Below are 65,062 nucleotides of genomic sequence, written 5' to 3' on the forward strand. Positions count from 1 at the left end.
AAATCTGGCAGAGAGAGAAAGGAGCCAGGGTGCTGGAAGAGGTCGAGGAACTGGGAGGCCAGGGCATTGGAAAGGTCACCTACATGGATATTGAAATCATCAAAAATTATTCCAGGAGTAATGTTGGAGAGACAGAGAATTAAGTTAAGCGCTAAATCTCAGAAAGAGGTCCAGCAACGTGGAGATCTTGACCTCCACAAGGAAGAGTTGTGGGTGACAGCATACACTTCATAGGAGCTGGTGGTTTTAGTGAGGCAATAACTGTCCACAGAGGCAAAATGAGAAATAAGTAGGATACCCACCCCATTTCCAGGTCCTGTTGTGTACTGCACATGGAGGAGAAAGCAGTTATCAATTGACAGTGCTGCAGCGGAAAGGTGTAAGCGTAGAGGAGAGCCAGATTTTTTAGAGCAAGGAGATGAAAGGAACATTCAGCACTTAGGGGCATACAAGACTTTACTAATAATAGATCCGAGGCTCAGCAGTCAGGCGACTTGCTCAGGGTTACACATCTAGTGACCACAGCTGAGGAAGAAATCCAACGCTTTTTCTTCTACCGTGAACAACAGTCTACCGTTTTCATCTGACGTAATACGCATACACGAGCATAAAGGAAACACAAAGATCAGAAAAAAGGATCAGAAAGCTCGACGCCGGAGAACCCCGACAAAAAACCCGAAGGCGCGAAAAAGTTCGCCAGCCGCGAAATGCCTTGTGGGTCTTGTATATTCGCCGAGGGTCTTGACCGGAAAAGACCCAGAGAAGGGCGCATTGCATGGCGGGAGACATAGTCCTCCAAGGATGCCGCTCCTTCCCCGGAAGCTGGGCGGCGCCGGCGCAAACCGCTTTTTCCGGAAGCGCGGGACGCTCGGTTTGTCGTGGCTTCGTTTTGGCCGCGGTGCCGTACTACCGTTAAAGGCTCTATTTCCGTGGGACTTTAGAGTCTCAGGCCACTTGAGGCTATTTGAGGCGCGATGGCTCCGGGCGAGAGAGGATCAGCCGGTGGCAATGGAGGGGCCGCCGCCGCCTCAGGCTGCCCCTAGGGAAGGAGCCTGAGGGGGCCCTCTCAGTCTTGGGAGCCTGCGCTTTCTTCCTTTGCGGGCCCTGCCTACCGCGACCATGAGTTCGGCCTGGGTCACTTGTTTCGAGAAGGAGCATCTCTGGATGTATCTGCAGGCGCTCGGCTTCGAGCCGGGCCCGGCGACCGTAGCCTGTGGAAAGATCGTGTCACACACGCACCTCGGAGTGTAAGGAGGCCGGGGCCGGCGGGGCGGGGGAGTCGGAGCCTGGTCCCGCTGGCGTGGCCCGCCTTGTTGCGGCCCTCGTAGGTGGATGAATTAAGTAGTAGGTTACTCTGGCCCGGCACTGGCTACAAAGTCCCTGCTCCCAGTGGCAGCTGGCCTGGTGGCAGAGACTGTCCGTTACGGGACCTTGCCGGGAGCTCTTCGTAGGGGGGTAGGGTCTGCAGTTGGGGCGGAACTGGAGGGGGCGGCTTATTCCTGCTTTGGTGGTGATGCTGGGTGGTCTGTGATGTCGAGGGAGAGGTGGCGATTTGGTAACGGAGGGGCTTGGGAACGCCTTCCGTTGTGTGCAAACTCAGGGGAGACTTTCAAGGTAGCTGCTTTTCAGTTTACAAATTTTACTTCTTGAATTAGCAGACCGAAGCATGCCACAGTTAGCAAACAAACAACCCCCCCCAAAACAAACAAAACCCCCAAACCAGTAGAGAATGGTATTAAGATGAAAAGTAAAAGCCCTTTCCTGCTTTGCTACACATGTTACAGTTCTCAACGTAAAACTAAATACTTTGTTTATATTTCTGTATCTTAACTTTAGACAGTATCTATTATCTTTCCCAGTATAGGCCAAGGAAAATTTGGGATACATAGGGTATCTCCTGTTGGCCATCTTCTTGACTTTTGTAATTACTTTATTTCCGTTCTTCTTGTGGCAGTGTGTAAATAATGTGCTTAGACCTCTATTTCTTGTTGTATCAGTCTGAAAAGTATCTCTTGATTCCCCACTATGTAATTTCACAATGAAGGTAGCTATTCTTTAAACTATGATTAACTCATCTACACTTGCCTACCCTCCTCTGCCTTCTTGACTTTTTCCAGCTGTATCAGAACTGTTTTACTGTCAAGGTTTAGAGATGTAATTAAGTTTTGTTTGGTAACTGTTTGTTTAGAAGTTACTACTATTTGTATAGAGAAATGCTCTGTCTGGAAGTGTAGTCTAAAAATTGACAAACCAGTGGGTAGCATTTATCAGGTTATGATTATGTGTTAGCAGAGACGCTTAAAGCTTCTCCAGGCCTCCACTGAGAATGGCCCCCCGTCCGCCTTGCCACTGCATCCTCTCTCTTGTTTTGGCTATCTTAGTTTTCTCTGCTCTGGCTTATTCAATTGCAGTCTGCTTTCTGCCTTTGAAAATTAAATAAAATCTGTCAGGTTCTGGTTCAGTGATGATAGTTTTGTTTGTTTTCTTTTTAAACATTGTCATAGATTTCTCCCCCCATGTCTTTAGAGTTGGCTCAGTTGGTTAGTGGGAGGGATCTACTGTTTTGAAGCAGATGTCCCCTTTAAAGTACTTAAAGCATGAATGTGGCATCAAATTTACTGTAAAGTTAAAAAAATCTTTTGATTCACTTATATATGTTAGAATTCATTCTTTTTGGTGTGCAGCTCTATGTGTTTCTAGTTTCTGTGAACATGTAATTGTATAGCCACTTTTCTTATAAGGTTAAATGTACACTTAGCGTATGATCCAGCAATTCCGTTCGTAGGTATTTGCCCAACAGATTTGCATTTTGGAAAAATCATCTTGGTTGCATTACAGAGAATGGATTAGAGGGGGAATCAGGGCTTTGCAGTTAGGTAGACCTAAACTAAGAAGGCAGTGGGAATGGAAAGAAAAGGTGATTCATTCCTTTATTCAACAAATATTAATTGAACTATTGGACCTGGTATACAGTGGTGAACAGAGCAAACGTGAACTTTTCCCTTATAAAATTTCAGTTTAATGGGTGAACAAACCTTTAACAAATATCTTTTTAAAAATTAGAAGTGTTGAAGAGAACAGGATACTGTGTGAAAAAAATAGCAGGTTTGAGAGTTGATAAGGAGGTAGGAACTTCATTTGTATTTGTTGAGGAATAGAAACATTCCAAGGATAAAAATGTTGTTTGATAAAAGGATAAGCATGGGAATTTTAATGTTAACTATTTTTCCAACTCAAAAACGCTTATTTCAGGAAAATAGCTTTATGTGTTCACAGGAGTACTCAGATCTATTTGTCCTGTCATCTGTATTATGAGGATAATCAAACTACTTTCTAATGTTGGAATTAGATAAAATACTTCATTTTAAAGCTGCAAGCACAGTTATTAACTTCATATGATTGTGGTGAAGATTAAATGAGCTACTGCTTATGAAAGGCGTAATTAAAATAATATCTGACAAATAATAAACTCATAAATATTTAGCTGTTTTTATTGTCAGAAAATGTTGGTTGGTATCATCATCTTCACCATATCTTAGGCCATGGTTTTCTCTCTACCTAATTAGGTTTTCCTTTTCTTTTTGTAGAATGTTTTCATTGCAATAAAGCCAGGTTCTACCAGTTTCCTTCTATTTGATCTATATTTTCAGAATCAGAAAACAAAAACTTGTGTGTGTTTAATTGGTTATAAATATATACATGAATTAGAAAAATTAATTTGCCTTGACTTCTTGAACAGAATGAAAAATATTAACGTGTCAAGCTCTTAAAACTCTTACACAGCTTTTGATGATGCTTATTTTATTAACCTTTTTCTTTTGTTCTTATTTTTTTTCCTGCTTCTATTTCTTTTTAAACCATTAGGAACATGTTTGACAAGTTGAACCGTGATGCTTTTCAAATAGTTTCTTATTTTTTATTTCAAACACTTGACCAGTCTCTCACCAAAGAAGTTTTCAAGTGAGTAAAAGCTATTTCATTTTCTTTTTGTAAGGGATTTAAAACGGGATTGTGACTTGATATAAGCCAGAATTTCAACTTTGGCCTTCAACTGTTATTTTGAATGGATGTTATAAATATTAGGTTTGAGTCTTTCAACTTTAGTACTTAACTTTTATAAATCTGAGTGATTTTTTTTTTGTAAAATTATTGTAAATTAAAATAAAAATATAAAAATGTGAATATTCACTAGCCTTGGTTCCAGGTTATTTTGCTTGTGATTTGGGTTTCATCTGTCAGAAGACTTGTTCAGGTTTGTTTTAATATTTATGTTGTGCCCTCATCCTCTTATATAGTAAGTCCATTGTTTAGGGCATTGTTTTTATTTGTGATAATTTATTTTTAATATTTTGCCTTCAGCTAAAGTTATTAGTGACCAGAAGAACAAGTGTACTTGAAACATATTTTGGAAATCCCTATCATTAAGGTATAGGGCTTCCTCTGCTCAAATCAAAATAGGTTTTTTGATTTTTTTTTCTGATTATAAACAAAATACATCTTATTATAAGCAATTCAGCAAATACAGAAAAAGTTAAAGAAGGAAGTAAAAATCATTCCTAAACTGAACTAGAGAATATCACTGTTGACATTCCAGCCTTTTAGTCTTTTTTTTCCTAGGCATACTTAATTTTTTTCTATGAATATAGAGTGTATGTTATGCTATAGAAATTTGAAAAAAATGGGGCCCTAAGCAAATAATTATGCCTCAGAATAAAAATTTAGACAAAACTGATTATTAGGGGAAAGCAGTAGGCAGATTTTAAAGTCCATTATTTTTGACTAAAACTGAATTTTTAATAATTTTATATCTTGTTTGTCCATGAAACAGTAGCACCCACTGAATGTGATATGGGTTATTTTTAGGGGTCATGATGTCTTATGCCATTCTTTCTGTGCTTTTCATGTGTAACCTTTTATGTCTCTCTTTTTCCCCAGTCTTAACATACTAATTTATTTATACCATCTTTATGCGTTAGTCCAGTGAATTCATTGAGTGTTGTCTTCTTTAGCTGATTTTCAGTGATTTTAATAATAATTCATTCTTATATTTAACTTATGTATTCATTGATTATTTGCACTAAACTGAATTCAACCCTATAGATATTTATACAGAAAAAGACCTAATTTCTTACAGGTTGGTGTCTCTCTTTAGTTGAAATTTATAAATGTTAGGCTTGATTTAGCATTAATGTCTAGCATAGGAGATAAGTTTGCTGTTTAAAATTTTGCTGAGTTTGTTTTTTTGTTCATAATTCTAATTTTTATTTTTGTTTCAAAGACTTTGTTGGCCTCCATATGACCAAAAAAGTGATACTGAATTCCGAAAACATTGCTGTGAATGGTTAAAAAAGATTTCTGTGAGTATTCTCTTTCTGAAAGATGCAAACTTTTAAGAGGTTAAAAACTGCAGTAATTTTTTTTCGGGCTTTATTGAGGTACGTTAATTTTTTAGAGGTGAAATCTTTTTAATGCTTTTATGCTAACAGTATAAGCAAGAAATATTAATCAGAATAATACTTTCTGGTGGTTTTTGGTTGGGATTCTGTATATTTCTGGGAAACCAGCTTTGTTAGCTAAGTGCATTGGAAACAGGTTTTTGAGTTCCTGGGAATTTATATCACAGTTTTTGTTTAAAGAAAAATATTTTGACCATTTGATACATAGCTTTTATCCCCAAATAGTATCAATAATTATAGCTTTAAATTTTAACTACTTTTTAAACTGAGTCCACCAAGAGTTTAGAAAAATTCAAAAATTCAACTTGTGGTTCAAATGGAATAATTCTGATGAATTCTGTTATGCTTCGAAAACGGTATGGTGTAAGTATAAAGGTTGTTATTAATAAGGCCTTCATATCTTATTTCTTTTTTCCATAGGCTGAACGTGGAAGTAGCTTTCCTCAAGTTGTTGGTTCACTATTTCTTTCTCCTGGTGGTCCGAAGTTTATTCATCTGATGTATCACTTTGCAAGATTTGTTGCAATAAAATATATAAAAACCCATTCTAAAAGTAAGTTAAGCTTACAGTAGGAATTTTTTTTGTGTTGATTCTTAAGTTTTTAATGTTTTTTACAATTTGTAAATTATTAAGAGATTTTAATAGAATAAGGTGAGATAAAAATATTACTTTACCCGAAAGAAAAGGCAAATAGTTAATATTTTATTGAAACTGTAGTTGGAAATCCTCTCATAATGAACATAAGTAGCAGTACAGATTATTTTATTATGTTCTAATACAGGGGTTGGGAACCATTTTCTAAGTAAGACCTAACAGTTAATATTTTACACTTTTGTGGACCACGTAAGAGTCTCTGTCACGTATACCTGTCTGTGAGGTTTTTTATTTTTATTTTTTGTAATACAACCCCTTAGAAATGTAGAAAGCAGACCTACCTTGCTGACCTCACAAAAACAGCCAGTGGCCCAGGTTAGAGCTGCAGTTTATAGTTTGCATTTATAGGCAAACATTGTATTGAATGTTGTGTTGAATTTGTTAGAGATTTATTTTGGCTACTGGCAATGTGTTGGAATATTTTGGTTCAGAATTGCTGTTTTAAAAGGATTTTATTTATTTGCTAAATTATAGAAACAAAATATTGGGTTTTAAAGCTAAGACTTAAAAGAATGCTATTTGTAGCTTATTAAATATGCTTCTGTGTTTATTATTTTATTTTTTAAAAATAATTTTATTTATTTATTTTATTGACTGTGTTGAGTCTTCGTTGGTGCACACAGGCTTTCTCTAGCTGTGGCGAGCGGGGGCTACTCTTCATTGTGGTGTGCGGGCTTCTCATTTTGGTGGCCTCTCTTATGGAGCACAGGCTCTAGGCACGTGGGCTTTAGTAGTTGTGGCACATGGGCTCAACAGTTGTGGCTCATGGGCTCTAGAGCGCAGGCTCAGTGGTTGTGGCACATGGGCTTAGTTGCTTCGAGGCAGTGTTATCTTCCTGGGGCAGAGATCGAACCCGTGTCCTCTGCATTGGCAGGCGGATTCTTTTTTTTTTTTTTAAAGAACTTTTATTGAGATACAGTTAACATACAATAAACTGCATATATTTAGAGCGTACAATTTGGTATCCCAATCTCCCAATTCATTCCCCCCCAACCCTCTGGCAGGTGGGTTCTTAACTACTGCACCACCTAGGAAGTCCACTGCTGTGTTTAATTGAGTTATTCTCATAAAACATGAGAGGGACAAGATGGAAAAGTTGATGCTGTAAAATCCCATCTTCCAATTTCTAAAGACAACCATTGCTAACATTTTGGTGTATTATTTTTTTAGGTATTTTTCGTTGTTGTTTGTTTTTTTAATGCACATGTTGTACGTTTATAATTATTTTGAATAAATAATACATTCTCATGATTCAGAAAACAAAAAGTGAAAAGTCTGTCTTCTACCTCTAACTACCTAGTTTCCCTTCCCAGAAGCAGTTGTTGTAATCAGTAATACTAGCAAATGAGTATATATTCTTTTTTTTAAACTGTAAATGGTTTTGAATTTTGTGTTTTTTGTGCAACAGTGTATATTGGAGATCATCCCATATCAGTTCATAGATCTTCCTTATTCTTTCTCTTTAGAACTGCATATCTGAATGGATGTGTCATAGTGTATTTAATCACACATTTGTTCGGAAATCAGTTTGCTGACAGTTGACTTTTTTTCCTAATCTTTTGCTATAAAAACAATGCTGCAGTGACAAACTGCATATATATGTCATTTTGCGTATGTTCAGGTATACACATTGTGTGTGTATGTGTACATATACATATACATGTATGTATGTATATACACACACAGACACATACCTTTTTTTTAAGCTCTTTATTGGAATATAATTGCTTTACACTCTTTTTTTTTTAATTTTAATTTTTTAAACTCTTTATTGGAATATATTTGCTTTACACTCTTGTACCAGTCTTTGAGGTACACCGAAGTGAATCAACTCTTTTTATACACATATCCCCATATCCCCTCCCTCCCGCGACCCCCCCCCCCACGCTCCCCGTCCCGGCCCTCTAAGGCATCACCCATCATCGAGTTGATCTCCCTTTGTTATACAGCAACTTCCTACTGGCTATTTTACAGTTGGTAGTATATATATGTCTGTGCTACTCTCTCACTTCGTCCCAGCTTCCACTCCCCACCCCCACCCCCCCAACCCGGTGTCCTCCAGTCCATTCTCTGCATCTGCATCCTTATTCTTGTCTTGTCACTGGGTTCATCAGTACCATTTTTTTTTTTTTTTAGATTCCATATCTATGAGTTAGCATACAATATTTGTTTTTCTCTTTCTGGCTTACTTCACTCTGTATGACAGACTCTAGGTCTATCCACCTCATTACATGTAGCTCCATTTCATTCCTTTTTATAGCTGAGTAATATTCCATTGTATATATATGCCACATCTTCTTTATCCATTCATTTGTTGATGGGCATTTAGGTTGCTTCCATGTCCTGGCTATTGTAAATAGTGCTGCAATAAACATGGTACATATTTCTTTTTGTATTATGGTTTTCTCTGGGTATATGCCCAGGAGTGGGATTACTGGATCATATGAGACACATACCTTTTTTCCAGTTTATCTTCTCTGCATGATTTTTAGAAACATGTACTGTATTCTTTAGAAGCATTTGTATATTTTAAATTTAATGTAACATAAGCATTTTACCAGTTTTTCTGTTAGATGATCTGTTCCAGTTACATGTAACCCAAACTATTTTATATGAATTATGTGTTTGGATTTAGCAAGAGTTTATTGCTAGGCTTTTAAGCGTGGGTTGTCCTATTTCTCGTTTAAAGGATTTTCCTTCAACATATTCAGTCTTTAGATAACTTCTACACGCAGTGAACTCATCCTGTTAAATATTTAGAATTCTTGGTTATTTCTTTGTGGGTAACCTAGACCTGGATTTGTAATGCTAAGTATGGTGTGGGGCCACTATTTTCCAGAATATCCATCTTTATTGTATTAAGCCATCTTAAAGTGGGATTTATTACATTTTATTACAGGTGAAAACCTGAACTCTCAAATGTTTGAATGGATTGTTCTCAGGGTCTGCTTTGGTCATTAGTAATGTAGCCAAGAATTACTTAAGAAATGGAGATTGGTTTTATTTGGTTGTCTTGTCCTGTTGGTCTTACTAGAAAGAAAAGTAAGCCGATGGCATCGATGAAGGTGATGTGATCTCACCTCATCTCTTTTAACTGATTTTCTTCCTTTGTTGTTAAAAGATCCATTAAGAAGTTGCTTATGTATAACGATATATTTGTTCATGGATGTGTCGTGCTGTGATAATAAGAATTATTTTGGGCAAATGAACTCTAAAAATTTTTAATTATGTAAAATAAATTAAGATATCCTTTTTTAGTTGCCTCCTTTAAAAACAGGTCATCATTGCTTTTGTTGAAATGAGTCATATTTTTTTGTGTATGTGGCATAGCAGCTTTTAAGGAGTTCTTAAATGAGGTTGTTAAAATTTCTCAAATCTCACATTTTTTATATTTATTTGCTTGTAAGTCTAAGTTTTCTATGTTTTATTTGTGTTCTGTGTAGATTCTTCTGTACATTTTACAGAGACATTTAATGTAAAGCCACAAGATTTGCACATGTGCATTGCCAGGTGCCATGTAGCCCGTAACAGATTTTTACAAATTTTGCAAAGAGAAGATTGTGTTACCCGAAAATATCAGGAAAATGCGCAGTAAGTAATACTTTGATAGTTAGAAAATGAAAATTCCTTCCTTTTTGAACAAATGTCATCAATTTCCCTTCAGTGGCAATAATTCAGGTCTACCTCAAAACCCCTTGGCTGTTATCTTTCCATTTTAAAGCCTGATAACTTCTGAATAAAATGTTTTAAAGCTTTAGGAATACTATAAATGAAAGTATAGAGGAAAGGAAAATATCATTTTAGTTCAAAAATTCAGTTTCTTAGGTGTTTTTCTTTTAAACATGGAAGTAAGTTTTTAAGCTGTAATTGTAGTGCTCATTCTACTTTGTATCCTTTTTTCTCTTAATATTTCATTCTATAAATTTTTCCATATGGCCATAGTGCATTACTTTAAGTTTTTACTTAGTGTCTGTTGAGAAGGTATTCATAGTTTCTTTTTTTTAATTATTATTTTTTATATTTATTTATTTATTTTTGGCTGCATTGGGTCTTTGTTGCTGCGCACAGGCTTCTTCCAGTTGCGGCAAGCGGGGGCTACTGTTCATTGTGGTACGCAGGCTTCTCATTGCCGTGGCTTCTCTTGTTGCGGGGCACGGGCTCCAGGCGCATGGGCCCCAGCAGTTGTGGCGTGTGGGCTCAGTAGTTGTGGCTTGTGGGCTCCAGAACACGGACTCAGTTGCTGTGCGGCATGTGGGATCCTCCTGGACTGGGGCTCGAACCCATGTCCCTGCATTGGCAGGCGGATTCCCAACCACTGTGCCAGCAGGGAAGCCCCATAGTTTCTTTAGCCATTTTATACTATCTTATATTTATGTTCATCTATTCAGCACTTTTTTTTTTTTGAGTTACTACTATGTGCTGGGTATTGGTTATATACTGATCCTATAGCATTAAATAAGACAGGCAAGGTTCTTACTCTCAGGACATAGATTGTGTCCAATTTTTTACAATTATAAACAACTATAGTAAGATAAGTTTTTAAATGCTGTGTTATGTATTTTGAAAGCTACAAAATCCTTTGAAGTCTCCTTAAAACTACAACTAAGGATAAGAAAGCAAAGTAGTCTTAACTAACCTCCAGCATTTTTACTCAAAGTCGGAGAGTATATGAGCCAGGAAGTCCTGGAAAGTAACAAAGTGGGCTATACTAGTTAGTTGTAATAGAATTCTAGTTGTCATTTTGTATGTTTTCTTGCAGATTGTCAGTTAAACAAGTACGAAATTTGAGATCAGAATGTATAGGACAGCAGAACCAAATAAAAAAGTAAGTGACTTTTAGAGCTGAAAGTTGCCTGAGATATTAGTTTAGCCTCCTTCATGTTATAAGTAAAGAAACTGAGATTACTTAAAATAACATATCAATAGCTACTTGATAATAGGACAAAAACATAATTCTGATTCCTAGTCCAGTTCTTTTCATAAATTATGATAGCTCTGAGCTTGAATTTTATTTTTGTTTTTAATAGGAATGGTTGTTAGTGGGTGGGTTTGCAGATTAATTAGCTTTTTGGATGCTAAATTACCATGTGGTTTTTTTTATTGACTAATGAGATTATTTAATTTTCCACTAGAATGGAACCCTGTGATCACCAAAGTAATATACAAGAGAAAATTCAAAAGGTGAGACAACTTTTGAAGGGAGAAATTTAATCTTTCTTTTGTGATATGCAGTATTTACTTACTTAATTGAACTTATATCTCTCTCATTTTGTAGCACTGGTTTTTTTGTTTTGTTTTTTACTCACTGTAAGTGATATATATACATAAAGTGCCTTTAAAACACTTGAATATGATGGAAAAAATTAACTTATAATCTATCAGACTAAATATATACAAAAGGAGTTTTAAATTTGGTTAATTTAAAATCTTTTATGCCAGCAAGGAAAGTTCAGCTTGATTCTAACTTAATCAGTAATATTTATCTAAATAAAATAATAGTTAACTGAAGGGAGATGGTAAGTGGGGAAGAAAAATGAGAGGTCACATTGAGGCTGGCATGGCAGTAGGGAGGAATCTGGCAGATATAAATGATCTGAAGCTTTCAGAGGTGGCTTTAACAAATGTGGGAGTAAGAGTGTTTTCTTAGGCCTTTGCGTTTGGGTGAAATATCCCTCAAGCTCCCTGTTTTGATTCTATGGTCACCAAGCTGCTTTGGGGTATTAATTTGGATTTTTAGGCACTTTGTCACTGCAGAAGGTGAATGCCCTCCTCAGGAAGTAATTATTCATTAATTCAGTGCATATTTATTGATCACCTGCCATTTGCTAGACATTCTTGTAGATATTATGGACTAGAGCAATGAAGAAAACAGGCAGAATCACTTCCTTCATGGAGCTTCCAGTTTAGTGAATATGAATTTTCCTGTTGCTGAATGTAGTATATTTGATTGTAACCTTAATAGGTTAGGTTGGTATGGAACCCATTGAGTTTTCATAGCAGTTTCTCTTTAGTTTGGGTAATGTTCAGTTTCTCTGAGTCCAGTCAGCTTTGAGCCATTGACAAGATAAACTTTCTAGACTTGAAAAATCTGAGAAACAGATCCTGGATCTTTGAACTTTCACCAAAGAAATGCCATCCTGTGAGATCTATAGAGGGGCAGCCAATGAGTCTTCCTTCGGGGAAACTACTTTATACTGTGAGAAGACACAGACACTAACACAAATATAATTATTGTATTTCCCCTCCTCTTTCCCACTTTTGGAAATTCTTTTGAGGCATAACATACACACAGAAACATGCAAAAATCCCAAGTGAGTAGCTTGATAAAGTTTCACAAAGTGAATGCATCCATGTAACCAGCATCCAGTTTAAGGAACAGAATGTTACCATCATCCTAGGAGCATTGAGCCCCCTTTCATTCAAGCCCATTTCCTTCCAAGAATAAAAACTATCCTCACTTCTTATGCTAAAATTAGTTTTGCCTGTTCTTGAACTTTGTATAAATGGGAGTATATAGAATATATTCTTTTGTGTTCGACTTCTTTCACTAATGCTGTTTTATCCATGCTGTTGTATGTGTTTATTCTCATTGCTGTATAATGTTCTATTTTATGATTATAGCAAAATATACTCTTTTTACTCAAGGTAATTCTTTGGGTTGATTGCAGTTTTTGACTATTACAAATAGGAGTGCTGTGAACATTCTTGTACATAAACTTAATACACATAGGTTAATATATAGTTTTTCACATTTTAACTTTTTGAAAATTGAATGACTCTTAAAATTGATGTATAGTGTTTTCTTTTTCTCCTGAAAATCTTTTTTCTCCCTGAAAAATCTGCATTAGATTGGTGGCATGTCAGCATACAGGAAATGCTAACTGCATCTTGGTAGTATGAGATTTCTTAGATATATTTTGCAAATCATAGTGGGCTAGATTCTCCTGAGAAATTTTTTAAAATGCCCTTGAAAATAATATCAGTGCTTTTAGACTGTTAAAATAGTTAATTTTCTTACCAGAAGCCATTCCAGGAATACTTCATTTGTTCCTGGGAATGAGCACGTATTTGTGTTTTACATTTCTTTAATGTATGTATCGATTATATATAGACTAATATTTATCTCTGTTTTCAAAGGTTCGGTCTTTGTGGGCTTCAGTGAATGAAACACTCATGTTTTTGGAAAAAGAGAGAGAAGTTGTTAGTTCAGTCCTTAGTCTTGTTAAGGAATATACTTTAGATGGAACTAACGTTGCTATCAATATTCCAAGGCTCTTACTTGACAAAATTGAGAAACAAATGTGTCAGGTAAGCATTTGATAATTAAAGAAGCTTTTGAGAAAACACTCTTCACATAATTATCTTATATATTGTATATTGTTTCTTAAAATGTTTTTCTACTGTTTTCAGAATTTACTTTTGTGCATGTATCTGGTAAATTTTTCGTAAAGAGGGGTACTGTTAAGGGTGTGTATGTTTATATCTATCAACTTTTATTAATTGTCCATACCTTGCGTGGTGCTACATCACACAGTGTAGAGAGTAGAAGGTATTTAGTAGGAAGGTGATATGGTACCTGGTTCTTAATAAATTCTCAGAGAGCAACAGTGATCTGATTGCTAAATTTCTTCTTCTCTTCTCTCGTTTTTCTTTCGTCTTGATGCTATTAAGAATTTTAAATTCTTTTCATCCTTTAGCTTTTGTGACCTCAGTGTCTTTGCCCTCCTGTGATGTTTCAGAGTGCTGTCTCCATTTTTCCACTGGTTCCTTTTTCTCTAACCTTTTTTTTTAAACTCTGGCACTTTATTTTTTTTAAAATAAAGTGACTAATTTGGTTGTGTTGAGTCTTAGTTTCGGCATGCAGTATCTTCACTGGGGCATGTGGGATCTTTCATTGTGACACATGGGCTCTTTGTTGTGGCTCGCAGGCTTCTCTCTAGTTGTGCTGTGTGGGCTCTAGAGCATGTGGGCTCAGTAGTTGCAGTGCGCAGGCTTAGTTGCCCCGAGGCATGTGGTATCCTAGTTCCCTGACCAGGGATTGAACCAAGTCCCCTGCATTGGAAGGTGGATTTTTTTTTTTTTTTAATAAATTTATTTATTTATTTATTGGCTGTGTTGGGTCTTTTTTGCTGTGCACAGGCTTCCTTCAGTTGCGGTGAGTGGGGGCTACTCTTCGTTGTGGTGCGCGGGCTCCTCATTGCCGTGGCTTCTCTTGTTGCAGAGCACAGGCTCTAGGCACGTGGGCATCAGTAGTTGCGGCACATGGGCTCAACAGTTGTGGCTCACGGGCTCCAAAGCGCAGGCTCAGTAGCTGTGGTGCACGGTCTTAGTTGCTCCGTGGCATGTGGGATCTTCCTGGAGCAGGGATCGAACCCGTGTCCCCTGAATTGGCAGGTGGATTCTTAACCACTGCGCCACCTAGGAAGCTTGGAAGGCAGATTCTTAATCATTGGACTACCAGGGAAGTCCTTCTCTAACTTTTAAATGAATGTGCTCCCTTTTCTTTCCTACCTTATAAATTCATCTGTATTTTCTTAGCAGTTCCATGGCTTCATCAGCCACCTGTATAATAATATTAGCAAATTGGTAGTTCCAGTCTCTCCCCTTCAGCCCAAACTATGTCAAATTATTTCCACTTGCTTGTGGGACATTTCCGTCTGAATAGCCTACATTGTTTTTCTTAGTAAACTTAAAATTTATTAAGCATCTACTATGTGCCAAGTATTATTATAGTGTAGGCGATATAAAGATAAAATATTGTTGTGACCCTGAAGAGCTTTCCCTTTAATAGTGTAACATGTCAGGCACTTCAAATTCAGAGTACATAAAAATCAGAATTTGTAAACTCGGATTCATACAGGAGCTAAACAGGTAGTATATAAATGAAGTACACTAATTGTGTGTAACAATAGGGATAAAGTAGGAAATGATGAGGTCTTTGGAGAACTAATTTTATGTGAAAGCTATGATTTTTTAAAATATTAGCAACTGATTCAAATGATTTTAAAACATTGGAACTGTTCAAGCCAAATAAACATGTCTAAGTTTGAAATCAACCTTTAGGGGCCTGTCAATTTGCAACTTCTGTTAAAACATAAATTCATGATCTTTCTCCAAACCTGATCTTTCTCCTCAGTCTTTATTTTGCTTTCCATTTATTTGCATTTCTTTTATAGTTTCAGCTTTTTTAGTCAGCTTTTTTGCATGATATAAAAATGTAGCCTGGTGTGTTAATTCTTCCATAGTAGTTTTCTTTGGGACAGAATTAATTACATAGCTTTACTTTTGGGTAGACATTTGATTTTTTTTCACTCTTTTTTAAGGTAACCTTTTTTAAAAAAATATTTATTTATTTATTTATTGGATGTGTTGGGTCTTTGTTGCTGCTCGCAGGCTTTCTCTAGTTACGGCAAAGAGGGGCTACTCTTAGCTGTGGTGCACAGACTTCTCACTGTGGTGGCTTCTTTTGTTGTGGAGTGCGGGCTCTAGGCGTGCGGGCTTCAACAGTTGTGGCTTGCAGGCTCTAGCAGTTGTGGCACACGGGGCTTAGTTGCTCCACGGCATGTGGTATCTTCCTGGACCAGGGCTTGAACCCACGTCCCTTGCATTGGCAGGTGGATTCTTAACCACTGTGCCACCAGGAAAGTCCCTAAGGTAGCCTTTCTATATAATAGTGAAAAACATAAATATATTTTAGTAGTATTTTATTATCCTAAGAATCTATAGTTCACCACTTTTTATTTTTCTGAATCCTTAGTTGCACATAGGAAATGTTTATGAGGCTGGAAAATTGAACTTCTTAACAGTTATTCAGCTATTAAATGAAGTCTTGAAAGTAATGAAATATGAACATCGTCAGGCTGACCAAGCAAGACTGACAGTAGACCTTCACTTCCTTGAAAAAGAGACGAAATCTCAGAGAGAAAGATTGTCAGATCTGAAGCATATGAGGTACACTAGAAAGATCTGTTTTTCATTGGGGGAGGAGTAGGGCGGTTTCGATAATTTCTTAGCACAACTCTTGTTTAGTTAACTCTGTAGCTTTGGCTAATAAATGTGAAATTTTTACTAGTACTTAAAAACCTTATGTCATCAACTCCTAGAGAGACACATGAAGTAGAAAGGAAAATTAATGTAGTTTTCTTTTGTCTGGAATATATTATTTGCCCTGAGTGATAATTCTTTATGAAATAATTTAAACTTTTCTCTAACTTTCCTTTTGTGGGGTCTACTAATGAAACTAGGTTTCAGAAAAGTTTTTTATATGGAGCAGAGTGACCGGGAGGTATGGGCTTTCTTTAGAAATGGATAGAGAGTAGGAGTAGAATTTCAACTTGAGTTTAGAACCAGGAAAAAAATTATTTTAAAGATAAATGGAGTATAGATGCATGATTGCAATCTGGTATTTAAAGGAAAGAAGGTATTTTAGGTTCTGACCTCTCTTCTGAATGAGAGAGTTTATGCAATTTAGATGTGCTATATTGGTTGAACTTTTAGTTATACTTTCTCCCCCTTCTCTACAAACTGTTGTATTCTTACTTCAGTATTTTTTGTCAGTACTCCTTTTTATGTATTCATGTTTTGAATGAAGTTATTTTTTTATGCCATCATAGGTATAAAATAAAAGAAGATCTCACAACTGTAAAACATTCTATTGTTGAAAAACAAGAAGAATGGCATAAAAAGTGGAAAGAGCTTCTCGGCCTGTCTCCTTTCAGTCTGATTAAAAGTTGGACTCCAGTAAGTAATGTTGACTTGCTTTTGGAGGGTAGTTTAATCTCTTGTAATCTCTTGATTTATTATGTTACAGATGACCTAGAAATGCTATATGTGTGTATGCTTGTCATCTTTGCATCTAAGCCTAAAGTTCAAATATTTTGGTTTCTCTGATTTTTAGAAATACATATTAGAATGTTCATTAAGCTGCTGTTGTGATATAATTAATATTTTTAGATTCAGTGGGTTGTATTAAAAAGAAAATGAGACATTCCTCTTTATGTTAGGTACTATTCCATTTGAGGCATAGTTGGAGGGCAGAGTAGTCCTCTTGTTCCTAATATTGTACTCCTTAGTTTAAAAATAGTTATAGGATAATTTGTATGTTTGGTAATTCTGTCTTTGTTAGGGAAAAAAATATCATTCATTCGTAGATTTACTTAGTATTGTTATTGTGGTACTGAGTAAAGTGTGTGTATTTCAAAATAACAAATTCTGTGTTTTAAGGCTGTGGATCTTTTACCACCTATGTCTCCCCTTTCATTTGATCCTGCCTCAGAAGAAGCATATGCGAAGAGTATTCTTTTGCAGTACCCTGCTTCACTTCTAGGTTGGTTATTTAATTTTTTCTCTTTTAAACTTCCCTCTCATTAATATTTCTCACTGTGATAACAGTTCTTTTATAATCTTTCCTGTTTTTTTCCCCCAGTTATTTTTTGCAGTGAAATGCACATAGCATTTCAGTCATTGCAGATTGTCCAGCTCAGTGGCATTTAGTAAATTCACAGAGTTGTGCAACCATCACTGCTAGCTAGTTCTGAGTATTTTTATTACCTCAAGAGGAAACCCAGTACCTATTATGCAGTCAGTCCTCATTTCCCCCTCCCGCAGTCCCTGGAAACCACTAACATACTTCCAGTTTCTATGGATTTGCCTGTTGTGGATATTTCATTTTGTGTCTCCTTTCTTTCACTTGCACAGTTTTTTACTTTGTACAGTGTTTTCAAGGTTCATTCAAGTTGTAGCATGTATCCATACTTTATTACTTTGTTTGAATACATTCTGTTGTATGATTGAATTGTATTTCGTTGATCCATTCGTCCTTTGATGGACATTTGGGTTGTTTCCAACATTTGGCTATTGTGAGTAATGGTGCTGTAAATATTTCTTTACAAGTTTTGTGTTTCCACCATTTGGCTATTGTGAGTAATGGTGCTATAAATATTTCTTTACAATTTTTTAACATGAAAGAGTAGTACAGTAATAACCTGAATACCTAACTGTTGCCTGTTTCAGCAGTTGAGATTTTTGCTTTAAATGTGTATGTTTGTTTGCTAAAAACCATGTTAAGTTTTGAGACATTAACACTTCCCTGTGTTTCAGCATGCACTCCCATGAAAATAAGGACTTTTTCCTATTTAATTACCATGCTAATATTACACCTAAAATTTATAATAATTCTGTCTCATTCAGTTTCCTCAAATATCGTACCATTATTGCACCTAAAAATTTAATTAATATCTCTACAGTACCTAATATCCATTTCATATTCAGTTTCCCCAATTGCCTGGTGCTTGTGTACAAGAAATTGTGATAGGGTTCAGTAAGTGTTAGGTAGATAGGTGGAGGAATAAATGAATAAAAAATGTATGAATTATGTAGCCAATCTGCAGCAGGTAGTAAGTGTAGGTCACAGTTGAGTTCAGGCAGGCCATCAGTCATGGCAGCAGTTAGCACAGGACTTAGGAAGAAAAGGATGAACACAGCTAGGATAGGTGATTGGTTTGGGAGTCAGGTGTATGTGGGGAGGGTACTAGTTGGGAAAGGTCATAGACCAGAGGGCAGGGGGTCAAGGATAGTAGCCAGCAGAAGAGTAGACACAAAAGACCCTCCATACAGCACATTTGATGAATGAAAAAGACCCTCCATACAGCACATTGCTTATGATGATAGAATTACTGCGATAGTTCTTGGCATATTTGGTTGGAATTGTATTTTCACTTCAGCTTGGAAAGGGTCTTTATACTCTTGGCATACTTCGTTTAGGCCCTGTGAAACCGTGAAATTGTCCTCACGTCCATTTGGAGATTTCTATGTTGCCTTGAAAGTGAGGGCATATTTGTGTCTGTTTAGGAAGTTTAGTTAGAAGTTCACAGTTTGAAAGTGTTTGCTGGGAACTTTGCAGGTAACCCTCTCCTTCAGACATTGCACAGTTTGTAGTCTTGGGATTCCGTTTTTTTCCTCTAGGGTAGAGCCTTGGTCTGGGCTGGGGAACCTCAACTTTTTTTTCATACTTTTTGTAGTAAACCACTTTACTTTGCTTAAAGTAAAACAGCTTTTTTCCCCTCCTACACCTTACATATTACATCTTACTTGAAGTGATTTTTCTTTTCAATAGTTTTTAAAAATTTTATTTCAGCGTATTAAAAAGTATAGGAATAATATTATAAGTACCTGTTTACTGAATACTCTTGTCAAATCTTTGCGATACTTGCTTTAGATTTTTTTTTAAAGTACTAGTGTACTTAACCCTTGAGTATTCACTTATTCTTTTTTTTTTTCAATTGAAGTATAGTCGATTTACAAAATTATTTTAGTTTCAGGTGTAGAGCATAGTGATTTGGGATTTTTTTTGCAGATTATATTCCATTATAGGTTATTACATGATATTGGGTATAATTCCCCATGCTATACAGTAAATCCTGTTGCTTATCTATTTTATGTATTAAAGTAGTTTGTATCTGTTAATCTCATTCTCCTAATTTGACCCTTCGCCCGCTTCCTTCTTCCCTTTAATAACTAAGTTTACTTTCTGGGTCTATGAGTCTGTTTCTGTTTTGTATATAAATTCATTTGTATTATTTTTTAGATTTCACATGTAAGTGATATCATATAGTATTTGTCTTTGTGTGACATGTCACTAAGCATGATAGTCTCTAAGTCCATCCATATTGCTGCACATGGCAATATTTTACTCTTCTATGGCTGAGAAATGCCCATTTTTTTTGTGTGTGTGTGTATGTATATGTGTGTCCTTAAGCCAGTAATCTGTTGATGGGCACTTGGGTTGCTTCCATATAAAATAGTGCTGCTATGAACACTGGGGTGCATGTGTTTTTTCGAATTAGAGTTTTTGTTTTTTCTGCATATATACCCAGGAGTGGAATTGCTGGATCATGTGGTAGTTCTACTTTTAGACTTTTAAGGAACCTCCATGCTGTTCTCCATAGTGACTGTACCAATTTCCTTTCCCCCCAACAGTGTAGGAGGGTTCCCTTTTCTCTACATCCTCTCCAGCACTTATTATTTGTAGACTTTTTAACGATAGCCATTCTAATCAGTGTGAGGTTGATACCTCATTGTGGTTTTGATTTGCATTTCTCTAATAATTAGCAATATTGAGCATCTTTTCATGTGCCTATTGGCTATCTGTATGTCTTCTTTGGAGAAATGTCTATTTAGATCTTATGCCCATCTTTTGATAGGATTTGTTTTTGTGATATTGATCAATCTCTTGTCCTTGATCATTCTTCCTGCATTTGCAGAGGTAACCACTATGCTAAATCTTGTTTATTTTGATATATGTTTATAAAAATAATTTTGCTTTAGACTCAACCATCTGTATGCTGGCCTGCTGTTCTTAAATTTATAAATAAAGTTTCTTTTATCCCTGAACATGTTCTTTATAAATGTTTACTTTTGAAACAGGATCCAAGGGAGGGTTCACTTATTGTATTTGGTTGTTTTGTCCTCTTACTGACTTTTATTCTAGAATAATTCCCTACCCCTTTAAAAAAATGGCACGTTGATAGAAATTTTTAGACAATCATTTTGTGTAATTTACCAGTACATTTTTTTGTCAGTATTACTTCTTTTTTTTTCTTTTTTTAAATAAATAAATTTATTTGTTTGTTTGTTTGTTTATTTTACTGGCTGTGTTGGGTCTTTTTTGCTGTGCGCAGGCTTTCTTTTTAGTTGCAGTGAGTGGGAGCTACTCTGTTGTGATACACTGGCTCCTCATGGCTGTGGCTTCTCTTGTTGCAGAGCACAGGCTCTAGGTGCGTGGGCTTCAGTAGTTGTGGCACATGGGCTCAATAGTTGTGGCTCATGGGCTCTAAAGCACAGGCTCTATAGTTGTGGCACATGGGCTTAGTTGCTCCATGGCATGTGGGATCTTCTGGAGCAGAGATCGAACCTGTGTCCCCTGCACTGGCAGGCAGATTCTCAACCACTGTGCCGCCTAGGAAGCCTCGTTCATCTTTTTTTTTTTTTAATTTATTTACTTATTTTATTGGCTGTGTTGGGTCTTTTATGCTGTGTGTGGCCTTTCTTTAGTTGCAGTGAGTGGGGGCTACTGTTGGTTGTGGTGCGCGGGCTCCTCATTGTCGTGGCTTCTCTTGTTGCGGAGCATGGGCTCTAGGTGCATGGGCTTCAGTAGTTGCAGCACATGGGCTCAATAGTTGTGGCTCATGGGCTCTAAAGCACAGGCTCCATTGTTGTGGTGCACGGGCTTAGTTGCTCCGTGCATGTGGGATCTTCCTGGAGCAGGGATCGAACCCCTGTCCCCTGCATTGGCAGGTGGATTCTTAACCATTGTGCCACCTAGGAAGCCCCGTTCATCTTTGATGCTTTATTCTATTCTATTCCATTTTCTTTGTCTATCCATTCTACTGCTGGTGGGTACTGGATTGTTTCCAGCCTGTGGCTCTTGTAACAGTCACGATGCTGCGATGACCATTCTTTGCCCCAAGGCACGCACACAAGCTTCTTGTCTAGACTGTGGCCCAGGGGCAGAGCTGCGGGTCAGTAGGGTCGTTCCTGGGGTGGTCAGTATTATGGGTCAGTTTGGCTGGGATGAGGGAGGCCCTGATGGCTAGTGAAACAGGGCTTCTTGATGTGCCTGTGAGGTTGTTTGCAGAAGACGTTAGCACTGGAATCTGTAAAGGTGGTCCTCACCAGGGAGGGCAGGGTCTGAGTGGAATGGAGAGGTGCAGGCAGGGCCTCCACCCTCTGCTCTTGGACGCGAACGATGCTGGTTCCTGGGCCTTCGGGGTCACACCAGGACGAGCGCTGTCGATTCCCTGGGTCCCAGGTCCTGGGCCTCAGGTCTGGAAGGGAACCCTGCGGGCTTCCCTGGGCCTCCAGCCTCTTCTGGGAAAGGTCTGTTGTGTCTTTCGCTCATGTACCCCTTGAGATGTTCATCTTTCCTCATGGACTTGACAGGGTTGTTGTGGACACACGTCATAGGCAGTGCTGACAGGAGTGGACAGCAGGCCTTGCACGTGCTCTGCCTCATTCTTTCGTGTTCTTTACTGACTGCTGGTGTTGGAGGGCTGCCTGCAGAGGTGGGGGGCAGCCACGGCCCACCGGGGAGACAGGGGCACCGGCAGCAGGGGCTCCAGGAAGCGCCCACCAGCGTGAACCCTCCCAGAGTCCACCATCAGCCCCACCAAAGAGCCTCAGTATTACTTCTTTTGTTCTATTCCTTCCTTTTGAGAAGTATATCTCAAAGTATATCCTTCACTGCTTTTAATGACAAACCCTGAATAGTAAGGTTTCTTAGTCTTTCTGTGAAAATGTGTTTATTTTTACGTACTCGTGAATGATAGTTTGAATTCAAGATCAATACTTATTTTTCCTTGGGACTTTGTTAATATGATCTCATTGCTTTCTGCTTTGAAACATTTGCTTTTAGTCTAATTGTCATTCATTTGTAGGTAATTTTTGATCTCTGGTTGCTTTTCAGACATTTATTTATTTTTGTATTGTGCAGGTTCATTGAGCTGTGTCTAAATGTAGGTTTTTTTTAAAGATTTAATTAATTAATGGCTGCATTGGGATGGATTTATTTCTTTTTGGCTGCATTAGGTCTTCGTTGCTGCGCACAGGCTTTCTCTAGTTGTGGCCAGCGGGGGCTCCTCTTCTTTGCGGTGCGCAGGTTTCTCATTGCAGTGGCTTCTCTTGTTGCGGAGCATAGGCTCTTGGTGTGTGGGCTTCAGTAGTTGTGGCTCATGCGCTCAGAGTTGTGGCTCACAGGCTCTAGAGTGCAGGGTCAGTAGTTGTGGCACATGGGCTTAGTTGCTCCATGGCATGTGGGAATCTTCCTGGCCCAGAGATTGAACCCATGTCCCCTGCATTGGCAGATGGATTCTTAACCGCTGCGCCACCAGGGAAGCCCTGTAGATTTGTTTTTATTTAGCCTGTTTGGAACTTGTGTATGCTTATTCAGCGTAAAGGCTGATATCTTTCTTCAGTTCTGGAAACTTATTCACTAATATCTCTTCTAATATTATACCCCTGTTTCATTCTTTTGATCCTTTCCTTTTATATCTTATATTATTGGGACTTCTAATTCTGTCCCCCATATCTCTTAACTTCTCATTCATGTTTATAACCTTTTTGTAACGCTGGACCTGCATTCTGGGTATTTTCTTTGTATCTCTCTGTGGTTCACTAATTATCTCTTTATTTATGTTTAATCTCCTTTTTGACCTCTCCATTTAGTATTTAGTTTTCATGAATGTACTTTTTTTTTTTAAAGAGCCTATTTTTTAAAAAGATTTATTTATTTATTATTTATTATTTTGGCTGTGCTGGGTCTTTGTTGCAGTGCGCAGGCTTAGTTTCAGTATGTGGGATCTTAGTTCCCTGACCAAGTATTGAAGCTGGGCCCCCTGCATTGGGAGCGTGGAGTTTTAACCACTGGACCACTAGGGAAGTCCCTGAATGTACTTTTTTTTTCTTATTAGTCATCTGTTTTATACATATTAATGTATATATGGCAGTCCCAATCTCCCACTGAATGTACTTTTTGTTTCTTTTTTCAAAACTGCCTGTTCTTCTTCATGGTGTCATCTTCTTTCATTATGGCTCCTGTTGTTTCTTTTTTGTTGATCATTTTAAATGTGCTGATTTTTATCTTTTTCAATTTTCCTAATTTCTCTTCATTTCAGGTACTTCTCCTGTATGCTCTGTCTGCTGATATTCTATTGAAATGTTAATATTATTTGAATGTAATCTCAACTTCAGTGGGTCCCCTGCCTCTGTGGGGCCCAGGATTGCAGAAGGGAGACAGTGTGGCCAGGAGTCCCAGGGATTTTTCTTGAACTAGATCAGTTAATGTCTTTGGTTTGGGATTCCTAAAACAAGTAGCCAGTATAATTACAGATTTCACACCTCCTTTTCAGTAGGCTAGATTTTAGGTTTCTTTCCTTCCATCCTTCCTTCTATTCTTTTTTTTTTTCATACAGGACTCCAGGTAGACAGCAAGCTTTCCTGGTCCAGTTGGCAGAATTTTTATAATCTCATTTCAGAGGCTGAGCAGTCTTTGCAGTGTGCTGTCTTATGGCAGTCTCTCAGATCCCAGCCTAAGTGGCCCGAGTTGATGTTTCTTATTACCATGTAGGCATTAAATCTCCAGTGTTCAGCCCCTGGTGCCTGCCTTATTGAGCCCTTGTTTCTCAGTTTTAAGTTTACTGTGCTTGTTGTGCTTTCCATCTTTTGTTCTGTCCTGTGATGATTTTTTTTTCTGGGCTTTCCTTTTTTCCCTTACATTTTATTTAGCAGTTCTGGTGTCTTTAGGGTAGGAGTCAGTGTCTCTTTTAGTTTCATTTGCTTTGTAGTGGTGAGTTGAAGTTTGTTTTTTTTAACCTCCTAAGTGGACTGTTAATGACTGTCACCTCCTTTGATGTCTTTGCATCTTAAGTTTAGTTTTCATCATTTCTTGCATTTGATTGTGTTATAACTAGGTACTCTGCCTCCAGTATTCTATCTGTTCTGTATTCCAAATGGCTGTCAGTGATCTTTCTGTAATGTAAATGGGATCCTTTTCATTTCTTGGTATAATACCCATCAGTGGCTTCCTATCACCTATCATCTTTAGACAAAAGAAAAAGGCTCTAGATGCTTTTTCACTTAGTAGCTTTTACCTTATAGACTTTCTTTCATACCAGAACAAATGTGCATCAACTCTGCCTACCACCACCAGATGGTGTTTACAGTTGTGCATCATCATTTTTATTTTAAAAAAATCTTTAATTTAAAAAATTTTTTAAATGTAGTTGCTTTTCAGGTGTACAGCAAAGGGATTCAGCTATCTATCTCCATTTTTAATTTCTTTTCAAATATATATATAAGAAAGGATATAAATATCTGAAAGGAACACACACACACATTCTTTTTCAGTTCTTTTCCATTGTAGGTTTTAAGAAGATGTTAACTATATCATCATTTTAGTTAATGGTTCTCTACTAAGTTTATGGTATAGTTGTGTTTGTGCTTATTTTTGGAATGTTTTATAAATAACAGTAACTCCATCATAATTAGTAGGTTCAAAAGCATATGGTATTGAAAATGTTGTAAGGTGGCATTATGGTGAATTCACAGGAAAACTTCACGTAGTGTACACATTGGCTTCTTATTTAGTAACACTTTGGACACGTATAAATAGTCTTTCAGAAGCGAACATGCTGAAAGAAGAGGAGCTCCTGGAGTATCAAATCCTCCTTAATGTTCTTCATCAATTTCACTTCCTATCATGCTTCCACCGAATATACCCTATGCTCTGAGGCACCAGACAAGCACCGTATTCTGTTAGTACTTTCCTGGCTTCTTCATGTTCCCCACTCTGGGCCAGGTGCCTTTCTGCCTCCTTGCATTCTGTGCATACTTGTATCATAATACTGTATACACCATGATTCTGTAGTCATCAATAGTCTTTCCTATATTGACTTCTTGAAGGCAGGCCTCCATTTTTAATTTCTTTTCCCATTGTTAGTACAGTAATGACACATAGTTATTAAATGATATGTTGAAGAATAAATATATATGTTGACTGATACCATAGATGCTGGGCTAAAATATGCTAAGTACTATGACTTTTTGGCTAGTTTATGTAGTAATTGCATTGTCTGTATACTTAAACATGAAGCATGGGTATATAATGCTGGAGAATTATGGATTGTCCCTTTTTGGCAAACTGTGTAAGCTGTCTTTCTGGATAAGCTTATTATAGATATTCTCCATCACTGTCATGTGTATTGCTTTCCACTTAATAATTGAATACTTGTCTTTTCCTATTAGCATTTATATTATTTTATTTTTCTGTTTTCTTCTGTTTAGAAGTTGTAGAACTTCAGGAGATCTCTGAATATTAGAATGTACAAACATAAGTAAAGAGTGATTAATTTTTCTATTCCTTTAGATACACCTAAGCAACATATCCAGGAAAATGATTGCAGAAGGACAAATGATACACTAGAAACTAAATGTGATCTAGCCAACAGGTAAAAGCAATTTGATTTTCATATTGTTTTTTTTCTCTTAATTAATTTTAGTCCTGTCTAGAGCCAGCTTTCAAGCTTCTCTACTATGAGATAGCTCATAACTTTCTTCTGTTAACCAGACAGTGTTTTTCCACTGTGGATCCACGTTTTCAGGAAAGGTTCAACATTTCTGATGCATGGGCATTTTTTTCTTTCTATTCTTATATAAATGTTGAGACTCATGGGGATTACCTAATTTTTGAAGAAAAAGGCATATGTGAAAATTATCTAATGTAAGTTTGGGAATTTTTGCCTTTTTTGTGTCTGTGAACGTCTTTGAAATCACTTGTGGCTATTGACTAAATCCAGGAATTTAGGGACTTCTGAGATCATCTAGTTGGTAGTTTTCAGTCTGTTTTCTTCAGTGTGCTCTGGTGCTGTGGATGAATCAGATTTAGCCTGTGACTGTTCCAGCCTTTCCCACTTCAACCTGAGCAGCCTACTCTTTTATCTGCATTATATATTTGGGTTTTATATTCCATTTGATAAAAAGAGTCCTATACTTAAAAAATATTTTTTGGGGGGGGTGAAGACTTCTGATTCAATCTAATCCCAAAATTTAGCATATGAAAAAACTGAACCTTGTTAGCTTGTTGTAACTAACTAGGAGTATTCTTACTTTATAAGCCTTTTTTCCTCTGTTATCCTATTTATCCCTTAAATAAACCAGTGCCAGATTATAAAGGCAAAAATCTGTAAACTAAATGTGAATGTGTTTGTCCTTTATTGAAATTAAACACAGACATGCTAAACAGATTCCAAATTATTTTGGTTTTTCTGATTACCCTTTGATTTAAATAGGTGTCTTTCAGTTCAACTTCCCCATGTTAATGAGGCACAGATACAGAAACAAAATACTTACGATAATTCTAAAGAAAATCTGAATTTTAAGTGACTTCAGGCCCCCTTCGTTCTGTATACTCTTAATAAGTTAACACCATAATTAGAGTCAAAACTTACATGTGAAATTATGCTATTGGCAGTTTTCTCTGCAGTAATTTTCTGGTTCATAGGTCAGGACTACTTGTGGGAGAATTTTATATTTGTTCTTAGATCTGGATGTGATGTTGATTTTCTGAGTACCTAAAGAAATATAATGAAATCTTCAGTGAAGTCCTGATATTGCAGAAATTGTAAAGTTATTGGGCTTGCTAGTCCTACCCCCTTATCGCAATTGTTCTTAAAGCATGCCTCTTAGAGGGAAATAGTTTGTGCTTCCAACTGTTTCCCTCTAAGAGGCATGCTTTTATTTCCCTCTAAGAGGCATGCTTTATCTCAGTTATGTTTTTGGTGTGTCTTTTCTTGAGAGAGCAAATTAAATATTTTGATTAAGGTCTCTTGCTGAACTAAAGGTTGATAGAGTTAGTAGGTTAATTCACAAATCTGATTTTACTTATGAGCTCCATTCAACCTCAAGATTCTTTCTTGAAGTAGAATTTTGTACTAAGATGTACTATCAGAATTCTACAGGAGCCAGACGCTCAGCGCCAAAGAATTTAATTCAAATAGGATTTTCTTAATATAGGAAAAAGTTGTATTAAATAATTTTGACTTCCACATTTATCCTCTTCCAAGCTCCTGGATCTTTTAACCGTCTTTTGATGCTTTATTTTACTTACAGGTTGGGATAGTGAAAGGAGGTAGAGGAACGCTTTTGGTGATGAGGGATAAATGCTTAATGGGAAATGAAAGATTATTACTGCTTAATAGGAGAACAGAAGAGAAGTGAAGAGTTGAGTTACTGGGATGTGGAATTAAACTTGTTGCTCAGAATTCTTTCTTGTAAAAGGTATTTTGTAATAAAATATTTCATGTGTAATGTGGGTAGACTGCACTTAAATACCTTTTTTTTTTCATGTAGTTCAGCTATTATACTAAATATTTTATTTGTAGTGGCATCATCTTACATCAGCATCAGTGTAGTTAATTGGGAAATTCATATGCGGATATGGTTAATACAGCTATGCAGTTAAAAAACACGGGATGAATGTAGTTTTTGGAGTAAGTGTATTGTTTGCCCTTTAACGTGGTTTTTGTTCACAAGTACTAAAATATAAGTAGTCTTCTCCATAAGTCTCCTAGTTTGGTTTTGATCAGAGGGAGCTCTTGAAGGCTTCACCATACTTACAATCAGAATTCAGCAATTGGTGATGCCTTTGCTGTACATTGTAGGTACTACCTTTCTTTGCAGTGGTTTCTGGAAAGAGGGTTCCATGATATTTCTAGTGGTGGTGATGCATTTCTTCTAGACCTTTAACCTCTATAGTTTCTCCTTTACTGCATTTCAAAGATAGGGCAGTAGAATCTTGCATGCATTCCAAGCAAACATCCTTAGTCTCAGAAATTGAATTCTAATCTCATTTTATTATTTCCTTTCCCTTTTTATTATTTCTCTGTTACTTGTAGACATTTTGTAAAAACCACAAATGAAAGCAAAAAATAATTAGCTACAATTTCCAACAAATCAATTGTCAGATTCTTTCCTAAGTTCTTTTTTAGACTTTATTTCTAATTTTAGTTCTAACCAAAGCATGGATATATAGTCTTGTATTTTAAAATACAAAATTTTCTCAACATTAGCATAGCATAAATGCAGTTTTTTTTAGTGTCTCTGTTCGTTTAGTTAACATTATATTACCACTTCAAATAGCTTTATAACATTTTATTTATTTTTAGACTAGGTTTTCCTCAAAATTTTTACTACTGTAAAAAGCATGTCTTTTTCTTTTGGGAGTGCTTTTAGGGTAAATTTCCACGGTGGTATCAATACCCCTTTTATCTGGATTTCATGGGCCTCAGTTTTGGCCTGGCAAGTGGGTAGAGAGTAAGGACTGAGCCAGGGCTGCTTTAAAGTTGACTTGAATTGAGATATTAGCAAGGCTAATAGCATGTTGCCAATTCAGAAATGAGAGAGAGGAGGTATAGAGTGTGGTTCCATTTTTCTCTGTTATGAGACTCTGCAAGAATGATTCAAGTAGAAAAATTTAGTGGCATCTGTAGAACCTCATCTTCAAGTGACATTTATTCATTGATCCGTCAATCAGATACACATATGTGTCGCACTGCCAAGCACCAAGCACTGTGTTAGGACTTGGAAATAGCCTTTGGTAAGACATAGTCTTCATCCTCAAGGAGCTCACCAGTCTTTTGGTGGCATCTTAGTGACATTGGTCCATAGCTTGTTGGCCCTGCTTCAAAGGGCTTTCTGATCGTTTTACTGCTTGGGGAAGAAAGTGGATAAAATCACATTAGATAGTAATCACTAACCTTTTGCCTTAAATATCTAGATTATATCCTGTCGAGGCAGAGTTGAAGCTTGAGCAATTTCAGTGATTTGAGTTTTGTTTGAAAAATTTTGTTTGGAAGGTAGATTTCAGGAAGGACACATTTGAAAAAGTTTGGAAGGCATATTTACTACTATATTAAATATTTGCAAAGCTGTTGATTTTGTACATTTGTCTACAAACAGAAAGAAAAACATCAGCATGCTCAATATTGAAAGTGGTCTCTGTGGTAATCTTGCCTTTCATTTTACCTAGACTAGGAAAACTTTTGGTTGGTGAGCAAACCCAATCCATGATTGAATTTGAAAGCACTTTCAAGATGAAGATAAATAAAGTTATCATTACTTTGAAGGCTTAAAAAATTTAATAACTTATTTTGTAATTATAGTGAAAAGATGCATAAGGTTTTCATGTTTACCAAAAGGGGCAAGAGACTCTAAGAGATTAAGGATCACTATGTGCGGAATGCTGCAAATTGAAATTGAATACCCTTATGGCTTTACTGTAAGTGGAATGTATTTGCTATAGAAAATTCAATGTAAGAGAAATTGATTTTGGACCTGAAAAGAATCTTATAGTCTCTGCTACAGTGCTTCTGTGATCTGAAGCCTGTGGACATTGTAATAATGTGGTTCTAGTTAATTGAATTTGTTTTTACCCTGTACTCCAGTTTCTGAATGTTCATCAATTCATCCAACCCTTGTAAAAAATGCTGTTGACTTAAAATACATACTGGGTAAGGAAAATGTTCTTAATTTGGGAGGCTGATACACAAATTGGGCCTAAGTACTGCTCTAATTGTCACTATACCTCCCTAGAATAATAAACTAACTGCCTTTTGATGACCGGGACGAATTGAGTGAAATCGTAACGGACAGATACGGGGCAGACAGTTTCTTTAGAATATTCAGATACATAAAGTGAATGGAATTCTTTCTTACTCATAACTTGGATTTATTAATTTTTTTTCCTTTTAGCCCTGCTTCTTTGCTGTTGCAGCCCGTTTTACCATCAGATAGAAACAGTGTTACACTACCTGAAAAGGTACATTTTAAAATAATTTAAAAATTAATTCTGACCGTACTCACTTATAAAATATTCTTTACTTTTGTTGATGTCCCAATTAAATTTCTCTTTGCACATTTCCCAGTATGTGCATATTATGTACCATTCCTGTTTACGCATTTGTTATTACTTCTAAATGGGAATATTGGAATTTTTAAACTGTGCCAGTGAACATATAATTTTATAATAATGTTAACAACTTTTTATAGATTCATGATAACTCAGGAACCTCTAATGAAGATCAGATACAATTATTAAGTTTTAACATTTCATGTCTGTCTTCTTCAGGATACAAAGTTGACTCCTAGAGAGAAAAATGAAACAATTTCTAAGAAAACAGCAGAATTTGAAGTAGAAGTCTCTTCATTATCACATACTGCAAAGAATACAGACAGTAGTGCATTTGGAGAGTCTCTACCAGCTAAAAAAAGGGATCCATTCCAAAAAGAGCAAGATTACCTGGCAGAAGAGGTTAGAAAAAGATTGTAATAAGTATACTGAAATATTTTCTCAGTGGTGGTGGGATTATAAATGAAGTACAGTTAATTATTGATTAACGAGGGGTGATTTGGGAAAGGAGGTCACAGATAATAAAAATCATAGTTAAAGCAAAATTGATCCTCCCCAAAAGCAGAAGTAGTTGTGAAATAAACTTATTTAGTTAAGATTACGTCCATGGTTTAGAACCCATGTCACATTCTGTAACTATCCAAGAGTATAAAAATAATACATGGATAATATTTTTGGAATTAACCGTTACATAAATTGTTGGATAAATATACCCAGTGATCATACTTTATTAAAATACTCTGTGAATGTTATCTGTTGCTTAGCTGAGCTTCCTCTTTTTTTGAATTTTAGAAAAAAGACTGTACAGTATATTATCACTAAACGAAGGTTTTGTCCTTCTCCTTTTTAAATATTTCAAAAGTGAATGAATACATGATTGTTCGTGATCTTGGTTATCTTAACCAGCTTTGTTCATTAATACTTTTCTACTTTTCATTGGCAAGTGATCACATAATACTACATTGCAGAGTATTGAAGAACTCAGTTTAGGCAAATTGAATGGTCAGGCCATTCTTTAATGTTATTTTTGTTACATATTTCCCATTGTTTGAATAGGGATAAACAGTCAGAAAATAAATCAGCAGTTTTACATTCCTGAGAGACTGAAAGAAAAATTTGATTTAATGCATATCGATTCAGGTATTGGAATTCCCTCCTTTATCTCAATCCTGAACAAAGTTAATGAATATTGTCCAAATAAGAGACCTGGCTGTCAGTCTTTTTTTTTTTTTTTGCCTGAGTTTGGTCTTCCTTGCTGCACGCAGGCTTTCTCTAGTTGTGGCGAGCGGGGGCTACTCTTTGTTGCAGTATGCAGGCTTCTCTTTGTGGTGGCTTCTCTTTGTGGTGACTTCTCTTGTTGTGGAGCACAGGCTCTAGGCACGTGGGCTTCAGTAGTTGTGGTGTGTGGGCTCAGTAGTTGTGGCACACGGGCTTAGTTGTTCTGCGGCATGTGGTATCTTCCTGGACCAGGGATCAAACCCGTGTCTCCTGCATTGACAGGTGGATTCTTAACCACTGCACCACCAGGGAAGTCCCTGTCAGTCATTTTTCTTGAGGAGATTGGACCAGTTTCATGGCATCTAAATATTTGTAAATCTCTAAAGTTCTGTTGTTTCTCTGTATTAGTTGATTGACTCTATACTAAAGAAAAGATGGTTAATCATTCTTTTTTTTCTCTCCTGATATGAGAGGAAAGGCACATTTTCTGGTTAAAAGAATTTATAGTAGCAGTGGAATGAGATGGCAAGAGGAGAGCCCTAAAATCTCATAAAGCTCTGAAAGTAAAATGAAATTAATTCTCCTTAATAGTGTTTATGACAAGGAGTATTTAATGATAGAATTCTAAAGTGCCCTCTGTTTTCATGGAGGAGGGTTAATTGGAGTCAATTTAATTATGGTTGTAGGCAGTTTCTTTTTTAGGGATCTCAGGGTGCAGAGATTTTAATTTGCTTGGTTTTTGTTTTCTAGTTTTATTAAAATTTAGTTAGTATAGGGTGCTGTTTTCATATTGTACACTTTAATTTATCTATTTAAAAAGTATATTCCTATGTTTTGTTCACTTCTTTATGTCTGATGATGAAGTTTCTGGCTAAGAAGTATGTTGTGAGAACGTACTCTTGTTTATTAATAGATGTATTACCAGGTGGTGGGTTGTAATTAAGAAGAACCTGTATGCTTTGGAACCAGTCATTTTAGCAGCTATGGAATTGTGAATCTCCATAAAGTGTGGCAGATAGTAACTTAGATCACTGCGGTCAGAACTATCTCTATCTAAATCTTTCCAAGCATAAAGATTTCTTATCTTTTCTCTCCTATGTAATGGATATCCATCTAAGTTAAGAAGTGAGGGGAGACTGATTTGGGGTTTCATTTCACCTTATAAAATTGTGCCTGGATAGTCTATATGGAGTGTCTGGGAGCTACATTGTTGGGGTTTTTTTGGTGCTTGTTCTTATCAGGGCTTTTGTTGCATTCTACCAGTGGGCTTGGTAATTTTTGCTTTATTTTTTCTTTTCTGTTTTAGGTTGCAAGGGCAGTTTTATCTGATTCACCACAGCCCTCTAAAGGAAAAGAAGTAAAATTAGAGGAACTAATTGACTCTCTAGTTTCTAACCCGTTCTTAACAAGGAACCAAATTCCCCGAACTCCAGAAAACTTGAGTAAGTTAATAATGTTTTCTGTCGCTATTTTCTTTTTTTTTGCAATATTTTAATTTTTATTTATTTATTTCTTTTTAAAAAACTTTTATTGAGATATAATTGACATACAGTAAACTCCATTTATTTAAAGTGTACAATTTGATATTTTTTTCTTATTAGTAATGTATATATGGCAATCCCAGTCTCCCAATTCATCCCACCCCTTGGTGTCCATATGTTTGTTCTCTCTGTCTGTGTCTATTTCTGCCTTGCAAACTGGTTGATCTGTACCATTTTTGTAGATTCTGCATATATACGTTAATATATGATATTTGTTTTTCTCTTTCTGACTCACTTCACTCTATATGACCGTGCCTAGGTCCATCCATGTCTCTCCAATGTCCCAATTTCATTCTTTTTTACGGCTGAGTAATATTCTATTGTATATATGTAGTACATCTTCTTTGTCCATTCATCTGTTGATGGACATTTAGGTTGCTTCCATGACCTGGCTATTGTAAACAGTGCTGCAGTGAACATTGGGGTGCATGTGTCCTTTTTTTTTTTTTTACAACTCTTTATTGGGATATATTTGCTTTACACTGTTGTGCCAGTTTTTGCTGTACAACAAAGTGAATCAGCTTTATTTATACATATATCCCCATACCCCGCCCCCCACCGCAACTCCTTTCCACCTTCCCTATCCCAGCCCTCTAAGTCATCACTCATCATCAAGTTGATCTCCCTGTGTTATGCAGCAGCTTCCCACTAGCTATCTATTTTACATTTGGTAGTGTATATATTATCAATGCTACTCTCTCACTTTGTCCCAGTTTCCCTTTTGCCACCCGACCCCTGAGGTCCTCAGGTCCGTTCTCTACATCTGCATCTGTGTTCTTGCCCTGTTACTGGGTTCATGAGTACCATTTTTTTAGATTCCATATGTATGAGTTAGCATATGGTATTTGTTTTTCTTTTTCTGGCTAACTTCACTCTGTGTGACAGACTCCAGGTCCATCCCCCTCACTACAAATAACTCAATTTCAGTCTTTTTTATGGCTGAATAATATTCCATTGTATATATGTGCCACATCTTCTTTATCCATTCATCTGTTGATGGGCATTTAGGTTGCTTCCATGTCTTGGCTATTGTAAATAGTGCTGCAGTGAACATTGTGGTACATGTTTCTTTTTGTATTATGGTTTTCTCTGGGTATATGCCCCGGAGTGGGATTGCTGGGTCATATGATAGTTCTATTTTTAGTTTTTTAAGGAACCTCCCTACTGTTTTCCATAGTGGCTGTACCAACTTACATTTCCTACCAACAGTGCAGAAGAGTTCCCTTTTCTCCACACCCTCTCCACCATTTATTGTTTCTAGATGTTTTGATGGTGGCCATTCTGACTGGTGTGAGGTGATACCTCATTATGGCTTTGACTTGCATTTCTCTAATAATTAGTGATGTTGAGCATCTTTTCATGTGTTTGTTAGCCATCTGCATGTCTTCTTTGGAGAAATGTCTATTTAAATCTTCCACCCATTTGTGGATTGGGTTATTTGCTTTTCTGGTATTAAGCTGCATAAGCTGCTTGTATATTTTGGAGATTAATCCTTTGTCAGTTGCTTTGTTGGCAAATATTTCCTCCCATTCTGAGAGTTGTCTCTTCTTGTCTTGTTTATGGTTTCTTTCGCTGTGCAAAAGCTTTTAAGTTTCATTAGGTCCCATTTGTTTATTTTTTATTTTATTTTCATTATTCTAGGAGGTGGTTCAAAAAGGATCTTGCTTTGATGTATGTCACAGAGTGTTCTGCCTATGTTTTCCTTTAAGAGTTTGATAGTGTCTGGCCTTACATTTAGGTCTTTAATCCATTTTGAGTTTATTTTTGTGTATGGTGTTAGGAAGTATTCTAATTTCATTCTTTGACATGTTGCTGTCCAGTTTTCCCAGCACTACTTAATGAAGTGGCTATCTTTTTTTTAATTGTATATTCTTGCCTCCTTTGTCAAAGATAAGGTGCCCATATGTGCATGGCTTTATCTCTGGGCTCTCTGTTCTGTTCCATTGATCTAGATTTCTGTTTTGTACCAGTACCATACTGTCCTGGTCACTGTAGCCTTGTAGTATAGTTTGAAATCAAGGAGCCTGATTCCACCAGCTCTGTCTTTCCTTCTCAAGATTGCTTTGGCTATTCGGGGTCTTTTGCGTTTCCATACAAATTGTAAAATTTCTTGTTCTAGTTCTGTGAAAATGCCATTGGTAATTTGATAGGGATTGCATTAATTTTGTAAATTGCTTTGGGTAGTATAGTCATTTTCACTATGTTGATTCTTCCAATCTAAGAACATGGTATGTCCCTTCATCTGTTTGTATCATCTTTGATTTCTTTCATCAGTGTCTTATACTTTTCTTTTGCCTCCTTAGGCAGGTTTATTCCTAGGTATTTTATTCTTTTGGTTGCAATGGTGAATGGGAGAGTTTCCTTAATTTCTCTTTCTGCTCTTCTGTTGTTCGTGTATGGGAATGCAAGAGATTTCTGGGCATTAATTTTGTATCCTGCTACTTTACTCAACTCATCAATTAGTGCTAGCAGTTTTCTGGTAGAGTCTTTAGGGTTTTCTACATATAATATCATGTCATCTGCAAAGAGTGACAATTTTACTTCTTCTTTTCCAATTTGGATTCCTTTGATTTCTTTTTCTTCTCTGATTGCTGTGGCTAAAACTTCCAAAACTATGTTGAATAACAGTGGTGAGAGTGGGCACCCTTGTCTTGTTCCTGTTCTTAGAGGGAATTCTTTCAGTTTTTCCCCATTTAGAACGATTTTGGCTTTTGGTTTTTCATATATGGCTTTTATTATGTTGAGGTAACTTCCTTCTATGCCTACTTTCTGGAGAGTTTTTGTCATAAATGGATGTTGAATTTTGTCAAAAGCTTTTTCTGTATCTATTGAGATGATCATATAGTTTTTATCCTTCAATTTGTTAATATGATGTATCACATTGATTGATTTGTGTATATTGAAGAATCCCTGTATCCCAGGGATAAACCCCACTTGATCATGGTGTATGATCTTTTATTTTGTTGAGGAATTTTGCATATATATTCATCAGTGATATTGGCCTGTAATTTTCTTTTTTTGTGACCTCTTTGTCTGGTTTTGGTATCAGGGTGATGGTGGCCTCGTAGAATGAGTTTGGCTCTGTTCCTTCTGCTATCTTTTTGAAGAGTTTGAGAAGGATAGGTGTTAGCGCTTTTCTAAATGTTTGATAGACTTCACCTGTGAAGCCATCTGGCCCTGGGCTTTTGTTTGTTGGGAGATTTTTAACCACAGTCTCAATTTCAGTACCTGTGATTGGTCTGTTCATGGTTTCTATTTCTTCCTGGTTCAGTCGTGGAAGATTGTACTTTTCTAAGAATTTATCCATTTCTTCCAGGTTATCCAATTTATTGATCTTTTGTATTTCTGCAGTGTCAGTTGTTACATCAGTTGTTACATCTTTTTCATTTCTAATTCTGTTGATTTGCATCTTCTCCCTTTTTTTTTTGCTGAGTCTGCCTAATGGTTTATCAATTTTGTTTACTTCTCAAAGAACCAGCTCTTAGTTTTATCGATATTTGCTATTGTTTCCTTCATTTATTTTTTGTTTATTTCTGATCTGATCTTTATGGTTTCTTTCCTTCTGCTCACTTTGGGGTTTTTTTTTGTTCTTTTTTCTGTAATTGTTTTAGGTGTAAGGTTAGGTTGTTTATTCAAAATTTTTCTTGTTTTTTGAGGTAGGATTGTATTGCTATAAACTTCCCTCTTCCAGAACTGCTTTTGCTGCATCCCACAGGTTTTGGGTCATTGTGTTTTCATTGTCATTTGTTTCTAGGTATTTTTTGACTTCCTCTTTGATTTCTTTAGTGATTTCTTGGTTATTTAATACCGTATTGTTTACCCTTCATGTGTTTGTATTTTTTACAGTTTTTTTCCTGTAATTGATATCTAGTCTCATGGCATTGTGGTCAGAGAAGATGCTTGATACGATTTCAATTTTCTTGAATTTGCTGAGGCTTCATTTGTGACCCAAGATATGATGTATCCTGGAAAATGTTCCGTGTGCACTTGAGAAGAAAGTGTATTGTGTAGTTTTTGGATGGAGTGTCCTATAAATATCAATGAAGTCGAGATGGTCTAATGTGTCATTTAAAGCTTGTGTGTCCTTATTTATTTTCTGTTTGGATGATCTGTCCATTGGTGTAAGTGGGGTGTTGAAGTCTCCTACTATTATTGTGTTACTGTTGATTTCCCCTTTTATGGCTGTTAGCATTTGCCTTATCTATTGAGGTGCTCCTATGTTGGATGCATAGGTATTTATAATTGTTATATCTTCTTGGATTGATCCCTTGATCATTATGTAGTGTCCTTCCTTGTCTCTTGTAACAGTCTTTAAAGTCTAATTTGTCTGATATGAGTATTGGTACTCCAGCTTTCTCTTGGCTTCCATTTGCATGGAATATCTTTTTCCATCCCCTTACTTTCAGTATATATGTGTCCCTTGGTCTGAAGTGGGTTTCTAGTAGACAGCGTATATAAGGGTCTTGTTTTCATGTGTCTTTTTGAACTATGGTCTTCTCCGGGTATATGCCCAGTAGTGAGATTGCTGAGTTGTATGGTAATTCTATTTTTAGTTTTTCAAGGAAACTCCATACTGTTCTCCATAGTGGCTGTATCAATTTACATCCCCACCAGCAGTGTAGGAGGGTTCCTTTTTCTCTACACCCTCTCCAGCATTTATTGTTTGTAGATTTTCTGATGATGCCCGTTCTAACCTGTGTGAGGTGATACCTCATTGTAGTTTGATTTGCATTTCTCTAATAATTAGTGATGTTGAGCATCTTTTCATGTGCCTCTTAGCCATCTGTATGTCTTCTTTCTGTCACTATTTTCTTTCTTAGACATTACTACTGTTAGAACCATGGTCTGACAGATCTTCTGGAAGTTAACCTTAAAACTCTTTTCTATATCTTTCAATTTAGTGGCATTGCCTCTATTTGTTTTGATATGGGCGACTTTTATTGAAATATTAACTGTGGGCATTGTCACTTATATGGCAGTGTAGCAGTAGTATTTTGCCCTGATACTGTACAATTTTATTTTTGTTGTTTTACTTGGCTTTTTCCTGGAAAATATTTAGGTTGATCACTTAAACAAAAATCCTCTGCCTTCACATCTGCTCTGTGATAAACATTTATAAAGTATGGAGGCTATATTCTTCCAGTCAGCAACCAGCAGCATCAGTTGAAAACTGTGTACAGAGATCTTATCTACGTCTCTCAAGCTAGTCAGACTTCCCAGTAGTTTCTTCTTACAACCTATATTGTGTAGGCAAAGTTCTGATATCCTTGTCCTCATGTAGGCACATCATCCTGGGTGAGTGATTAAGTGTAATTTCCATTATGCTGCTAGAAATGGTATATCCGAGGTTAAATGGATTCAGTTCGGGTTGAACCTAGCCACTGTATAGATTGGTGGTTGGCAAACTACATCTTGCAAAGCAAATCTGGCCCACCCTATGTGCTTTTTGTACGTAAAGTTGTATCGAACACAGCCTTTTTCATTTGTCAGCGTGTCGTTTATGGCTGCTTTCACACTTCAGTGACAGAGCTGAGTAGTTGCCACAGACAAGATGGCTTGCACAACCTGAATTGTTAATATTTGGCTGTTTATAGAAAAAGTTTGCTGAACGCTGGCCTAGATGGATAAGAAAATATCTTTTTAACACATGTATGTAATTTGTATGTGCTGTGTGAAAGTATAAGCACATTTCAGGAACAGCTTTCATTTTTTGTGTGTGATCAGTTGGGGATGGAGTTCTCTGATGTTGTTGGGCTTTGGTATGTTGTGGAGCCTTGTCATTCACCTGGCATATCTATGAACGTATACTGAGTCAGCAGTTTTATCTTAAGCATTAGAAATGAAATGTTTAATTGCATGTTCTATTTGGGAATTTATTAATAACTTGTGTTATTTCCCCCTTCATTTAAATAGTAAGTGAAATTAGGAGCTCGTGGAGAAAAGCTGTTGGAACAGAAGATAACAGAAGTACAGAACCAATTCAAATGGATACTGAATGTAGAGAAGTATTGCCAGAATCCTTACCTGTGGTGCATAATCAAAAAGAGTTTAACATGACCAGTTTTCTCTCAGCAACCACTGTGTCCAATTCTAGCCAGTCTCATTTGCCTGAAGAGAAAGTTGTTTCAGGTTGCCTCAAGTGTGTTCCTCAGAAACCTGTGGTGACCAGTTGCATAGGTGAACCAACAATTCAAAATCTGTCACATTTGTTAAATAAGGACGTGATTTGTAGGCAAGATTTTGAATGTACAGCTTTACAGAACAAGCTTTTAAAAACTAGCCAAATAGAGACATTCTCCCCTGCTGTAGGCAATAGGAGAGATGTGATAGGTAGCAGTGAAGAAGAGTATGTTAAGATATCAGACCACTCAAAAGCTTCTTACAAAGATCTTTCCATGCATAAAAGTATGTTATGGAACTCTTTTCAGATATCAAGTGGAATTAGTTCCAGTTTTAAAGATAGTGATCTTGGCATATTACATGAAACTCTTCCAATAGAAGTTGGTCACTTAAGTCTTAACAGCTCCAGTAGTACAGAGGCCGATTTTAAACTGGAACCAAATAGTCCTATGCACAGTGGCATTTTCCCAGAAGATGTTGTGGGAGGAAGACAGACTACTCCAGAATCAGACTTTAATTTACAGGCTTCTTGCAGTGAATATGAGGCTCTGAAGAAATCTCTGTCCAAGCAAAGGGAAGAAGTTTACCTCTCTAATCCTGAAACACTTGAAAGACACAAACCAGAATTGAGCCTTACTCCCCAAAACATGCAAAGCGATGATATATTTAACTTTTTGGGCACTCATGATTTGCACATTGACTATACAAAACCATCTTCACGCATGTCCCTTGACGAAAGAAAACGGTCTCTTTCACCACTAATTAAGTTTTCTCCAGTGGAACAAAGATTGAGGACCACAATACCATGTAGTCTTGGAGAACTCCTACCTGATTTAACAGGTGAGATTTAAGTAAGCATGTGCATATTGACCTGCTGAAGTTTTCTTTCCGCTTCTCCTAAAAATAGTATTCAGTGACTGTTACACAATCTTTATTATTAATGTGACAAAATATGCTTCTTATTCCTTCAGTGAGGATGAGAAGAGTGAACTCATCATTTTTATGGGTACTTTTAGAATCTCTAGTGATTTGTGTATAGCTTACAATTGGTATGGGACAGGGTGGAAAACAAAACCAGAAACCTGAAAGTAAATCTTGTCAAAATCTTCTTGGTTAGTGGAGGAAGTTCTAAAAAAGTTGAGAAATGCTGTGTTAAATATCATTATAATGTCTGTAATTTGCTTTGAAATAATTTGAATGGGGTGCAGTTACAAAACAAGATAGGTCAGTGCATTACTTTCCTAGGGCTGCCGTAACAAAGTACCACAAACTGGGTGGCTTAAGACAACAGAACTTTTTTGTCTCTGGAGAAAACAAGTTCTGGAGGCTAGATTTCAGAATCAAGGTGTTGGCATGGCCATGTTCCCTCTGAAGCCACTAGAGGATGATCTTTCTTGACTCTTCTAGCTTCTGACACCCCCAGGTGCTCTTTGGCTTATGACAGTGTAACTTATCTCTGCCTCCATCTTCACATGACATTCTCCCCTTGTGTTCTATGTACCTTCTTAGAAGGACACCAGTCATATAGATTAAGGGCCCATCCTACTCTTAACTGAATATATTTGCAATGACCCTATTTCCAAATAAGGCCACATTCTGGGGTTAGAATTTCAACATATCTTTTTGGGGGACACAGTTCAACCTGTAACAGTATTAATAATATTAATAATTATTGAAGTTGAATGGTAGATAATTTTGGCTCATCATAAAGAGTTAAAAGGAATTGTTCTTGGAACTATAATATCTTAAAATAACTTATAATGGGAAATAATCTGAAAAATATGTAATACAGTATAAAATATGTATAATATAAAAATATAAAATATGTGTAACATAGATAATAAAAATATATGAATAACTTTGCTTGTCCACCTGAATCTAATACAGTACTGTAAATCAACTGTACTTTAACAACAGAATAAAACAAAAACTGCTCTTAAAGCATGTTAGAACAGATACAGATCTGATAATACAGATTATGTATCATTCTGATTTGCCCATGATAATTAAACACTGGTATATTGAAAAGTATTCTAAGAGGAATGTATTGATATTCTCTGGAGAAAAGGTACCTCAGTGAGAATAATGGTAATTTTATTGCAGTTACATATTTGCATGTGAACTTTTTACTGAAGACTGAAGTTTGCTACTACTTGGAATTTGTCCTATTTTTTTTCTTTATGATGTTTGCTTATCCTTTTTTTCTCTTTTTAAAATAAATTTTGCAGAAGAAGAAATCTTGAATAAGAGCCTTGATGCAAAAGAATCTCCATCTGACTTGAAAAGATGAAGCAGTAGCCCAGTCAGTTTAACTGTGATGCAATTAAGTTGAAGCAGTGTCACTGGATAAAAACTGATTTGTAATTTAAATACACATTGGAAGTGTAACTGTTTTTCAAAGTCTAAAAAAGTCCTAAATAATGCCTTTTAGCCTTCTTTACTGTTTTTAGGCAAGGAGAGTTTGTTTGGATTTTCTTTCTTTGTATGGAGATGGAGTTGAAATGTGAAGTATTTGGAAAGCAAACATCAAGTTATGTGAAGCCATTTTGGTTTCTTGAGTAATTTTGTAAGTGTTAAGTAAATGGCAAAGTAGTAGGTTAACTAATTTACTATGTTCTAATTTCAGTGAATTACCATAAGGATGAGTAGTTTTTGATGTACTTTTATTAAGTGGTTAATTTAATAGCCATTGGACATACTGATCTTTCTTTTTAGGGAAATAAACAACTTTTATTATTTCTTTTTAGAACATTCTGGTACTAAAAAAAAGTGAGGAAAGTAATGCTTTGTGATCTATAATCAAAATGACAAAGTTTAAGTTTGGGAAAGCTCCAAAGAGGCTTAATGATTATTCATTAGGTTGATCCTGAAAAATGATGTTGATGGAATAAAGTGCATGTGATGATAGTAAAGACTGGGGCAGAATGAATTTAGAAAAAAGGAAAAAGGTGGAAGATGACTAGATACTTTTGAGGGACACTAATTATAAATCCATTCAGTGGGTTGTATAGCAGTTTTATATTTAGTCTAATTTAGACTTTGAGAATTTAATGCTAGTTTTTTATTTTAACAGAAAAAATGTAAATTAAAAATTATCTGTTTAATTAAAAAATTAGTGCTGCCCCCTTTTTTGGAGGGGCACTGTTTTGGGGGAAGGGAGCTAATTTTGATTGTTATTTTCCTGCTCAAAAACCGTCAGTTCCCCACTGCTTACAGAACAGATTCAAATTAACTTGAGAAAATTGAATTTGGGGTTAAGTAACTTGTTCAGTGTTACACAGCCAGTAGTGAAGCTAGGATTTGACCCTATTTTCCTTCTTTAATACCTCCCAGAAGTAACTAAAAGGCCTGGATGTAGGATATGGCTTGCAGGAGTGGGCCTTCTGGACTGTAAATGGGAGTCAAATGTGAGGCATCTTATACAGTGTCCTGCCTCATTTAGTTAGGCCCCCTGGTCAAGAAAAGGGCTTGTCTTTAGCCTCCAAGTGAATACATGCCATTGCTCTCTGTGAACCAGGAGGTTAAGCACACACTGGAAGGGTGATAGCACCTACAGCACCCCTGTGTCTAGCCCCAGCTCTTAACCATCACAACCTTATCCATTTGCCAAGAAACTGGCAAGAAGAGAGGTTGAAGGGGAGAGTTCTGGAAGTGGATGAGCGTAATAGTTCATCTTTCTTCACTCATTTTGGCTTACTTTCTCTGTATTGCTTGTTGGATCCAAGTTTGCAGGCTAGTCCTGTGGGTGGGGCGGGGGGGAGAAAAGACAGAAGAGAAGCACATATAACTACCTTATTTGCAGTGGAAAAGAAAGGGGAAGAGAAAAGCTTCTCCTAAGGTGCCATATTCTTTTACTAGTTAATACAACAAACAGGGACTCTGCAAGTCCACTGGGAAACTATTCTCTAGTCTTAAGAAACCCGGTATCAGTAAATCCAAAATTAACATGTTAAGAAGAAGGTAGAGCTATCGTATTAGCATCTACAAAGTGCCAGGGCCACTCCTAGATACTTAGTAATACATGTTATGTTATTTAATTCTCATACCTCTGTAAGATAGTGATATTGTACCTGTTTTACAGATAATGATACCAAAGCTAGGGAAGCTTATTTAAATGACTTGTCTAAGATAGACTCAAGGAATTACCTGGGATACATCTTAAAAAACATAGATTCTGTAAATTTGCATTTTAATATATGCTTCCTGGTAATTTAATATGATTCCCTGGTAATTCTTAGGCTCAATAAAAAGCTTGAGAGCCAATGCTAGGAGATACAGATTCACATTTAGCCCTGGGGTATCTTACAGAAGCCTGGTACACTACTGCATACATACTGCTTTAGAGATCTTAGCACTCTGATTAGGAAGCTGAAGTTCACCAATAAGTGTGGGCCCTGAATTACTGAGAATCGTAAGATCAAAATATCTCTGAATATTAATGGATTTACAAAAACCACATTGTTGTTAAGTGAGTCATAACCTGTGATAGGCTGAAGAGTTTTTGGCATTCTTCCCTGTCCTTTGTATGCCAGTAGTATAAACAAAAGTATATTAAATCTGTCACTTTCTTGCCTCTTCCTTATCCAGTTGCCTGCACACCTGCCTTTGGACCTTAAGGGACTGCTTTGATCACATCACTTCTTTGTTTAAAATTCCATTAATTGTTCATTGGTAATTCCAGAATCAAGTTCAAATTTAAAGGCATATAAGGTCCCCTCCATAGTTTCCTCTATTTCCCCTTCCACTGTGATCTTCCTTTTTTTTTTTTTTTTCTTTTACTGAAATGCTTTGGTGAGCATGGATCTTTAAAAATCTTAATTCACAATTCTGAAGCTAGAATACCCTACCTTTATCTCCCAGCTTATCACAATTATAGTTGTCCTTTAGGGTTCAGAACAAATCTCACTGTCACCTTGAAGTCTTAATTTCTTTCCTTATCCATGGGCCTGTCCCTTCTCTGAACTCTTCTATGGCTTATGTTAACTTTTATTCACTATTTTTTATTTATTGCTTTTATCATTTTTTCATGGTTGTATGTGACTTCTCCAGTTGTATTGATTAAAAACATACAGACACATATACCTACGTAGATGTGTGGCACAGATCATCCTTAGCAGATATTGCAGTATTGGAGTTGTTTTCTTTGCCTTCTATGCGATGGAAGTAATGGTAACGAAGGAGGGCTACTTTATTGCTGTAAGAGTACCTTTTCTCATTACATTCACAGCAGAATGTACCTTGTTTTATTCACTGTTCATAAGATGAAGATGTGTAAACTGATTTCTGTATCAGTTTGAAACTTCAGATAATGCCTATATGTCCTAATTGTTTTAAATGTTTAAAGAGGGCAAGCATATAATGTTGCTTAACATGAAAAGTGTTATCAAGTGGGATAAAGACTATTTGATGTTAAAATCAATTTGGGGAAATTTAATTGAAAACAAAAATATACATATTTGGAAACCATTCTTTACCATGTGTTTAACCATGATCTATGGAGTCAGTTTTATTTAATTCTTGAGACCTGTATAAAAGGAAACTATATTTTCCCTACTCTGAGTATACTACAATTAAAAAAAATGTTTAAGGACATTTTCCTCATTGTAAAGAAAGTAATTTTGCTAAAGTAAAATTCTTTCACATTACGTTGCAGATACATAGTTGATATACCTTTTTACTTATGCACTGTGAATGTTAAATCCACATCCTAAGTTTAAAATATTTTTGAGTCCTCCATGGGTTGTAAATGTTTTACATACTACAGTCTTGAATAAATGTTCATATTATACCATCTAGCTCTAGATTTATTAAATGTGGTATTTTAAAATGATTTTTGAAAGTACATCTATACCCTTAGAGTTCATTTGGAATCTATACTAGCTTACTGCCAAAGGCCCTAATTAGATTAGTTTAATAACATATCTGAACAGCTTGCTCTTCATGGGTAGGGATCTAGTCATCCACAGCTGCTGCTATAAAGGATTTAATGAATGTTAAATAACTTTATAAAGGTTTGGAAATTCCCTATCACTTATATTTAATGTCTGTATATAGAGAGAATGTCTCACTTGTAAAATGAGAGGTGAGAGGAGTTGATCAGAAGTGTTCTGGCTCTAAGATACTTAGCTTTCATTTAAAACAATCTATGAGGCAGCTGAATTAGGGCATTTTAGGTCTGTTTTTTGATTTCACTATACCACATTGCCAATTCAAAATAGGAACCTTAGAATTCTTCACCAAAAGTACATAATCTAAGAATCTGATTCAAAATTATCCAATTTCCAGATAAATACAGATGGGAAAGTGATCTTGCCCAAAATGAAATACTGTTCTTTGAGAGAAGTCACTTAACTTCCTGGGCTTCAGTTTACTCAATCTATAAAATTTGGGAAATTATATGAAGGAATAATGTACAGCTAAAAAGCCAGTATTTTGTGACTAAGTTTTCTGTCAGTGGAGGAAGTAGTGGCATGTAAGGGTTAGGAAAGGGGGAGGACCTCCAATTATATTGCCTAGGTTCAGCTTTATGACCTTAGTAAGTTCATCCCAGTTTTCTCATCTATTAACAGAGGTAAAAGTAATGTACCTCACAGGTTGTGAGGATTAAATAAGAAAATGCACATCAAGTATTTAAGAATACGTGGGATTTAGTAAGGACTTAAATGTTTAGCTAGCCTTCACGTCCAGTATTTTGGGAGTGGGGAGGAAGAATGGCACAGTAGGTGGTATTGAGAGCTGACACATTACTGAGTCTGTGCCAGGCACCATTCTAAATGCTTTCCATGTTTTAATTTAACCTTAATCCAATGAAGTAGTGCTATTCTTACCACATTTTACAAATGAAACTAGCACAGTAAAATTAAGCACCTCGCCCAGTTCATAGTGCTAGTAAGTGAAGGGACTAGAACACTAATTCAGCTCAGGTGGTCTAACCCTGGAGACCATTCTCTTCACCACACTGCTACAGTTGCTATGAAACATCAAGGTAATGGGAGCCAGGATCACAAAATCAAATTTACCAGTTAAGCAATACTTGTGGGCAGTCAAAATTTATAGCTTTAATATTAACCACCTTCAAATTATTTCAAATAAGACCATACTTTAAATTGCTAACAGCAAATGTTTATTCATGACTGAAACCAAAAAATTTATAAATGCATTTTAATACCTTGCTGATAAAATAACATTCCAACTTTGCAACCTTGTAAGGAATACAGGAAGATATGGTAAAGGCTTTGATGTGTATATCTATTATAACCAGGTAATCAGAACACACATACACACATACACCACCAGCTACTTTAGTGTTACACCATACCAACTTTTCAGAAAGGCCATCTTGAAGCTCTACTGGATAGCTGAGTAAATAGCGTCCAAGGCTTAAAGACTGGGGAGTAGGGAAGAAAAGGATGGAAGTAGTAAGCAGCACATATTTCAAAGCCCACTTTTAAGCACACGACATTATGAATATTAAAAGAAAAAAAGGGGGGGGGGGGCAATCCAGCATTTTCAGAGCGCATTTTGGCAATATTCAACGCATAAGGAGGCTGTGCTTGGGACCATCCACTCTCTCCAGCTTCTCAAAGTGTTTCCTGGCATTGCGAATGTTGATCAGAGTAGCTGCAGAAGGGATAGACGGATCCGACATAACCACCATCACGTACGTGTTTGATGTAAAGATGTCGATGAAAGCAGCGAAGTTAGAATTCCTAACTTCCATGCTCTGGAAAGAAGCGGCCAATTTACTGCAGCTCAGCTTGAACTGCTTAATAATATTGCTAATCTTCTCGAATCGGTGGACGTCACGCTGCTCTTTGCATTGGTAATGGGAAATGACCAAGAACGTCGCTCTCTCGAACAGCAGAACCTCATCGGCCTCAATAATCTGGGCAAAATTCCTGAGATTCATCTCCAGCTGCTGAACATTGGGAATCAGCTGATAGACAATACTGGACCAGGCTTTGTAGAGCGTTTCATCCCAGATGGATGTTCGAAAACAGGCACACTCCAGCGGGCGAGACAAACGCCGCAGGTCTTCCTCTCGCTCTTTAAAAATCAGGTCACGCTGATCCTCCTGAACCAGATCCATTTTGTGCACCAGGCAGAAGATTTTGGCATCAGGAGAGTTCTGGAGGATGGCCTCCAGACACGACTGGTAATAATGCATGTCCTTTTCCAGTTCGCGGCTCTCCACGTCGAACACGTAAATCAGAACCTCGACATTGCGGAAGATGTTGTCTCGCTGGCTGGTGAAGTAATTTTCCATGAAGGTGTCCTGACCACCACAGTCCCACAGATTCAGCACCAGATTGCCCAGAAATCGGACGTGGGAGTGCTCCACATCAATGGTGGCACCCAGGCGCCGGGTGTCGCGAGCGATATAATTGGCAAAGATGATGGACCTCATGCTGGTCTTCCCCGACCCGCTCTTCCCCATCAACAGCACCTTTTTCTTCATGGCTGTATTTGGCATCACCCGCCGGAGCTGCCGCGGACTGGGCCTCAGGGCGCGGCCTAACCGCAGCGCGGTCGGAGGAAGGGAGGGGCCGGGGGTTGCGGGAGCTCCGCCGGCTGGGCCACGCGCTGTGCAGCCGGGGAAGCCGAAGGCGCGAGCTCGAAGCTGGGGAGGCCGCGGCCCGTGAGCTCCTTCTCGGGTGAGAGCGCCGCAGGGTAGAGGGCTGCAGCAGCTCCGGAGAAACGCTCGCCTTCCGGAGAGGAGTCTCTGCGTCTCCGCTGCCACCCACTTCCGGCGGCGATCTCGCGAGAGCCCGCGCTCTCGGCCGTCGCGGCCAAACGAGCTTTGACAAACCGCTCTTTTAATGAAATCCAGCAGGGCCCACGCGCGAGACAAAATGGAAGGGGAACCCAGGACGCTGGTGTTTTAGTCTATTTAAGCTGGAATTACAGTTGCTCATTGTACGTGTGTATCAGTTGGGAGAATGCTGCCACCTCGTGGCCGGAAATACCCCAGCCCACCGCTGCGCGCTTTAAGAGCGCGGTGTGCTATCGGGGGGATTTAGGCCGGGGCAGCAGGCAGGGGAGGCAGAGGAACGCCAGGCTTAGCCCGGTCAGGCCTCCCCAGGTTCCGTGATTTAGTGAGTCAAGGGCAGGGGAGGTTAAAACTGTACAGACGGTCACAAGTTAGTGACTGACCAGTGCTACACAGCTGAATGGATCATTCTCCTACCGGGAGAGTTGATGGGAGAGTTGATACCGCAATGCCAGTATCCTGACTCCCAGTTAGTGCTTTTTCCCCTTGAAAGCCAAGTTCCTTTCTTACACCTGCTTTTTCGGTAATCTCAGACTTTGGAATTTATAATCAGAATTCCAAAGTTTAAGGGAACTATAATATGGAACTCCTACATTACTTACTCCTCACAATAACCCTATGAATAAATAACCCTATTTTCAAGTCAATAAATCAAAGCTTACAAAGGTTAGGTAACTTCACCAAGTTTACACGTTTATTAAATGATGAAATGCAATTTGTTTATTTTAAAAATATGAATTGTATATATTTAAGGTGTAGGTCATGATTGATATACGTAGTGAAATGATTACGGTCAAACTAACATCTTTTTTTTTTAAAGCTCTTTATTGGAATATAATTGCTTTACACTGTTGTGCTAGTTTTTGCTGTACAACAAAGTGAATCAGCTGTATTTATGCATATATCCCCATGTCTCCTCCCTCCCGCAACTCCCTCCCACCCTCCCTATCCCACCCTTCTAAGTCATCACCCATCATTGAGTTGATCTCCCTGTTTTATGCAGCAGCTTCCTACTAGCCATCTATTTTACATTTGGTAGTGTATATATGTCAGTGCTGCTCTCTCACTTCCTTCCAGCTTCCCCCTCACCCCCACCCCTGTCACTGGATTCATCAGTACCATTTTTTTAGATTCCAAATATATGAGTTAAGCTAACATATCTTGTATAGTTACCTTTTTGTGTGTATGTATAAGGTAAAAGCACCTGAAATCTACTCTCAATAAATTTCCAGTATTCAATACAGTGTTAACTATAGTCGTCATGTTGTAGGTTCCGTCTCTAGACTCATCCTGCATAACTGCAACTTTGTATCCTTTGACCATTATCTTCCCATCCCTCACTTTCACCTACCTGGTAATAACTATTCTCTTTGCTACTATGCATTCGACTTTTTAAAGATTCTACAGATATGTGAGATCATGCAAGATTTATTCTTTCTGTGTCTGGCTTATTTCAGTCAGCGTGATGCCCTCCAGTTCCATCCTTGTTGCAAATGGTAGGAGCCCCTTTTTAAAGACTGAATAATATTTTGTTGTATATATAAACCATCATTTCTTTTTTAACATAAAAAATTTCGTTTGATTTTGTTTAAAACAACACATCTTCAGTTTTCTGAGCCAACAAGAATGTTCTCTAACACCATATTCTACAAGTAGATATTGACATAAATTTTAGCTAAAATATATCAACAGAAGAATTCCTGCTGTTTCTTAGAAAAGTTGAACCTTTTGGTTTTTAGCATTCAGTTTATTTAAATTCTTCTAGTACTTATATTGGATTAATGGTGATCCCCCCCCACTGTTATTGAGATATACTTGACATATAACAATGTATTAGTTTTAGGTGTACAATGTAATAATTTGATATATGTATATATTACCAAATTATTACCATAATAAGTTTAGTTAACACCAGTCCCCTCACAGTTACATTTTTTTTCTTGTGATAATAACTTTTAAGATCTACTTTCTTAGCAAATTTCAAATATACGATACAGTATTAAGTATAGTCACCATAGTGTATATCATATGCCCAGAACTTATCTTATGACTGGAAGTTTGTACATTTCACCACTTGCACCCATTTTTCCCACCTCCTCAAACCCCACCTCTGGCAACCACCAATATATACCTCTGAGTTTGTTTTTTTTAGATTCCACATATAGATGAAATCATACAGGATTTGTCTTTCTGTGTCTCACTTCTTTCACGTAGCATAATGCCTTCAAGGTCCATCCTTGTCATTGCAAAAGATAGGATTCCCTTCATTTTTATGGCTGAAATTCCTCTCTCTCTCTCTGATGTTTATTGATATATTAATATCAATCACATTTTCTTTATCCATTCATCCATCATTGGACACTTGGGTTGATTCCATGTCTTGGCTGTTGTAAATAATCATGCAATGAACATGAGGGTACAGATATCTTTCTTGAGATAGTGATTTCCTTTCCTTTGAATATATACCTAGAGGTAGGATTGCTGGATCATATGGCAATTCTATTTTCAATATTTTGAGGAAACTCCATGCTGTTTTCCATAGTGACGGCACTGATTTACATTCCGATCAACAGTGTACAAGGGTTCCCTTTTCTCCACATTCTCACCAACATTTGGTATTTGTGGAGTTTTGTAATGATAGCCATTCTGAGGTGATATCTCATTGTGGTTTTACTATGCATTTCTCTGATGATTAACAATGTTGAGCATCTTTTCATGTGCCTGTTGACCATCTGTATGTCTTCTTTGGAAAAATGTCTCTTCAGGTCTTCTGCCCGTTTTTAAATTAGATTGTTTGTTTTTTTGATGTTGAGTTGTATGAGCTGTTTATATATTTTGGATATTAAATCTTTATCAGTCATATCATTTGAAAATATTTTCTCCCGTTCAATAGGTTTTCTTTTTGTTTTGTTGATGGTTTCCTTTGCTGTGCAAAAGCTTTTGAGTTTAATTAGATTCCATTTGTTTATTTTTGCTTATATTCCTTTGCTTTAGGAGGTAAATACAAAAAAATATTGCTACAATTCATGTCAAAGAATGTTCTGCCTATGTCTCCTTCTAGGAGTTTTAGGGTTTCCCATCTTACATTTAGGTCTTTAATCCATTTTGATTTTATTTTTTCTATATCATGTTAGAGAAGGTTCTACTTTTACTCTTTTACAAGTAGCTGTCCAGTTTTCCTAGCACCACTTGTTGAATAGACTGTCTCTTTTCCATTGTACATTCTTGCCTCCTTTGTCATAGATTAATTAACCATAAGAGTGTGGATTTATTTCTGGGCTCTCTTTTCTGTTCCATTGATCTTTGTGTCTGTTTTTGGAAGCACAGATGATTTTTGTGTATGAATTTTGAATCCTGCAACTTTACTGAATTTGTTTATTAGTTCTAAGATTTTTTTTTTGAGTCTTTAGGATTTTCTCTGTATAGGATCATGTCATTTGCAAACAGTGAGAATTTTACATCCTCCTTTCTGATTTGGATGCCTTTTATTCCTTTTCTTTTCTTTCTTTTTTTTGACTGGTTGATATTTACAGTATTTCAAGTTCTGTGTTAAATAGAAGTGTCAAGAGTGGGCATCCTTGCCTTGTACCAAATCTTAGAAAAATAGTTCTCAGTTTTCCCCCATTAATTATGATGTTAGCTGTAACTTTTCATAAATGGCCTTTATTATGTTGAGGAAATTTCCTTTTGTACCTGTTTTGTTGAGAATTTTTATCACTAATGGATGTTGAACATTGTCAAATGCTTCTTCTGTATCTACTGAGATGAACATGTGATTTTTATGTTTCATTTTAATGTGGTGTATCACATTGATTAATTTGCATATGTTAAAACAGCCTTGCATCTCAGGGATAAATCAAAATTGGTCATGGTGTATAATCTTTTTGATGTGCTGTTGAATTTGGTTTGCTAGTGTTTTATTGAGGATTTTTGCACCTACATTCATCTGAGAGATTGGCCTCTAATTTTCTTTTCTTATGGTATGAAGGTGATGCTGGCTTCATAGAATGAGTTTGGAAATATTCCCTTTACTTCTATTTTTGGAAAGATTTTAAGAAGCATTAATTTTAATTCTTCTTTTAGTGTTTGGTAGAATTAGCAATGAAGTCATCTGGTCCTGGATTTTTCTTTGTTTGGAGGTTTTTGATGACTACTTTAACTTCCTTATATGTTACTGGTCTGAGCCTTTCTATTTCATCTCTATTCAGTCTTGGTAGTTTGTATGTTTCTAGGAATTTATCCATTTTTATAGTTTAATTTGCACACACATAATTGTTCATAATAGTCCCTTATGATCCTTTTAAAAAAAGGTTTGTTTATTTATTTGTTTATTTTTATTTTGGGCATAGTTGTTTTACAATGTTGTGTTAGCTTCTATTATACAGCAAAGTGAAGTTGAGTTTCCTGTGCCTTATGATCCTTTATATTTCTGAGACATCCATTGTAATGTGTCCTCTTTCATTTCTGATTTTATTTGTCTTCTCTCTTTTTTTCTTAGTTGAGCTACAGATTAGTTTTTCAAAAAACTCAGCTCTTAGTTTTGTTTATTCCCCCCCCCCATTCTCTATTTGCTGTATTCTCTGATCTTTATTATTTCTTTTCATCTGTTAATTTTGGGTTTAGTTTATTCTGCTTTTTTTCTAGTTCCTTGATGTGTAAAGTAAGGTTGTTTATCTGAGATCTTTTATCCCCCAGCTCTTTATTGGAGTATTATTGCTTTACATGGTTGTGCCAGTATGAGATCCTTTTATTTTATTTTTTTTAAGAAATTTTATTGAGATACAGTTGACATACAATACACTGCATATATTTAAAGTGTACAATCTGATATTTTTTTCTCATAAGTAATGTATATATGGCAATCCCAATCTCCCAATTCATCTGCTCCCAACCATCCCTCCACTTTCCCCACTTGGTGTCCATATGTCTATTCTCTACATCTGTGTCTCTATTTCCACCTTGCAAACCAGTTGATTTGTACCATTTTTCTATATTCTGCATATATGTGTTAATATATGATATTTGCTTTTCTCTTTCTGACTCACTTCACTATGTATGACAGTGTCTATGTCCATCCATGTCTCTATGGATGTCCCAATTTTGTTCCTTTTTACAGTTGAGTAATATTCCATTGTATATATGTACCACATCTTTATCCATTCATCTGGAGATCTTTTCAAATGTAGGTGTTCATCACTAATTTCCTTTTAGTTCTGCTTTTGCTGCATTTCATAAGTTTTGGTAAGTTGTGATTTTGCTTTTGTTTCAAGATATTTTTTGAATTCCCCCCCCTTAAAAAATTTTTTTTAATGGTTTATTTATTTATTTATTGGCTGCATTGGGTCTTTGTTGCTACGCGTGGGCTTTCTCTAGTTGGCAGTGAGCGGGCACTACTCTTTGTTGTGGTGCTTGGGCTTTTCATTGCCATGGCTTCTCTTTACAGAGCACAGGCTCTAGGTGCCCGGGTGTCAGTAGTTGCAGCACATGGGCTCAGTAGTTGTGGCTCATGGGCTGTAGAGTGTAGGCTCAGTAATTGTGGCACATGGGTTTTGTTGCTCCGAGACATGTGGGATCTTCCCGGACCAGGGATTGAACCCGTGTCCCCTGCATTGGCAGGTGGATTCTTAACCACTGTGCCACCACAGAAGTCCTTGAGATCCCTTTTGATTTCCTGTTTTACCTAGTGATTTATTCAAGAGTGTGTTATTTAGTTTCCATGTATTAGTGAATTTTCCTAATTTCTTACTTTATTTCCTAATTTCTTACTTTATAGTTTTTCCATTCTGATTGGAAAAGATACTTGGTATGATTTTGATCTTAAATTTGTTAAGACTTGTTTTGTGGCCTAATGTGATTAATCCTGGAGAATGTTTCTGTGTGCACTTAAGAAGAATGTGGTATTCCTGTGCTGTTTGCTGAAAAGTTCTGTATATGTGTGTTTGGTTTATAGTGTTGTTCAAATCCACTATTTATTGATTTTCTGTCTGGATGTTCTGTCTATTTTTTCAAGTGGGGTATTGAAGTCTCCCATTATTATTATATTACTGCTAATTTCTCTTCTCAGATCAGTCAAAAAAAATTTTTTTTTGTATTTAGGTGCTCTATGTTGGATGTGTGCATTTATAATTGTTATATTTTCCTGTTGAGCTGACCCTTTTATTATTATGTAGTGACCTTCTTTGTCTCTAGGGACAGTTTTATTTTTCTTTGGCTGAAAGTCTACTTTGTCTGATAGAAATTTAGCCACTCCTATTTTTTTTTTTTTTGTTTTTGTTTTATTTTGGTTACCATTTGCATGGAATTCCTTTTCCATCACTTCACTTTTTAAAAAATGAATGAATGAATAAATGAATGAATTTTGGGGGGGCTGCATTGGGTCTTCATTGCTGCATGCAGGCTTTCTGTAGTTGTGGTGAGTGGGGGCTACTCTTCGTTGTGGTGCACGGGCTTCTCATTGTGGTGGCTTCTCTTGTTGCAGGGCACCGGCTCTAGGTGTGCAGGCTTCAGTAGTTGCAGCACGTGAGCTCAGTAGTTGTGGCTCTCGGGCTCTAGAGTGCAGGCTCAGTAATTGTGATGCATGAGCTTAGTTGCTCCAAGGCATGTGGGAATCTTCCTGGAGCAGGAATATGAACCTGTGTCCCCTGCATTGGCAGGCAGATTCTTAACCACTGCACCACTAGAGAAGTCCCCATCCTTTCACTTTTAGCCTATGTGTTTTCTTGAATGTAAAGTGAGTTTCTTATAGACAGCATACAGTTGAGTCTTGATTTTCTTATTCTTTTAGCTACTCTGCATTTATTTATTGGGGAGTTTGGCCTATTTACATTTAAATTAATTATTGATAGGGAAGGATTTACAATTGCCATTATGTTAACTCTTTGTCTTGTTCTTTTCTCCTTTTCTCTCTTGCTATGTTCCTTTGTGTTCTGTTGTTTTTTGAAGTAAGTTTTGAATCTTTTCTCTTTTTCTTTTGTGTAACTTCTGTAGGTATTAGCTTTGTGATTAGAAAGTGCCTGCATAAAATATCTTATAGTTTTAGCAGTCTATTTTAAGCTGATAAACACTTAACTTCACTTGTGTACAAGAACACTCCACTTTTTATTCTTCTCCACATTTTATACTATTGATATGATAATTTACATCAATTAACAGTATTTATCCATTAAAATAATTTATAGTTGCTGAAGTGGAATTTGAACTCATATGGCATAAGTGCAGGGTCTACTTGCCGAACAGTAGGCCATATCCCCCTAAAAATATAGCATTATTCTGTCCTTGGTCTTTAAGCAGATGAATGAATCAGTGTTACTCAGTGTAATTCATTCAGAATTTATCAGTATTTTCAGGATACCGAAGCTTCCTGAGTTAGGATACTCCATATCCACCATATAGCCCTTTTTAGAGTGCTATACTGTACAAATATAGGTATTCCATTCTTCCATTCATTTATTCAAATGTCTCATGCTGTCCTTCTGATACACTTCTGTAATTTGCCTTATGGGGGAAGAAAAAGCCATTATTTACTATTGTACTATCATTGAGGCAACAACTAGCACCTTGCTTTGTATTCTGGACTAAAACACATTAAAAAACAGTGCTGCTCAGGACTTCCCTGATGGTGCAGTGGTTAAGAATCCACCTGCCAATGCAGGGGACACAGTTTCCATCCGTGGGCTGGGAAGATCCCACCTGCCATGGAGCAACTAAGCCCATGCGCCATAACTACTGAGCCTGCGCTCTGGAGCCCATGTGCCACAACTACTGATGCCTGTGCACCTAGACCCCGTGCTCTGCAGCAGGAGAAGCTACCGCAATGAGAAGCCCGCCCACTGCAACGAAGAGTAGCCCCTGCTCGCCACAACTAGAGAAAGCCCACACGTAACAACGAAGACCCAATGCAGCCAAAAATAAAATTAATTAATTATTTTAAAAAAGAAAGAACAAGTTGCATTAAAAAAAAAAAACAGTGCTGCTCTTCAAAAAATAAACAAAACTAAAAAATATTTGAATATCTACTATGTGTAGGGCACTATGTTAACATGTGTGCAAGACAAGAAGTTAAAAAAATCCTCCCTTACTTAGAGGACTGGGACGGGGAGGGTGGGGGGGACTCGAGGGAGGGTGGGGGGAGAGTCAAGGGAGGGAGGGAATACGGGGATATGTGCATAAAAACAGATGATTGAACTTGGTGTACCCCCCCAAAAATAATAAATAAATAAAATTAAAAAAAAAATCCTCCCTTAGATCAACTTGATGATAGGTGACGCCTTGGAGGGCCGGGATGGGAAGAGTTGGGGGGAGTCGTGGGAGGGAGGGGATATGGGAATATGTGTATAAATACAGCTGATTCACTTTGGTGTACCTCGTAAGCTGGTACAAGAGTGTAAAGCAATTATATTCCACTAAAGAGCTTAAAAAAAAATCCTCCCTTACACTAGTTTGTGGAAATAAAACATACAGCTAAATGTCATAATACAAAATAGTGTATGGAGGGAGATTGGGATTGCCATATATACATTACTAATAAAGAAAGAAAAATCAAATTGTGCACTTTAAATACATGCAGTTTATTGTATGTCAATTATTATCTCAATAAAAATTCTTAAAAAAAAACCCCAAACCAAAAATAGTGTATGGAAAATCTTATTATATTCAAACTCAATTTCATCTCCTTGGTGACATCTGTTCTGGGGTCCTCGGTGTCTACGGGTGAACTGCTCTCCTTTCACTATCATCCTGGGGATTTCCTTCCCCTCTTTTAAGTGCTCTTGATCCCATCTGTTCCTCATTTTTTGCCTTATTCACTCAATTGGTGGAACACGTTCTCCAGTAGCTTCCTTATAAAAAGTATGAGGGCAATAAAAGTTGTAAGTCATTGCATTTCTGAAAATGTCTTTATTTTTACTCTGACATTTGATTGGTTTGAAATAACATTCTCTCAGAGTCTTAGAGGCATAATTAGTCCATCGTCTCTTAGTTTCTAGTAATCTGATGCCCGTGTCTTTGTGTTTGATCTACTTATTATTATTATTGATCTATTTTGTCTCTCTTAAAAACTTAGATTTTTCTTATTATCTCTGGTGTTCTGAAACTTAATAATAATTGGCATTGTTGAGCCCCAATTTGCTTTGTGTTGGGCCCTCTCATGTCCTTTAATTCTGGAAAATGTTCTCGACTTTTGATAATACATTTCTTCTGTATTCGCTGTTCTTTCTTATCAACACTCCAATCTGAATATTAGATCTCATGAACAGTCCTCTAATGCTTTTATATTCCCTTTGTTATTTTCTATTTGTCTTTTTGTTCTGTTTTCCAGAAGTTTTTCTCATCTTAATCTTCCAACTCTTCTTTGGAGTTTTAAGTTTCGGCATCATATTTTAAATTTCCATAGGCTATTTCTTTTTCTGATTGTTCCTTTACAAATATAAAATTATTTCCTTGGACAAAACATCTTTTATCTCTCTGAGGATGTTGGTAACATTAAAGAAAATTTTCATCTCTGTTTAGCTTTGATTTCTTCCAAATTTCTTCTGTTGGTTTGTTTTCTTTTAATCTTTTTCATGTTAGAAACTTTCCTCAATTGTCTAGTTTCCTATTTAAATTTCTTTAAAACCTGTGGGTAGCACTGGCAGACTATCAGTTTCATTGGAAAGTCATCTGACTGAGCCACTTCTTTGAGGAAATTTCTGTTGCCTGCATCTTTAGACTTGTTCTGTTTGGCTGATTTGATTCTTCCAAGATTCTTCTACTGGGGTGGATGAATATATGCCTGATAAATAACATTCTGATCATTCTGGGGGAAGAAAACCAGGGTCCTAATATTCAGTTTACAGGCAGACTTCACTTAATTCTCCTGCTTTCAACCTGGTACTCAATTCCTCAACGTCCTTGGTGTTCTCCCAGTTCAGAGACCCTCTGTTTACTCTTTTCAGGGAATAAAAACTGCTAGTGTTAGGGATTAGTGGGAGAAGAGCAGTTGCCTAGCTATGTGGAATTGGGAAGGGGATCTGTGGGTCTAATTGCTTCATTTTTTAAATTATCAAGGTATAATTGATGTACAATATTGTATAATTTCAGGTATACAACATAGTGATTCACAATGTTTAAAGGTTATATTCCATTTATAGTTATTATAAAATATTGGCTATATTCCCTGTGTTGCACCATATATCCTCTAACTGCTTCTTAAACAGATCTTCAATCAATCCTTCTGTTTCTAGTGCTTTACGGCCACTGATGCTGCCGAATCCTGAACATATTGGAGGTTCTGTGATAAAAATAATTTTTCTTCCTGGCTTTCTCTGCTGCTGGCTAATAATTCAGCTTTCTTGGATCTGCTAAGTCAGTGACCATTCTTGCGCTTTTCTGCTTCCCCAAATTCAATGTTATTATCTCTTATTCTATCTTTGTCCATACCCCCTCCTCCCATTACTCTCATTTTAGTGGGATTTTGAACAGAGGAAAGATAAATCTATATGTTTAATGTACCACCTTATTTGGAAATAAGAAAAATACCTAAATTATTCAAAATGAAATAATAATTTGATAATGATACTGAAGGGGACTTTTTGCAAGTGATTTTTTTTCTTAAAAAAAAAAAAAAAGCTTTATTGACCGTACACCTGAAATTAACACAAGATTGTAACTTGACTATATACCAATAAAATTAAAATATTAAAAAATATTTAAAAACTTTATTGAGGTAAAATCTACATACCATAATTCATCCATTGTATATAAGTGTACAGTTCCATTACCACAGCTCATTTTTAGAATATTTCTATCACCCCCGCTCCCAATTTCTGTTTGCTGTCAATCTCTACTCTCAACCTGAGACCCAGGCAACTACTGTTTTGCTTTCTGTCTCTATAGATTTGCTTCCTCTAGAACTTTATGTAAGTGGAATCATATAGTTATTTTGTATCTTGCTTCTTTCTCTTAGCATAAGGTTTTTGAGGTTCATCCAAATTGTAAAGTTTCATTTATTTTTATTCCATTTATTTTTATTGCTAAGTAGTATGCCATTGTATGAATATATATTGCTACATTTTGTTGATTCACCAGTTGATAGAAATTGGAATTGTTTCCAGTTTTTAATGCCATTATGAATAATGCTACTATAAACATTCACATTAAAGTCTTTATATGGATATATGTTTTCATATCTCTTGGGTAAACACCTGTAGGTAGAATTATAGTAAGTACTGTATATGTTTAACTTTTAAAGATAGTACCAAACATTTCAGAAGTGGCTGACTCATTTTATATTCCTACCAGCAATGCATGAGTTCCACTTTTTCAGATCCTGGGGAACAATGTTGGTTTACAGCCATTCTAATGGATATGAGGTGGAATCTCATTATGGTTATAATTTGCATGTCCCTAATGATTATTGGTGTCATGCATTGTGTTCGGGGTCCTGAAGACCACGCCCCGGGTTCCATGATTTGTTAGGAGAACTCACAAGACTTAGCATATAGTCATGCTCATGGCTATGATTTATTACAGTAAAAGAACTCATAGCAAAAGTAGCAAAGGGAAAAGAACACATGGAGTAAAGTCTGGAGGAAACCAGGCACAGGCTTCCAAAAGTCCATTCCCAGTGGAGTCACACAGAATGTACTTAATTCCTCCAGCAATGAGTTGTGACAACATGTGAAATGTCATCTACCATGAAATCTCATTAGGAACTCAGGGCCCAGGGTTTTTACTGGGGGCCAGTCATGTAAACACCATTTACCTAGCATGAACCAAAATTTCAGGTTCCTAGAAAGAAAATAGGTGTGCAGTGTAAACCACATTGTTTATAATTTAGGCACAGTGAGTTATTATTATTAGGGAATGGCGGGAACTCACCTGAGATCCAAGTTCTTAGCCAAGGGTGATCCTTGCGAGTAGGACTTTCTAAGCATAGCAGTCTGAGCCTTGCTATGTTAACTCTTTTCTGCACGAGCATATTTTCATGTGCTTATTAGGCATTCACATATTTTCTTTGGTGAAGTATCTGTTAAAATCTTTTGCTCTTTTAAAATTGGGTTGTGTTATTATAAGTTGTAAGAGTTCTCTGTATATTCTGGATACAGTCCTTTATCAGATAAATGATGTGCAGCTATTTCTCTCAGTCTGTACTTGTCTTTTTTTCCCCTTTATCGATTATTCTTTATTTAATTTTTCACTAAATTATTTTCTTCCTGTTAGCCTTATCATTGACATCAGTTCCAAGTTGCTTCAGTGGTCACTCACATAGCAGTAATTTTTTTTTCTGTTTTTAAATTTTATTGGAGTATAGTTGATTTACAATGTTATGTTAGTTTCAGGTGTGCAGCAAAGTGATTCAGTTATACATGTACATATATTCATTCTTTTTTAGATTCTTTTCTCATATAGCTTATCACAGAATATCAAGTAGAGTTCCCTGTGCTATACAGTAGGTCCTTGTTGGTTATCTATCTAATATATAGTAGAGTGTGTGTCTTCATCCCAGGCTCCTGATTTATCCTGCCCCTCCTCCTTGCCCCCACCACGTTCCCCCTTTGGTAACCGTAAGTTTGTTTTCACTATCTGTAAATCTGTTTCTGTTTTGTAAATAAGTTCATTTGTTTCTTTTCTTTCTTTTTTTTAAAATTAGATTCCACATACAAGTGATATCATATGATATTTGTCTTTGTTTGACTTACTTCACTTAGTATGATAATCTCTAGGTCCATCCATGTTGCTGCAAATGGCATTATTTCTTTTTTTTTTTTTTTTTTATGGCTGAGTCCATTATCTATACACACCACATCTTCTTTATCCATTCCTCTGTCGATGGACATTTATGTTGCTTCCATGACCTGGATATTGTAAATACTGCTGCAGTGAACACTGGGGTGCATGTATCCTTTAGGATTATGGTTTTCTCTGGATATTTGCCCAGGAGTGGGATTGCAGGATCATATGGTAGTTCAATTTTTAGTTTTTTAAGGAAACTCCATACTGTTCTTGATAGTGGTTGTACCGATTTACAGTCCCACAAGCAGTGAAGGAGGGTTCCCTTTTTTCCCCATACCCTCTCCAACATTTATTGTAGACTTTTTGACGATGCCCATTCTGACCAGTGTGTGGTGATACCTTATTGTAGTTTTGATTTGCATTCTTCTGATAATCAGTGATGCCAATCATCTTTTCCTGAGCTTTTTGGCCATCGGTACATTTTCTTTGAAGAAATGTCTATTTAGGTCTTCTGCCCACTTTTTGATTGTTTTTTTTAAATTAATTAATTAATTAATTAATTAATTTTATTGGCTGTGTTGGGTCTTTGTTGCTGCACACGGGCTTTCTCTAGTTGCAGCGAGCAGGGGCTACTCTTCATTGTGGTGCGCAGGCTTCTCATTGTGGTGGTCTCTCTTGTTGAGGAGCACAGGCTCTAGGTGTGTGGGCTTCAGTAGCTGCAACACATGGGCTCAATAGTTGGTTCATGGGCTCTAGAGCACAGGCTCAATAGTTGTGGCACATGGGCTTAGTTGCTCCATGGCATGTGGGATCTTCCTGGAGCAGGGATCGAACCCATGTCCCCCGCATTGGCAGGCAGATTCCTAACCACTGCGCCACCTAGGAAGCCCAGGAAGTCCTTTTTTTTTTGACACAGAGCTACATGAGCTGTTTGTATATTTTGGAGATTAATCCTGTGTTGGTCACTTTGTTTGCAAGTATTTTCTCCCATTCTGAGGTTTGTCTTTTCATTTTGTTTATGGTTTCCTTTGCTGTGCAGAAGCTTTTAAGTTTAATTAGGTCCCATTTGTTTATTTTTAAAATTTTCATTACTCTAGGAGGTGGATCAGAAAAGATATTGCTGCAATTTATGCCAAATAGTATTCTGCTTATGTTTTTCTCTAAGAGTTTTATAGTGTCCAGTCTTACATTTAGGTCTTTGACTCATTTCAAGTTTATTTTTGTGTATGGTGTTAGAGAGTGTTCTCTTTTCATTCTTTTACATGTAGCTGTCCAGTTTTTCCAGTACCACTTATTGAAGACAGTCTTCCCTCCATTGTTTATTCTTGCCTCCTTTGTCGTAGTTTAATTGACCATAGGTGCATGAGTTTGTTTCTGGGCTTTCTATCCTGTTCCATTGATCTATATTTGTTTTTGTGCCAGTACCATACTGTTTTGATTACTGTAGCTTTGTACTATAGTATAAAGTCAGGGAGCCTGAGTCCTCCAGCTCCATTTTTCTTTCTCAGGATTGCTTGTACTTGTCTTTTCATTCTCTTAATGGTGTCTTTTGAAGAGTAAATTATTTTTATAAAGTCCAATATGTCAATTTTTTTATTTTTATGAATCATGATTTTGGTGTATGTCTAAGATATTTTTGTCTAAAAAAGGTTACGAAAATTTACCTTTATGCTTTCTTCTAGAAGTTTTATAGTTTTAGGTTTTACATTTACGTTTATGGTATATTTTGAGTTAATTTTTGTATGAGATGTTGTGAAGATATAAATTCTTTTTTTAATTTCCCACATATGGATGTCCAATTGTCCCAGCATCATTCATTGAAAAGACCATCCTTTCCTGGTTGAATTGCTATGCCACTTTTTTTAGGATCAATTGACCACAAATGTAAGACTTTATTTATGGATTCTCCATTCTTTTTCTTGATCATTATGTCTGTCTTGATTACTTTAGCTATAGTTTTGATAATAAGTTTTGAAATTGGGTGGTTTAAGTCTTTTTTGTTGTTCTTTTTCAGAATTGTCTGGCTATTCTAGATCCTTTGCCTTTTGTATAAATTTTTAGAGTCAGCACACCAATTTCTGTAACAAAAAGTTTGCTGGGGTTTTGATAGGGATTGCATTGAATCTATAAATCAATTGGGGAGAATTGCCTTCTTAACAATATTGAGTATTCTGACTCATACATATGGTATATCTCTCCATTCATTTAGATCTTATTTATTTTCTCTCAGCAATGCTTTGTAATTTTGACTGTAAAAGTCTTGCACTTAGGAATGAGATGGAGCTATATGTAATGAGGTGGATGGACTTAGAGTCTGTCATACAGAGTGAAGTAAGCCAGAAAGAGAAAAACAAATATTGTATGCTAACTCATATATACGGAATCTTAAAAAAAAAAAATAATGGTACTGATGAACCCAGTGACAAGACAAGAATAAGGATGGAGATGCATGGAATGGACTGGAGGACACGAGGTTGGTGGGGGCAGGGGGTGAAGGGGAGGCTGGGACGAAGTGAGAGAGTAGCATAGACATATAGATACTACCAACTGTAAAATAGATGGTCAGCGGGAAGTTGCTGTATAACAAAGGGAGATCAACTCGATGATGGATGATGCCTTAGAGGGCTGGGACGGGGAGGGTGGGGGGGGTCAAGGAAGGGAGGGAATGTGGGGATATGTGTATAAATACAGCTGATTAACTTTGGTATACCTCAAAAACTGGTACAAGAGTGTAAAGCAATTATATTCCAATAAAAAAAAAAAGTCTTGCACTTAAAGGATAAATTTATTTCTAGGTATTGTATTCATTTTTATGCTATTGTGAATTGAGTTGTTTTATTAATTTAACTTTTGGATTGTTTGTTGCTGGTATATAGAAATTCAATTGATTTTGTAATTGATCTTCTCTCTTGTGGATTTGTTTAACTTTCTTATTTTTAGTAGTTGTGTGTGTGTGTGTGTGTGTGTGTGTGTGTGTAGAGTTCTTAGGATTTTCTACATTAGGACTATGTCATCTGTAGATATAGTTTTATTTCTTCCTTCCCAATCTGCATGCCTTTAACTTCTTTTTCTTTCCTTACTCCATTGGCAAGAACCTCCAGCAGAGTGCTGAATAGAAGCAGTGAGAACAGACATCTTGTTTTGTTTCTCATAGTGGTGGGGAACATTCAGTCTTACTGCTAAGAATGATGGTAGTTGTAGCTTTTTGTAAATGCCCTTTATCAGGTTGAGGATGTTCTCTTCTTTTCCTAATTTCCTGAGGATTTTGTAAAAAAAAAAAAAAAAATCAAGAATGGGCAGTGGATTTTGCCAAATCCCTTTTCTGAGTCATTGAGAAGATCAAGTAGTTTTGTCCTTTATTCTACTGATGTGGTGTGTTACATTAATTGATTTTCCAGTGTTAAAACAACCTTGTATTTCTGGGATAAACTCCTCTTGGTCATGGCATATAATCCTTTATATATATTGCTGGTTTGGTTTGCTAATATTTTACAAGGATTCTTATAAGAGATAGTGGCTTGTAGTTTTTATGTGACAATTTTGTCTGGCTTTGGAATCAGAGTAATACTGGCTTTGTAGAATTAACCGGGAAGTGTTCCTTAATTTTCTAAAAGATCATGTGTAGGATTGATATTATTTCTTTCCCAAATATTTGATAGAATTCACCAGGTCCCCCTATTTATCCTCTTGATACTTAATATAGTTCATAACTATATACTACGACAATATTTTGGTCACCTGCTTCTCTTTCTATGTTAAGTTCCATGATGTTCCTGTCCCTTGTCTCTGTCATTTAGCGCAGTGTCTGGCTCATCATAGGAGATCAATAAGTGTTTGTGGAATGAATGAATGGTTGAATGGTAGATGTCCAATTTACGTGTCATGATGGGCTAGTCTTCTAGCTAGTGAAGTTTAGCATTTCTAAATAGTTAAAGATGCTAAAAAAGACAATGTTTGCTAAAATGCTTTGTGCTCAGAGGAGTAACTACAGATTTTTAACAATATTCTACAAAGAGTAGATTTTCAGATGGTATTTAACAGTGAGTTTGGGGTTGGATGGGTTATAAGGCCACAGGAAAAAATTGTGTAGCTTCGCTGAGTGTTAGTTTTATAAAAAGATTTTGGGGAAATATT

The 65,062-nt window shown here is 36.7% G+C and overlaps 2 protein-coding genes and 1 non-coding gene across 3 annotated transcripts; 2 read left to right on the forward strand and 1 right to left on the reverse strand.

Moving 5' to 3' along the window:
- Window positions 1-861: 861 nt before the first annotated feature.
- Window positions 862-43,173, forward strand: HAUS6 (HAUS augmin like complex subunit 6). Its single transcript, XM_057723023.1, has 17 exons — window positions 862-1,247; window positions 3,865-3,960; window positions 5,279-5,357; window positions 5,877-6,009; window positions 9,555-9,702; window positions 10,871-10,936; window positions 11,244-11,292; window positions 13,249-13,419; window positions 15,869-16,062; window positions 16,725-16,851; window positions 17,335-17,437; window positions 26,030-26,111; window positions 30,412-30,478; window positions 30,788-30,970; window positions 33,093-33,228; window positions 39,241-40,287; window positions 41,676-43,173. Exons 1-17 carry the CDS (start codon window positions 1,120-1,122, stop codon window positions 41,735-41,737), a joined length of 2,871 nt encoding a protein of 956 aa, XP_057579006.1. The 5' UTR covers window positions 862-1,119; the 3' UTR covers window positions 41,738-43,173.
- Window positions 30,192-30,329, forward strand: LOC130847228 (small Cajal body-specific RNA 8). The gene has a single exon (XR_009052013.1). It is a non-coding gene; the product is annotated as a small Cajal body-specific RNA 8 (non-coding RNA).
- A 3,352-nt stretch (window positions 43,174-46,525) lies between the features above and the next one.
- RRAGA (Ras related GTP binding A) lies at window positions 46,526-48,209 on the reverse strand. The gene has a single exon (XM_057725207.1). It carries the CDS (start codon window positions 47,918-47,920, stop codon window positions 46,979-46,981), a length of 942 nt encoding a protein of 313 aa, XP_057581190.1. The 5' UTR covers window positions 47,921-48,209; the 3' UTR covers window positions 46,526-46,978.
- Between the last annotated feature and the right edge of the window lie 16,853 nt (window positions 48,210-65,062).

This window comes from Hippopotamus amphibius, chromosome 2 (genome assembly GCF_030028045.1).
Source record: "Hippopotamus amphibius kiboko isolate mHipAmp2 chromosome 2, mHipAmp2.hap2, whole genome shotgun sequence".
NCBI classification, from domain to species: Eukaryota; Metazoa; Chordata; class Mammalia; order Artiodactyla; family Hippopotamidae; genus Hippopotamus; species Hippopotamus amphibius.

Bases quoted from the DNA above. Each gene is read 5' to 3' on its own strand.
- HAUS6 (XM_057723023.1), top strand. From the start codon at position 1,120: ATGAGTTCGGCCTGGGTCACTTGTTTCGAGAAGGAGCATCTCTGGATG. The intron at 9,703-10,870 runs GTAAGTAATACT...GTTTTCTTGCAG, and splicing joins AAATATCAGGAAAATGCGCA to ATTGTCAGTTAAACAAGTAC. The intron at 33,229-39,240 runs GTAAGTTAATAA...TCATTTAAATAG, and splicing joins CCGAACTCCAGAAAACTTGA to TAAGTGAAATTAGGAGCTCG.
- RRAGA (XM_057725207.1), bottom strand. From the start codon at position 47,920: ATGCCAAATACAGCCATGAAGAAAAAGGTGCTGTTGATGGGGAAGAGC.